General features: G+C 38.7%; 2 protein-coding genes across 2 annotated transcripts; both read right to left on the bottom strand.

Annotated features, from left to right (window-relative positions):
• Positions 1 to 31,639: 31,639 nt before the first annotated feature.
• On the bottom strand, positions 31,640 to 45,578 carry wipf1b (WAS/WASL interacting protein family, member 1b). Its single transcript, XM_020921225.2, has 10 exons — positions 45,436 to 45,578; positions 40,101 to 40,211; positions 35,667 to 35,769; positions 35,339 to 35,468; positions 35,100 to 35,246; positions 34,273 to 34,966; positions 34,103 to 34,200; positions 33,755 to 33,967; positions 33,566 to 33,679; positions 31,640 to 32,738 (listed from the first exon to the last, which is right to left on the bottom strand). The coding sequence occupies exons 3-10, from the start codon at positions 35,724 to 35,726 to the stop codon at positions 32,686 to 32,688; spliced, it is 1,509 nt and encodes a 502-aa protein (XP_020776884.1). The 5' UTR covers positions 35,727 to 35,769; positions 40,101 to 40,211; positions 45,436 to 45,578; the 3' UTR covers positions 31,640 to 32,685.
• A 599-nt stretch (positions 45,579 to 46,177) lies between these two features.
• Positions 46,178 to 48,559, bottom strand: ciao2b (cytosolic iron-sulfur assembly component 2B). The gene is made up of 5 exons (XM_055162500.1): positions 48,311 to 48,559; positions 48,054 to 48,131; positions 46,814 to 46,939; positions 46,679 to 46,724; positions 46,178 to 46,571 (listed from the first exon to the last, which is right to left on the bottom strand). Exons 1-5 carry the CDS (start codon positions 48,431 to 48,433, stop codon positions 46,471 to 46,473), a joined length of 474 nt encoding a protein of 157 aa, XP_055018475.1. The 5' UTR covers positions 48,434 to 48,559; the 3' UTR covers positions 46,178 to 46,470.
• Positions 48,560 to 67,239: the final 18,680 nt, after the last annotated feature.

Genomic DNA, 67,239 nt, shown 5'->3' on the forward strand with positions numbered 1-67,239 from the left:
TTACCACAAACATGGTAAATAACCCCTAAAATCATATGAGAAATACTTTTTACTTTTCAGTCCTGTTCAAAAATGTAGTAGAGTGGAGAGTATAGATCCCTGCTCCCAAATGTAGTGAAGTAAAAGTAAACAGTACCTCAGATTCCTCAAAATATTACCAGTAGTTAAGTACAGTATTTTACTACTTGTACATCGTTAGCTTCTACCATTGAATGTCTGTGTTGTGAGTCCGATCTTAAGCAGATGTTACATAAGATTTGACATATGAGGTGATCTGAGTGAGCTGTGATTGCTGCTGGGGTGGGTCTGCATTAGACTGCAGTGAGCACATTTGTACACACTGATGATGAATAACACTGCTTGTTTTTGTAAAGTCTGTCTGCATCAAGTGCATTGTGATACATTTCCAGAGAGCATAGAATAAACGGGAGTCATTTTACCACAAAGTTAACTTCTATCCCCTTTCATGAAATATTTATAAACCGTAATGGTTTAGGCTTGAAAAGCACTTTGGGTCACTTGTATAATCCAAACATTTTAGGAACCTTATCAATCATTCATCTAATTTCCTATTTCTGACTGCATTTAAAGAGTCTTGATTTGTTTAAAAAGTTCCTTAAATTTCATTAACAATTTGAGGATAACTGCATCAACTGAAGATGAACAGGTCTGGTGTAGAGGTATAGAGAGTTCTCTCCACTTTCATATATGAACCTGGCTCGTCATTCTGAATTGAGTTCTGCACATTATCAGTTTTCAGATGGCTCTTGCAGAAAACGATTGGAAAATGACGAATATTTGAATCTGACAACAGCGGCGCAAGATGAAAACATTTGTTCATGGATCTATAAGTGCTTACATTCTACACGTTGTGGTTTATTTTGGTTTGTTTGGGCGACTGGCCTTTGGCTTCCACACAAACCTCAATGCTGTGACGTGATTTGTCCACCCATCCAATTAACCATCCAGCGGGCACACTCTATGATGGATTCTCATGAGTTTGTGACCTTACAAATATTGAGAGAATTCATCTTGCTGTGCAAGGTTACTTTCATTTTTAATGTATACAAATGTTCATGAAGCATAACAGTGAAAATACAAAAGAATAGATAATAAATTGTGCAGATAATGTAATGTCAATTTAGGGGAAAAATCTCTTATTGGAAGTGATTGAAGAAGTAATGGATGGTTTGTGTATCTACAGTGGACCTAATTATGTAGTATATTTGTGTTTCACACTGTATTATGCAGCACAGTAAATGAGGCCGACAGCATGAGAAATCAGTGCATTAGTGTAACATACAGACCAGTGAAATAAAACATTGATGGGGCTATTATGCCATTTCCACTGTATTCCAATAGTGAGTGTGAATACTGGGCCAGCACTCTCAGCGGGCCATGTTATCTGCACTCATCCATATTCATGACCCTATCACTGTAACCTCTCATGTGCACAGATCCACTACCTCAGACTGTACAGAATAGCACAGAGGAGAACCCGAATGTGATTGTGCAGTAACAATTGTGCAGTTGTTCAAAGAAACAAAAAAAGCAGAGACAGGGGAGATCTCAGGTGGCAGCGAATGATCATCTACAGAACTACGGTACTCATACTTCAGGCTTAACTGTTTAAAATGACCAGATTGAAAATAAAAAACCTATGATAACATTTGTGCTTGTGAGTGGCCCGAGCAGCTGGGCCGGTGGTGACAGGCTTCAGTAGCCTTGAGTCAGGCCCTGTCGCTACAGCAGGCTGTTGGTTGTCAAAGTCTGTCAGAGTTTGTCGTTACAGGCCATTGTCACCATCAGACACAGAGCCTGAGCCCGAGCACACTGCAGATCACACACTAGTGTCACCAGCAGCACAATCACAGACCACTCTGGAAATCTGAACCAAACCACTGAAGTCAACAAGGGACAGTGAGACTGTGGGTTATAACTGCATATAGGACTGGAAAATTAATATTTTAATTGAGATTCAGTGATGTCTAAATCTGTCTTGTTTAATTTATTTAATCATGATAATAATGGATGCTAGTTTTTCTTTTATTTTGGAAAACAAAACATTCAATTGGTGGGGAAAAAAAATTTAGTTCTTTTTTTTTTTTTGCATTATCACACAGCCTTCTCTGCAAGCGCACACTTTTAAAGAAGTTGCAAAATGGTACACATTAAATTGAATTCCAGTCTTTTTGTTGTGCAATTAAGGTCACTACTTGCATCTATCTAGACAACGTCAGTGTGGTGTGGCTCTGCACTCATCAAGATAGTGTTTCGGCTAGCTGCAGTCATGCCAATCTGTCTGAAGATGTTTTTCAAATAGGATTCCCAGCCGAGCTCCCGCCCCTCCTCCTGTAAAAAGCTTTTTGCTGTTCGTCAGTCTGTGCAGCTGTCCAGGAGAGCTTTAATTAAAACTGCTCCGACGCGTTCACTGCTTTATCCCAAGACACTCGCTCTGCCCAGGAATACACAGGCATTCTCTGCAACATTACATAGATTTGTTCTTCTCTTTGTGGTTCATGACATTACACAAATGTAGTTTTGTTGGGATTGATGTGAATGTCTCAGGAAGTACATGGAGCCTCTAAAATGTTACTTGCATCTGGGCCATTCAAACCATTATCCTATGTTTTCAGCATAATGCAGTTCATACAAAGAACTTAATGCAAGATGATTCTTGCTCTGCATTAAAATGCACATATAAGATGAGAGGATACCGAACTGTCTACACATGGCGGTCCATAAAGTGGGCCAGTGACAGCGTACGTATGTAGGCCTGGGCTCAGGAGAGGGACACAGTGTAAATGTCTGTGCACTGACAGTATCTGATGGTTTTCCTGACTGCTGTCATCTCTGCAAACTCCACATCTAAATATGTAGCCCATGTGTGACACGCTCCGACAGGATGTCACAGGTTTAAATGAGCCTGTCAAACCATCTACTGCTTTGTCTTTCAGCCAGGCACCTGCCATGTTGTTGCCCATGAGGCAACAAGAAAGGGATTCAAAAAGTTGTTTGCTCACACAAAACCACATACTAATTTCAACAGCAATATCTATTACACATATGTTTAATGTTCAATGAAACTCAAATATGGACAACCATAATGGCTGTAGAGGTGACAGGACTGCAGTTTGTAAAGCCATATGCCCTTAGACACAGTCAGATTCATTAGAGACTGGTGAGGATAAAGCTACCATAACATGCACACCAGATTTTTTGCTCTTAAAATACCCCTTGTTACCTGGGTGTGCAATGTCACAAGTGCAGTTACAGAACAATGTTTGTTTTGTTTAATGTAGGTGTCAAGAAAACAAGGGGGTCAGAAATTAATTTGACTTTTGCATTAAAAACAATCAGTACTATATTGTATATTGTAATGTATATATATCCAGTACTATACTGTAATCATAAAGTATCCACTATCCACTAGCAATTAGGAAAATTCAAACAGGCCTTGTACAAACTTTAAGACATTTTAAGCACTTTAAGCTCATTAAATATGAGAAACACTCAATGCAGTATGTGCACCATGCCATGACAGTCATCCATGAGTCAACAGCAGGTAATTAACTGGACCCTTCATTTAAAGTCATGCTACAGAAGTTTCCAGCTCAATTTCAAGAACATGATTGCTGGCCAAGAAGTAGTAAATTCCAATGAAATCAAAATTCAATGTGTTATACTGCACCCCTCACAACCAGCGCTTCAGTCCTCTCTTAGTCATCTCCCTCTTAGGATTCGGATCAGAGAATTGTGGGGAATTGCATCATGACATGGCTGCATATGTTACAGGTTTGAGAGAGGCAGAGGGACTGATTCGAGTTGGACAGTTTCCTGGGGGGAACACATAGCTACACAGTCCCTGCAGTCAAAACAGGTTTTACATTTGATTTTGGGCACAGCTGATTCTCTGTGTGATGAGAGATGACGCTCTCCAGTCCCTGCACACTGTAGGTACCTCCTGCACCTATCTCCATCTGTAGCCTGCTCATCTGCGCTGCCCTCCTGCACCTCACACCACACATATTCACAACACAAACATGCACAGACACACACACACACACACACACATAAGCACACACTCACGCTCTTTGTAAGCCGCGCTCATCTCCAGTGCTCAGATGGAGCCAGGTATGTTAATGGAGTTAATCGGATTGTCTTCAGCGGGGACGCACAGCAACTTTGACAAAGTTTTTGGATGAGTTTAGCATAAGTAAATCAGTGTATATGTGCTTTTGTTCTTGGGTGCCAATACCGTTTGAAGTTATTGTGCATTACCCTATGTATATCATGTGAACACATATATCCTGGAGCTAATTTAGTAGGGAGAAATTAGCTCAATTCTCATTAACTTCTTTGCTACTTTGCTTTCGTCTGTTTCTGGCACTGGCTGATCTTATTTGATTGTGTGAACTGTTTTTTTCAGCAATATATAAAATAGATGACATGCTGAGAATGATGCTGAACTGAGATTGTCTGGATTAGATGCAACTCCAGACAATTCATCTCTCTGAAAAGCTGGGCTTGTCAGTGCAGACACATAGCATCAGGCTGAAGGACATATACTGGAGCTTAAAGAGAATCTTGACCCCTTGTAGCCATAAGGCCTTGAGGGTGTTTCATATTTAAACAGCTCATAGGTCACCATAGTCTCAACACTGGTCCATGTCTCCATACAGGGACTATATTTTACACATATAAACAATATACTATACTATGCTATGCTATGCTATGTCTATGTCTCCTCATTTATTCTCCCCTGACAGTGACCTTGCTGTGCTCCTCTCTGCACTGTTTCCACATCCCAACTCTGAATGCCAGCACTGTCAATCACCCAACCTCCTGCCACCCCCCAGCAGCACCGTAGGGACTATTCTAATGAAGTCCGTGTTGCCATTACAGGACAAAAGGGTCTAAAAGATGGCTCTCAACTTTGCCAAGTTTGAAATGTAAGGACAAAAAAGTGAAAAAGGCCTATGACCTAATAGTTGCAGATAATTTTTCAGTAAATCAAAGCTATGTGTTACTCTTGCTTTATTAAAAACAGAATATGCAGTAAGTGTCCTCAGAGTAGCTGTATTGCAGGTGGACATAACATTATTCCTGATACAATTTGGCCTCTCTCTTTTGGGAGAACATGCTCTGCAATTTTGCACTGTTCAATACACAGCACAAAGTCAGCCCAGACAAAATTGCATACAATTTACTATGGTTACATTCCTTCTTTGTCACTTCATCCTAATCTTTTTCTATTGGCAAACACACATAACCATACATGGCCATACACATGCACTATAACAGTACTTAAGGTGGTCGATCAAACATTTAATTTTCTTCTAGTGCTGACAAAGGCATCTCACCAGTGAACAGAGACAAGCCACTTTTATCGACTGGCATCCGGAGGGCCCAGCAGCTATTATAGCGGCAATGAGTGAGTGGCCCAGTCAATAGACTTTCTATTAGTGGACTACTCCCTCAGCCCCATGCCAGCACACAGCACACAGAGAGGGCGGCAGAGAGGGGGACAGAAAGGGGGGCAGCGAGAGCCAGAGTGACTTGGGAACTGTGTGAAGGTCAGGAAAGGAGCAGCCAAAGCCCCAGGGAGCTGAGCTGCATGTGAGAGACTGGACCCTTGGTAGATCAATAAGGGAAGTAAATAGATAGTGACACAAGGCTCAAATATCAGACATGGAGATTGTTAAATACTTCGTTTACCATAGTTGGAAGTAACAGATTACAAATCATTTGTTTCAGCCATTCATTGAGCTATGGGACAAGTTTATATTTTAGGGATATTTTTCTCTCTCATTTATAACCCATAATCCCACTGTCTTATTTACACATTTTAATGGATACCATTCATCCGTGCACATTAAGTCTCAGTTGTAGCTTTTTGACAGCCGAAAACTGCATGTGCTTAAATATAGTGTACAGTATGTGAATGTTAAACCCAGGCTCGTGTGACCTTGTCCTGGCCGCCTGCAGCAAGTTAAACCTAATCTAGATGAGTTGCGATGTAGCCCTGCCGCTGCGCTCTAACAGAGGGAGTAATATGCACACACTGGCTCAGCTTCTATACCTCTATCGGTAATGATGCACACTGAATAAACACACTGATTCTTTTACTGACAGCAGGAGAGGGCAAAGACACACACAGCTTAGTCATATGTCCAAACCAAACTGAGTCACCAGTATTGTGACAAAAGGTGTTTTGGCCTCTAAACAACATTCTTCTATTATAAACTTAAAGACATCCAAGTTAGATATGGGTGTATCCATTTGTATAGATTGATACCAACTACCATTCAGCAGGTTAAACCACACATTTAATACACTGTAGTAAGCCAGAGTGCGCTCCTGTGGGTGCAGCCTTTTGACAGTTTAATCATGCATATCAGGATGTGACAGACTTGAATAGGAGGGAGCCAGTCTGAACACAGTCTTGTGAGCACTTATAAAAATGTCTGTGCTGTATGCTTCATTAGACCCAGCACTTTACCTAAAGCACACACCACTTACTGTCGCCTTTTGTGCATCTATACAACTTTTCAAGGACAAGCATCTCATCTTCAGAGTATTTCTAATCAAATGGATGTCATAACAACTAGCCAAACAAAAACAAGTCAACATTTCTTTATTATATTATGTGGAGTTTTTACACAGGCCAAGAGCAAACAATAGTCACTATGTGTGGCATGTTACTAAATTCCTAAGAAAATGTTGCTGCTTGACATATTTTTGGGTTAATTTCATTTCAGGAAAGTGCAGTGTAATAAAGACTTTGTTTCTTTTTTAGATTTTCAAGCTTGTGAAAGTGGACTTCATGGTTGCCTAATATTCAGGCTTCAGAAACAACACATGTGAGCTGATCATACTGAACTATTTGATCAGAAGAACGAGATTTAGACTTCATGTTGTAGTTGTGCCCTGAGATCTCTTATCCAGGTCTGTCATGCAATTTTTAGCACATTAACTGAATTTGTTCTGGCTCCTTCAGAGAAAGGCTGACTCCCACAAAACATATAATATGCTAAGGTTAAGTAGTTAAGTACCGCTGCCTTAACGTATAACAGTTACTTGTCCCTGTTGGGCAATTTGTCCTGTGTGTGGGTTGACGGGGAAAACAGAGTGTCTGGAGGAAACCCACACAGGCATGCTGAGAACATGCAAATTCTGCACAGTAAGGCCCAGGCAACCCAAGAGCAGAACTCAGAACCTTCTTGCTGTGAAGTGTGAGTGCTAGCCGGCCAGCCACTGTGTGGTCACGGCACACAAAATCACATAAATTAACAATCCTTCACTCAACCATGAGCTGTTAGCTGCAAGTGTAACTGGTGCAGGACTTGTGGTTGTGAGACCTATTTAGTTTGGCCAACGGCTTTGATGTTTGTGTGCTCATCTGAGGCTGTGAGCACAGAGGCAGCAGTGGAATAATCCAAGGCTACTGGCAGAAAATTACAGCGGCTGCAGACAAAGACAACAGAGATAAATAAACAGGGGACACTGGACTGAGGGACATCTGGACAATGTCTCACAATAAGAACAGAGAAACCTTCAGATTGTGAGAAAGTGCAGTGCTGCCTGCTCCTGTGTGAGAGCAGCAGACTGAGTAAGCCTCCTTTTATTTGCTGAAGATTAGAGGACAGCTACGACACATGCACATTTGAGGCTTATACTGTGAGCCTGGACTGAGAGGAGACAGTGTGCTCACCAGTCACTGCTACATTTTTACACACATGTCATGTATCCATACTTTGTGGGGGCATTTCATTGACATATATTCACTTTCTGGAGACTGATCCTAACCTTAACCTATTTTACCCATATCTAAACTTTAAACTATCACTTAAATCAGAAAAGAAGTTGCTTTTGTCCCCATAAGGGAAACAGGTCCCCATGATGTGGTCACAACAGTTTTTGGTTCCCACGATAAAAGCCACACACACACACACACACACACAAACACATACACGCATACAATCTTACACACATACACACATAACTGGTGACATTTGAAGAGAAACTCATAGTTGTGCTGAATCTGGGATTAGCAGCTCTTAAATGATTGCCTTATCCCAGCAGTTCACTTATGCATTTCCCTGTGGCAAAGCAGACCCTAACCTGATGGTCACACAGGTCAAACACTGTCATATTGATTCTCCCAGCCCAAATGGTTTCTAATCTGGGTTGGCTCAGGAGTGGATTATCTCATTAAAAACTTGACCCTCTTTGCACCAAGCAGTGGCCACAGGTGCCCACCACACAACATAAAGAGCCCCCATGGTTTCCAGGCAACAGCAAGATCTCAAAACAGATCTATCTAATGAACACATTTTATTTGAAACATTTATCTTATAATAAATGTGAAGGCAACAAATCCCATTATGATATTTTCATAAAAGATAAAGATTGTTGTTTTGCATGATCAGTAACAACACTACATATGATAAACACAATAAAGGGAAATCATGAATCATCTGAAGTATGTGAGCACGTCAGAATCACCATAAGGCAGAAAAATGTGTTCAATGACAGAAAAGCTGTAGCCTGAGCAGTTACATATGAATTGTTCAGACTAATTCTTATTTCCTAACATTTGAATTGTTCCATCAAAACGTATTCAATCAGTCGTGCCCTCCTTCATTTGATCAACAGTATTTTTAATCTAATAATTACACAAGTTTTTTTAAGCTTCCAGACGGTACGCTCTAATTACCAACAGCCTTCCACATTTTTAATATTTATCAATTCTCAATGAATTATTTAATTGATATGCAAATTGAATTGGAATTTCTACACAACCACTGACAGTCAGGGACAAGACTGTATTATGGGGATGAGCATCAGGATCTGTACAAAAAAACAAAAAAAAACAAAAACATGTCAAAACAACTACTGTAGTGAAATGCAACTCAGTTTAGTCCCTTGGTAAATACAGTGCATCTTGTATACATAAAAAATTCAACAACCTACAGTACTGAAGGTAAGCTAATGTTGTGAAAGCAGAAACAACAAAAGGAGGGCAATTTGATGATAAAACTAAATAAGACATCAATGTTGATTAACCCTTTTTATAGACAGGCACCTATAAGTACATCTCATTAACACGCTTCAGATTTGATTCCAAACATCATTATTACCTGCAGTTTATATATAGGTTCCACACTGTACTCAACAGTTTCTCCCTCTGTAGCTCAGTCCTTCCCTCTGTAAAGGTGACATTGCTGTGTTTTTTCTTTTGAAGTTACTGAATGAAGGCCAAAGTCATGGTCTGTTTTTGAGGTCAGTTCTTTTAAAAGCCCAGGTTTCACTTCAAAGACGGTGCTGGCAAACAGAGGGTAGAAATGAAGATGGAAATGAGTATATCTTTAGAGATGGCCATGAATGTAATCTGAAGTGGTGAAATCTCATCTTAGTTTCAGACATCTGTAGAGTCTACCGATGATCTCAGCAACAAGGTGAATCACAGTCAGATCACAGAAAAGAAAAAACTCTCATCAAAGCATCAATACATGTACTAAATTGCAAAGATAAAGTTGGGTACCCTACCAATTGATACTCTGCAGTGACATCATGCTGGTGGTGTTCTATAATGTATTTCTATTGGTTGAAAAACTTGGCTAATGCTAGATACTTCGTGACTCTACTTTTATATGTGAGCACAGAACAGAGTAGTGCTTTCAGTTAGCATCACACCACCAGGGAATGTTGATGACATCTGCCACAAAATATCAGTATTTAGAGCTTATGTTATACTGTAATACTAACCTATTTTAACTTTGTATTATATGTATTATCTTTTTGGAGTCCTATTAGCCTAACAATATGTATCAAAGCCACTACATTATCACTGATATTGTGTAGCCCTATAGAGTTGACCACAAACCAAAAAACAAGAGAGCGGAATTAGAGGAGGGCTGCTGACAAAACAACACAGATTAGCCTTAGCTCATGGCCTATGCAAAAGCACATACCAGCTCATACTAACAGATGTAGAGTCTGAGCCTGGAAAAGCAGTCCTAGCATGTCCTCCATAGCTGGCAGAGCTGGGGCAGTAAATTTAGTGCGAAGGATGAGAGCGGTGGCGCAGGATGGAGCCTGTGATTAATGCAGGACTCATCTGTGCTTAATCCCTGATTCCACACCTGTCAAAACAGGAGCTGTGACACGGCACGGTACAAAGCTCCACTTGTCTCACTCAGAAAAGTGTGAGGGGCTAACATAGTTAACCCGGACCCATTCCAATCGGACCCACAGTTCAACGGAAAATAGAAGCATGGTGTTTATAGATCAAAGTTATTTTGATGAGATATTATGCATTCCACTGTTTTGTGTTTTCCTAAAGCCCTGTGAAGATGAATCCACAGAATCTTGTGGAAGCAGGAGGCAAATCCCAGGCCCCAGGGCAGATTAAAGATACGTTTGGTTGGCACTTTACCGGAAAGCCACAGTAAACCAGAGGAATTCACAAATCTGCCTGCCACGTGTCTTGTTGGTGCTGGCCTAACACAAGATTTAGGCTTCACTGTTAAGGTTGGGAAGGGGGGGGCAGGGGGATGCTAAATCATGAGATATGAGAGCGCCACACACCTCCAAGGAGGGATCCAGCAGAAAACATCTGTCAGTGAGTAGATTTGTGAACAATATTCTTGACAAAGAATAATGAAACAAAGCAAATGATGTCACCATGCAGTTTGATGGGTACCTTTCATGTTATAGCAGGGATACAGAGTAAAGCACTTTGGGTCTTAAAAGGTGCTAAATCAATTTAATGCAATATCATTAATATTATTACTACCATAAAGAACATATTATAAATAACTAGTGATGGCAGTGATTGACAGAAGAGGTTGATTCCAGGACTAAACTGTGCCCCAGGCGACTCCAGATGCCTCATCTGAATAAATGAGTCTTTTTAATCAATAAGTCATTGGCCGTCTGTGAAGATGGCTCAGGAAACACCTCCATCATCACAGATAAACACATAATCTATCCACGTGTATGCGCAAAGAAACTTCAAACAGGCAAATACAGCACAGAGCAAAAGCAACAGAGTTTAACAAGTCCCAGTTTCCACACAGGAAACAAGCTGTTTACTGCAAGAAGAAACCCAATGCACCCTGCAAAGGCAAGATATCACAATGAGAGAAACAATCTCACTTTTTTCATTTCAAATAAAGAACTGTATGCAGGAGGATTTCACAAAAACATGCACGCCAGATTTACTCCACAAGTTCAACCAACGCAATAACTGACACACAAAGGACAATGCAATCACCACACCAGTGTTCAGGTAATACTCTTAGCATATTGCTGAGAATGTGATTCCATCAGCGGTTTGTTCGGCTGTTCTCAAGAGTAAAAGGAAGGGTGCAGCTCCTATTTCTGTACTTCTATATTTGACTGACACACGCCAGAGGCAAAAACTATAATGTGAAAAAATGGGAACTATAACAGCACCACACCTGAGTTTGAGTCTGAGTTTTAAGACTGTGATGTGTTCCGGTAGAGCTGCAGCATCTTGACAAAAGCATTTAATAATTTAAAATATTCAGTTAAACTACATATACATGTGAATATTTGTATTTCTTATATCTCCTATATCTACTACTGTGCACTTCTATCTTCACAGGAAATCTCAAAAACGGCAATGGACTTGCAAAATATGCAAAATACATTTCAGATATTAGTATTAGAGTTTTTGTCTATTTATTTAAACTTATAAAAGTTTTATTTTAGAAAAATTTGTTAAGATCAACAAATACATGAATGCCAATGAACTATTGTTTATTTGAATGTGTTTGCAGTGGCACCTTTTGCACCTCCTGGAGGTACAACAACAGTGCACAAGGGTCGGTGTAGATGGGCCATGCCACCACCAAACCTTTCTTCATGACTGACCAGAGATAGGTGCTCTTGCGCACACTACTGTCTGCAGTATTGGCCTCAAGATCTTCTGAAGAAGCACCAGTGATCTCCGCCTGTCCAGGTCCAGTATGTCCGTATGCCCCTCGTTCACGCTGGAGCTGACCTCATCACTCTGGTTCATCTCAAACCAGAAAAGGAACTGTCCCTAAGCAGATCAGGGTCAGTGACGCTTGCATCCATGCACTGATTATTCTCCTCCAGGTCTGGAGGTCTTCAGGCTTACTGTCTTCCAGTTTGTGTCCTGGTATTTGACAGGACTTAAACTTCCACTGGCAGCTTGTCTGGAGAAAGTATTTATCAGTGTAGACACTTCCCTGCAGCATCTCATCGCTGGGTTGTCCAAGTAGAAGAATGGTGGTCCTCAAGTGGTCATAGTTAAACGTGTTAGGGCCTTGGACAGGGGAGCACCTATGACCACCTCAGGAGCACAATATCCGTCACACATCATATGCACGCCCTGTTACAGGTCTGAGAAACGGCCTCCACAGCCAAAGTCAAACAACTTTACTTTAAACGGCTGCTTTTGGTGGTTGACCAACATAATATTGTCAAGTTTCAGATCACCATGAACAATGCGAGCTCCTTTCAGTGCTTTAAAAGCTACAAGGAGCTGTAACGTCACTCAATGAAAGAATTCTAGGGCGATCAATGGAGAGGTCCAGGAAGCTGCAGTCCAGTATTCCATAGACAATGCAGTGGCACTCCTCACACGTGAAATGCTTGATGTATTTGATGATATTCACCTCATCTGGGTCAATGTTCCCCAGATGCTGGCCGATGTCCAGCTCCACTTGAATCGCATAATCGTCTTCAAACATTTTCACTGCCACCACTTCTTTGGTCTTGCTGTTGAAGCATTTGGCAACTTGTCCATGCTCCTTCTCCAAGAAACTCAAGAATTCGAGTTTGACAGCATGCAGGGGAGCCCTCTGCTGGAAGCCACGTGACTGATGCAGACACTGCAAAAGTCAGTGGTTGTACGAGCTCGAGTGAAAGTAGACTGTCTCTGTCGGTGAGTTTGTTCAAATGAAGATCTGAGCAGTATGTGCAGTTGTACAGAACTTGGTATCCAGCGCCATGGCTGTTTTTACATCTAAAAATATATTTGTAAATTAATAAAAAACAGCACATCACATGTCTTTCTTCTCGAACAAGTGTATATTACAGAACATTAACAAATTCAGGAAATCTTATTTTAAAGCAGGAAATCTGCAGAAAGCAAAAACATTTTAGAAAATGTGCTTGCATTAAAATAAGATTTCTGGTGGTTGTTGTCCACTGGAAGCACTTTCAGGACAAACAACTCAAGTCCCAAACTCTGAGAGGACATGAGCATCTTTAAGACCGTTCACATAGAGAAGAAGGTCTGAGAAGAATCTGGACAGGTTTAGCTCCAAACCCACAAATTAAAATCTGTGTAGAGCTTGAGCTTCCCACTTAAAATGAGAGTAGATCAGATAGCAGAGGCCAAATCTGCAGAGCCTCAGTTTCTCAGAGAGTTCAGCCATTTGTTTGTGTTTTAAAGGGTTCAAAAACCGATTCTGTTTGAGTAATCTTAGTCTGGCATTTTAGGAGCATTTTAGCCTCAAACACTTAACATGCTGTGTGTGATTATCCATCCATAACGTGTTGTCTAGTTTAAATATTGATTTCATTTGGTGAAAATTGCCTAAATTCTCATAGAAAATTAATGAAGTGGGAAGTGAGGATCCACACTATGGACAGGAGACAACCAATTATATACTGCACAGATACTTCTTCATTTACACTCAAACAAAATACGTTTTTACAATACATTAAATCTTCCCTTTTAAAAATCTGAATCGCAAAATAAGGTTTGTCATTCATTAAAAGATCCATTTGAGGAGTCTTGCATTATCTTACAAAGAGCAAACAAAATTGGAACACCAGAAAAAATATAAACCAGATTCTTTTTGTCATCTGTCGCTCAATCTCTGAGAGTGGAGATTTGTCATGAATATTTCATTTTCTTGAGCAAAAGAGAAGTGTGTCATTCCTTCTTGGGCTGCATACTAACTAGATAGTCTTTCCATTTGTGAAAAAACTGTCCTGTGAAGTCAGTGGATGTGGTGATGAAAGGGGCTATGTGATGGAGGCAGACATAGGGGCTCTCATCAACTAAATCTGGGGTTTGGCTGTGCGTCTGATTGAACAACCTGCTGCATTAATCTCATTTTATTAGAAAGGTATTCCTGCGCGGGGCCTCAGCTGCTCACTGGGTTACGCCGTTTCAGATGAAAACTTACACCTCATAAATTTCCTGCCTATGAACAATCGGCCAGGTTTAGATTGGGGTCACGGCCTGTCTGCGATTGCATAAGACCATCCACAATAGTCTGTGCTATTTTAGGACTTTCTCCTCACAGTCACTCACAGCTACACCAAAACTTAAAATAGTATGTCAATAGTAGAACTGTAAGTACAACCAATGTACATTAGCGTCAAGTAAAAGCTTAAAAACAACTATTACTTACTTTTCAGGTGTCTACATTATAGGTCACAGGTTTCCTTTCAGCATCAGCAAAGTTGTCTGTACAAAAAACAGAGTTTGGAATCAAGAATACATTCATAGCATTTGAGTTAGGACAGTGCAATGAATTCAATTTAAAGGTGTGTGTAACTTCTAGAGAAGGGTCTGTCAAATGTTTTTCTCCATGGAGATGTTATTGCTTTGGTATTAAACTTTTTTTATCTTCATGGAGACCAAACCAGACCAAGTTACAAGTAAGATCTGTCGAGAAGAAACCCGCTCACAGTTAGAATGCCTGTTTTTCGAGGTATCTTTGAGCTATAAAATCACTCGTAATTTAATAAATGTAAGGTGGAGCTGTTTAAAGTCATACTGAAGAATAGCCATGGGAGAGCAATGACATATTAGGTGATGGACCCCCAACCAAAACATTGCATAGGGCACCTTATTTGCCTAAACATATACTTGTGTTATTTTAATCCATAAGTCTATCAATCCTCTGTCCATATAAACATTTTGTTATATAGCCAGCCCTAATTTGAATGAAAATATTTAGAAGCCATTGAAAAGGGCTTTTTGTGCTTGTCCAGCATCTCAAAAGCACAATTGGATCTAATGCCAGTAATACATAATTTTGATTGATTTACAGAATACAGGGAGCCTTGTATTATGTCCAGCTGCGTACTGACGCTCTATGATAAATGAAGGTGGCTTTCTTATCAGGCACAACACACCTTCTCCCCTTCTCATTACACTTGTGAGCACCTCTGCAGCTGCACAACCACATGTACCTTCACAATGAGACTATAGCACATTTCTGTGTCAGTGCTGTCTCTTATGGGACCTGCCATTGTTCTGATCAGTAGCCAGAGTCTCTTCTCCCTTTTCATCCCTTGACAAATTAAACCAGATGGGAGTCATTTCTTGGGGATTGCAGCACCTCAGAGCTTTTAAGATACTTTTAAAATGATATATGAGTTCCACTATGAACATGACTTCACCACTGCGTTTACTTCTGTATTGTTTGAGATTCTCAAGGTCATCCCTGCACCCCTCGGTAGGCGCTACACTGCGGCAGATGCCTAAATCTCTCTGCGTGACTCTTAATTAAACCCTGGGTTCCTGTGGTCCTAACTTATTAAAGATGAACCCACATGCAGTCACATCCTTAAGGCTTACATGCAGCTGTAGCGTTAATGCAGACCACTATTTTACTCACTGCTGTAGTGACCTAGTTGCAGTGAAATAAATTATTTCCTGGCTCTTGCTTTAGAACCCACTACAAGACCTTCTTCAGCAGCAGGATGTCTTCAGACTGGAGATAAAAGGTAATATCAATGGCTTCTTTATTTTTCATTTTACTTTTCAACTTACCAGTTGAAGGAGTAGTACTCTCCTATACAATCAAAACCAAAATTATACATTCAGTACTAGGCAAGTTGCCGTGAAGTTCCCAGGTAACTCTTGTCCAGCTGGAAGGAAGAACATTTTTAAAACAAATGAACAGATAATTTTGTATCCTTTTATGGGCCTAATTCATTATAATTTACACAATGTGGAAATATATGCTTATCTGTTAGCATTTAGAGTCACACCAGCTCAAACACCATCTCTCTCTAGTCTAGCCTCACCTCATTTACAGTCAGCATCAGGTCCAGAAAGACAATTATAATATCCTGGCAACTTAACTTTAGCACAATGTTAGCACAATGCCAGAAAAAGAAGCAGAATACACATGCTCTGTTTTGGGCACTTTTTATTCTGGCGTGAGTAAACATAACTAGCGCCACCTGGTACAGTGGTTCATTTTGACATTTCTAGGCTACTCTGTGTAATCTGGTCTCATACTCCATTTCTCTCTCTAATGATCATTTTGGTAAAGTTTAAAACAAACAAACAAATAAACACCACAGCACTGCAATTTTATATTCTAGAGGAGTTTATATAAAATAGTTGGTGGCATTATTAGACACTTGGGTTACAAGTGACAGACACATGATTGAATTGAGAATAACTTCAACATGACCAAGCCCTGACTGTCTGTATGCCATGATGAGGCTGGAGGAGACAGCAGCGTTTGCCCTGTGAAGAGGCCATGCAGATTGGTGTGAAGGGGGAAGCCAGTTCAGATCTACAGTGCAGCTTGGTGCGCGTCACATTGAATCTACTGCACTGAATTTGGGAACATAGTGGTTGGCACATTAGAGGGCTTAGCGCTTTCTGATGATGTGGGAGGGGCAAGTTGAGTCTGACAAAAACAATATTAGAAAAAAAAACTTCAAATTTGGTTACTTTTCAACACCCTTTCTATAAATTTCAAATGTGTTTTGTTCACCACACAACTAAGCAAGGCCAAAGAAGAAAAAAAAATGATGTAATTATGTGAAATCTCACAGCTGTCAGTCAGACGTCCAGCGGTGAAAAAAGGAGATTGAGGGTGTTTTTGAGGCGAGAGAGAGAGATGGAAGAAACCTGATCAAAGTGGAATAATGGAGAAGGACAGAGATGAGAGGAGAAAGTGGAGCTTCTGTTGTGGCTGTTTATAAATGTACAAGGGAATAAAAAATACAAGTGAAGATTTTAAACGAAGTAATGGTCTGTACGGTAATGCTTCTCAAGCTGTATCACCAACAGTGCACGCAGACTTAAAATGCTCTATTTATTACCAAACGTATTACTAAGAACATACCCTAGACCTCCACAGGTTGCATAAATCATCACTTTATGTAACATTGGCCTTATGCATAAAATGTAAAATAAAAATGAGCAGAGAAGCAAATGGTAAAGTGGTGAAAAGGCCCATATTACGCAATTTTCTCACAGATTTACCTGGAGCTGTGTTTTCATTCACATTGCAGTTATTCTCTCAAACTGAACACACTTTGTTCCACCTTTTGAATTTGGCAATTCAGGAAGTGCTCCACTGTGTTTTTAAAATCCATACAGCTTCACTAGAATAATTTGGATGATTTTAGCCCTGTAAATTCCCATCTCTGCTAAACGAAAGGTAAAAATTGTTGAACTTGAAACTACCTCTTCATAACATCACAAGGTGAAACATAGCATTTTGAGCTTTGGAGATGTAGGCAGACTAATAATGGAGTGAATGGAACAAAATAACTCCAGGTATGTTTTTGGGGAGGTAACAACATTCTAACATGTTTTAAAGATCACAATTATCTCTTTCTTAGCAACCCGCTAGTGGCCACTTTCCAAATAGAAAAGGAGCATAGGGGCTTAATCAACTCCAACAGGCTCTATTCACGCTTACATCACAAAACAGAAAGACGTTTGGAAAGATGCGATTACAACTTCTGGTGTAGTTACCAACCCTGGGCTTGCCAACCGACTGTGATGAAACCCACTGAAGTAAATGTCATCAGTGTCAAATGAAGACTGCATACATATGTGCTGTTTGGAATCATCTTGAATTTGGCATCCTCATCTCTTCTAATTGCATGTACCCAGTGCGCTCGGAGTTGTATGACAATTGGGAAATGATGAAAACTGAGGTATGGTTGTAATTGTTGATTAGCCAAACATAACGGAACATTACAATGACATTTGGATGAAGAAAACTGGGCCTGGGTAGTTGTAATCTCATCTCTCCAAACTTCTTCCTGGTTTGTGATGTAAGCGTAATATAATAGAGCCTATTGGAGTTGACTATGCTATGCTCCCTTTCTATTTGAAAAGTGGCCACTAGCAGGTTGCTAAGAAAGAGATAATTGTGATCTTTAAAACATGTTAGAATGTTGTTACCTCCCCAAAAACATGCCTCGAGTTATTTTACACTGAAATATTGTCACCACTCTCTCTGCTGCAGTCAGCCTTGTCATTTTGGTCTCAAAATGTCAGTATTAACCCACTCTAGATGATCCTGCCTGTAAATAAATTCCTATTGCTAATATGAAACTCTGCCCTAAATTTGCTTGCTAACCTCATGAGCTTCGTTTGACTGCAGACAAATGCAATGAGTCACACATATTTAGTCCACCTCTTTATACAGTCTATGGGTAATCCTAACTATACCTAGCTCAAAATGGAAATGGGTCCACGGGCACTGCAGTGTGGTCACCTTAGCCACACTGAAGGATGAGCCACTACTAATATAACTTTTCATAAGGACAGAGTACACCATAACCTTACATTTAGTCATTGGTATTATTCAGTGTTTTAAATTCAATAATGTCAAAACTGTAAAATAATTCATTGCTCCATGACCTTTTTTGTTTTGTTTCCTCTGTGTCTCCTTGATACATAGAGGCACACTTTTGCTGCTGGCTGTGACTAAAGTGTAAACAATGGCACAAATGGCTTTGGCAAAGACACTTTTTACAAAACCTGACCAGATGTGTGCCTCCCATTCATCATGTGACAGTAACTGATTTATAGGGGCTTGGAGAGTGCCCTGTCCTCTTTCCAAAAATGCTTCCTAGAAACCTCTGAGATTAAATTAATCTTCATTTGCCCCCTGTTGCTTTGAGCTCCATCCAATTCTCCCAGTGCTTCTCTCACCTCTGTGTCACCAGAATCAAGTCAGGCTCGAAAAGGCTCCTGCTGAGTGACACTGAGCTTGTGCGTGAGCAAACACACTTGTGGTTAACATGAGCTGTGAGAGTGTACCCATTTACAGCCACTAACATGACCTTGTGTGCACATGAGAACAGCAGAAGCAGACTATGTAGACACTGGGTCTGGTTTACTTATTTAGGCCCAAATACTTTAAAATAGATCAGAGGTTCCCAATGTGAACTATGTGGACTACATTCATATCATACTCCATACAAGTGTCCAACAGCTCACACTTATATAACAGAAAACCCTATGTCCTGTCAAACACTATTTCATCTTTGCACTGTTTTCTCCTTACAACCTCTTGTATATAGACGAGATATATTTGTATTACTATATATCTATGTTTTTTTATTATTATTTTTACTTGTACATATATATTTATATAATTATGCATTATGTAACACCAGTCTTGTTATTTAAGCCACTTATTTTGAATGCATTATTACCATTTATATGTATTTATATTTATATTATTATTTATTATAATGTGTGAGCTACTGTGTCAAAATAATTTCCCTTGTGGAGCAATAAAGAACAGAGCTGAAATTGAGAGGGTTTTGAGTTACACAAAAGTGATATATTTCACCAAAATATAATTTTATCAGTATGTGAGTATGTGATTGTTAAAAATATAAACTGGACTCCAACTTTTTGCCACTTGAGTATTTTACAAGCATCTATTGTTGTTAAGTTTCTGAACCCCAGAACAAGAGAGTATTGTTCTACTTCCACGGTTTTCCTTTGAGCCCGATTCAGGGTAAACTAAAGCAGGGTATATATTGTATTCTGAACAATACACTGGCAGTAAACATCAAGTGTTTTTGTTCATACACTTGTTTTTCATACACTTTGGCATGACTTTTTCATCTGTCTATAGAGTACATGTATGTGAACATTTGGACAACTGGCATGCCCATAAGACCTATAAGAGGGACATACAGCCATCACACAGGAACAATAACAGTAAACACTAACATTATATTAAGGAGAAACCCATTAAAGGGCCCATATTACGCTATTTTCTGGTCTATGTTATAATGTTGTTTCAAAAATATATCTGGAGTTGAACATCTAGAGTTTTTTAAGATCCATACACTTTCACTAGAATCGTCTGGATTATGTCCACCCTGGAACTGGGATTAAAACACATTTTTAAAAGTGCTCTATGTAACTTTTCTGGTGGAGGATCTACCATAAGCTTGTCTGTCTCCATAGAAATGCCATTGCTTCTTAAGGTAGTTCACCTAAAGACAATCGCCACTAGTATTGGTCCAATTCACAATAGATTTGGGCTGGCAATACTCTATCCAATTTTAATAGATCCATGCTCCAGGCCCCTACATGTGATTTCCCAGTGCTCTTTCTCCCCACTGCATTCTCTCTCTGGCCTCTCTACCTGTTGTGGGCTGAATAATTGAGGAGTGAACAGAAGATTCATGAAAAGTGTGGCTGGTGAAACGCTCCAGGGGCCCAGTGCTCAACACAAATCTCCAGAAAGTGAGAGAGAAAGGAGCAAACTCATCCATATTTACTGTCTGACTGCATTCTGGCATCAGGTGAAGGCAGAGCTGCATGCTTCAAGCTTCAATGACTCTGTGAACACACAAGTGGCTGCTTTGGACTGCTAACGTTTGAATTTTTGGACAAAAACTTTTAAACTGGCTTGTCACTCAGAGCAGAAGAGGCAGTCAAGAGGAAGGTAAATGGAGATAACTGAATTTATAGAAATTTTAAAGTAGAATGACTTGAGCTTGTTCAGTGCAAAGGACAGAACTCATGGTGAATTATTCTGATAATTACCAAAAGAGTAGATGTAACCTTTAAAGGAAACTCTTAAACTCGCCAAATTAATCACACAGTGTGGAGGCTAGGAGAGGGACAGCCAATTAGAGCAGCACCTCCCACTGCTACACTCACACACTATAATATGTTATTAAATAAAACCTGATTTTTACTTCCTTAAATATATGAAAAATGATTTGCAGTGGTCCAAAGTTATTCCTCACTTATGCATTCTAAGCATCCTAATTATTAAGTGCAATTCACAATTTTCAGATGCTATCCCATTAATGCTAACAACAACTAGTGTGCTAACAGTGCACTTCCTGATTTTTAGACAATAAATAACTTCATAATTAAATGCAAATTTTTTGTACAGGTCATTCTCTGCTTCTTCTCAATTGTTTTTGTAGAGGTGGGTAATATGTAAAAAATGTATAATAATAATAATAATAATAATAATAATAATAATAATAATAATAGCACAATTTTCCAGAGCCTCAATTTGAATTGAACTTTAGGCCTGTCACAACAATTATCATCATATTATCATATATTATCATGTTATCATTCAATATATGTCACATGTCTGGGGTCAATATTTATCTTCAGTACTTTTTTCTTTGTACTAGTGGGAAATTTGGGGGGGGGGTTTCCCATTTATGCATTGCAGCTTATGTTTTTGAACAGTATTATTCATTTTTAGTTCAGTAATATATCATACCTCAGAAATTATTATTGTAACCTGTTGACACTTTCTACTTCGAGAGCTAAGTACAATTTTCTGTTTGATCCATACTTCACTGATTGAAGGTCTTGCCTTTAAAAGGTGCACTGTGGAACTTTCCAGGTGGAGGGTCCATCACCATGAAGATGTTGTTGCGTTGCCTGGAATTTTTCACAAACTTGAATCTCTATGAAGACAAGCAACAAAGCCGAATTTACTTGTCCAATTAGTGGACAGGTGGGCCCGGTTACAGCAGAATACATATTTTTCAATGTATTGTTTTATTGTAAAAACCTATAATTACCAGAAAAGTTACATAGTGCACCTTTAAAACAATTTATCTCTCTACAAAGAAGTCGTCGACAAGCTACTGGAATTGAAAAATACTGAATCTATGTGCAGTCTTCTCTCTTACTTACAAGAATGAACAGATACACACATCGCATCTATTGTTTGCTCTGCACCTGTTAGTACTGCTTTCAAATTACAGCTAGTACAACCAACAATTACACCAGATGCTTTCACTGTAGAATATGAGAAGGCTATATAAAACAAACAGTATCATATGCCCTGCTGTTTAAACTCTCACTAAATAAGCCTAGCATAGCCCTGGTCAAACTCTTAACATGCCTAACCTGAGCTTCAGTAAAGTTTACCCTATGAACAAGCAGCGACTAATACCCCCTCTTTACTTAGAGCAAACAGAATGTGTGTGGGTCAGCTGCAGCTCTGTGTAATTAAACCACCTCTATGGCGTAATGAGGCCTGTCACAGCAGAGATTTAGGACCAAGTGTGAGTGTGGGATAGTGCAGTGACAGGGCAGTCATCCGATACTGGAGCTCACAACCTCATAGTGTGAAGTCACTCAGACACTGTTGCTACTTATAAACCCGCACTTTGGGACACTGTGTGAAAAGAAGCGTGCATTTGACTATATTTAAAGCAGCCTGTTGATCATATCTGTCACTTTCTCGACTAGCTGTCAACAAGAGTATGACTAAAGAGCTGCTCAGTCCTGTCAGTCTGAAGGTGATTTTGTTAAGAGTGATTATGTGTAGAAGGCTCAAAGGCTGGGACATAGAGTCTCTATGGTGAAACATGGTGCTGCTTTCACAGTCACATTCTGGTGGTAACTTATATAGCCAAAGAATCCTTTGCCCATGAGAAAAGCTGAAGTAGGAGAACAAAGATTGAACCACCAACCTTTTAGTAAGTGGGAAATAAGTGCTACCTTTTACAGCCACCTTCAAATTCTAAGTAAAACTGAACTGAATTCTTACTAGAATTTTAAATGCGTATCAACCAACCAAAGCTTTAATTTAACGCTTTAACCCCCAGCTCAGATAACCTTTGGGTCATTGGGTCAAATATCTATTACAGAGGTGGGCAATTATGAGAAACAGAAAATATTGTGGAGGGCCAGGCCAAAATGCTTAACTCAATTCTGCATAATATTAATTGTATTTCTTTATAAAAAGCAGTAAATAGCATTGTTTTGATGAGTTGGTAAAACTGGTAAGAGTTTATGTTATAACTAAGCAATGAAATAGTGAGGCTGCCTTACAAAAAATGTCATTTAAGAAACACCTCAAAAGTAAAAGCAATGCAGCTTTAGTCCATGCCTGAGGTAAAATTATAAAATATGTTTATTTTTTATTTAATTCCAAATGTTCTGAAATGGGCCTTTCAGAGTCAACCAAAGGGCCGTATGTGGCTCGGGAGCTGTACATATAATGTCCAGGTCCAATCTACTACCATCTTGCTTGTGTATGAATGTATTTGTATGACTGATGATTACCAGAGTGGTTTCTAATAAAAAATATATAAAATATATAAAATATATACATATTCACATATAGTGAATTATATTTATTTTTGAAAATTATTGATGAATGATTTTTAATATTATCCTGCCCTTAAAAGGATGGCTTTGCTTTGAGAAATAAAAAATTATTAAGTTCAGGACATTACATGTAAATAGTGGCTTCATAACCCCCTCTAGGCCTCCAGTCATGTTCCTCTAATGCATTAATATGGGATATTGATGCACTGCACTAAAAGCTGCAGAACGATAAAATCATCATTATAATTATTGCACGAGTCCATTACAGCGTGCAATGTCACAACACATTATGACGGTCAGAGATATGACGCGTTCAGTTTGGTCCCATTAAAGGTCAGAGGGGTGAACGAGGACATGATGGACGATGTACCTTTGTAGTCTCATGGATTTTCAGGAAGACAAATATTTACTGTTACTCATACAGTAATAGTGAGTGACTAATAATGGAATAAAGATTACCTTCAGTGTATGTGCCATGCCTCAAAGTGTCCCTCTCTTCTCCCATAGTATTGGTAGACTCTCCCGCAATGCCTGCAGGACATACTGTTCAGACACATTTGAGTTTGTAGTATGGAAATGAGGTCCTTTGAAGCAGCTAATATGAATGCAAACACTAGGTAAGAGAAGGTTTTATCTGTCAAATACATTTGCAGTGTCCGTCTATGCGATCACTCAGCGCCTTAAGGCTATAAGGATCGCTTTCTAGGATGAATGTGGTTCATTTTAGCACTCTTGTTATAATCACCAACTTCAAAGTGCGGTGGAAACATTCCCAGCTACCATTCCCTGGACTAGACTTAACAAATTGTTTCAAATTTATTAACATGGCGCTATACCAGTGTGGTAAGACTAGAGGAATTCAGGGAGTTGTGATGGTTTAATTACCAAACATAAAAGGAGACAGGAATTTAAAGATATACTGTGTCATTTTGCTGGTGGTGTCTGCCTCCTGCTTGTCTCAATTGACATGCAATTGTTTTGCCTGGATGTTCCACAGTATGGCATTAAACTTATAACTTCTAAATTGGATTTATTCAAATTACAGGCATTTTAATTTAAACTGACCTTGCAAACACACACACCTCTCCACAAGTCTGCCCTTTTACTCGGTGGTGTCAACAGCTTGTCTCCATGTAGATAGACAAGTTGCCATAATGTGGAACATTCTTGGCAAAGTAATACCATCTCCATAGAGACATAGTAAAGACAGATAGTGTTGGCAAAGGAGGCAACTTTTATATACAATAAACATTTGATTTGATGTTGATAATATAGTCCAGCTACATAGTCCAGATTAATTTAGTAACTGGAACAACCTGGTGTCTCCTTCACTGGACTTGCATTAAAATGGTGACGTGGTAAAGGTCAGTGAGCAAACTGCTGTCTTACGAGATGCTCTCCGTGTCACAAGTTCAGAGATCTCATTGTCCCTTTTCCGCAGCATTAGGGAAACGCAGCAAAGGATTAAGTCTGTGAATGTGTGGCCGCTCACGCATGTTTCGCCTCTGTGTGAGTCTGAGCTGTTTTCATTAACTCAAGGTTATTTTGTGAAGACCCGGGCTCTGTTTTGAACTTAATTATTCAGATGTGCTTTTCCACTTAGTTCCAAGCCACTGGTACATGTTAATGTGAAATTAGCCCTCTTTTAGCGTGCCGATGTGAATGAGTGCATCCATGCTGTTCCAACAGATCAGAGCAGACCAGCCCCTGCCATCATGTCCCGAGCCTGGATTGTGTCTCATTATGTGAGTCAGTGGGACTTAAAAGCAAAGTGTGTTCTGATGTTATACAGACAATTAGGGCTTATTATATTAATGTGGATATACTGCCAATATTTACACACAAAAGGGCTGTCTGATTTACCATTTGTGCAAACCAAGTAACACTTTGGGATCATATCTCTATCCTTATTCTACGTTCTATTTCCTCATGATCATTTCTCACTTTTATACTCCCTAATTAAACTTTAAACTAAACAAAATTGCTTCACAAATTTTGTCTTACTTTAATATACCCCAGCATTAGAGACTCTCCCAAATTAACTAAACTTAATTAGAAAAAACAATGTTCTCATTATCAACTTCATTTGCATGTAATAAACTGAACAATACAATAAATCTGTGATCTAAATATTGAAAATGTGGAGCAAATATGAATGTTTCTGAATAGAGGGTTTGTTTAGCCATAGCTACTGAGATTATTGGCATAAAATCATTATCAGTGTTAATACTGTATGCATTTGCTGTATTGCCTTACATTCTGTGAGGTTCATCATTATTTAGTAATTTATGTCCTGTCTCAATAAATAGTACTTAAGTTACACAAAAGTGGCAGTATTTTTCATACTTTAAGGTTTCTTTTCACCAGCAAATGTCTTAGTTATGATACCTTCAAGAGGATGAAAACAGATTTAGATAAGAAAACGAAAACACTCAGGTACAATTGTAGTAATGACTTTTGGAGTTATGTGTGAACAGCTTAGACAACTACTTTTAAATATTTACAAATCAACATTACAGTGTATGAACAAACAAGGCATCATATGATCTATAGTTATTGATGAGTGCATAACCTCACATCTCCCTTGACTGATCCAAATCCACTGGGAATAGCCGTGCTGCTGGTGCTGCCAGTGCTTGCTACGTAATATGATGTGATGTGAAGTTGGCCCCGCGTGTTCCTCCTTGGCCCAGAAAAACCCTGGAGCCACTGAGCATGAAAAAAAATAGAAAAGGTCTCTACCATAAGAAGAGATTGACCTCATGCAAGCACAGAAGCATATAAAATATATTACAAGTTATATGTTTTTATCTAATGTGAATAAACAGTATATTATTTATATGCACACCTTAGAACTGTGGTTGAATAGTTGTTTGATGTTATGTCTTCACCTCCAATGGGGTAGAGATGCACAAGTTGAACTGTACAAATAGAAAAGGTCTCAAAGATAAGAAAAGATTGATCTCTTGCAAGCAGAGAAGTGTATACAGTACAATAAAAAGTGATATGTTTTTATCTAATGTGAATGAACATTTTTTTCATTATACACACATGTTAGAAGGGTCCCTAGTCTGGCATAATGGTAGTTTGATGTTATATCTTCACCTCCAATGGTGCAGAGATGCACAAATAGAAAAGGTGTATACAGTTGCACAGAATAATAAAACATTAAAATATTTATATATTATATATATAAAATAAAATATATATATAATATATTATGTTATATAATATATTAAGTTATAAGTTTTGTTTTTTGCTTTTTTTTATCTAATGTGAATAAACAGTTTTCTTCATTATGCACACACCTGAGAAGGCATCTCGGCCTGGTTGAATGGCTGTTTGATGCTGTGTCTTCACCTCCAGTGGCGCAGACATGCACAATTCGAACTGTACAAATAACAAAAGACATACAATGACACAAGGGATGGAATAACAATGAGCTCTGAGCTGCAGTGGTACAAGAGGGAACATGAACAAAGGCTATAGCACAAAAGGCATTATTGCATTTCAGGTGCCTGGGATAATCCACTCAGCTCAGAGACAATGTTCTGCATATCGTTGGGCTAATTACTGCAGCACAGCCCAATTACAGAGTTGTAGGGATTTACTCTACCTTCAGATACAAGCCAATAGAAAAGCTCCATACTCAAGGGCAGATAGTGCAGTTAAAGAGCAGATGAACTGGGAAAGGGGAGGGGCTCTACAGATCATGCAAATTTTGGTCTTATGTATATTTCAGTGATTCAGGGACAACAAATTCACATTCAATAGGGGTTTTATAAAATGTAAAATGTAGCTTGAATGGGAATATGGTAATAAAATATGACGATATGCTATTTTGGTGAAATTTTGATGGTTAAGCAATTGTTTAATGCAGTGATTCTCAACCACTGTGCTGCGGCACACTAGTGTGCCGTGAGAGATCGTCAGGTGTGCCATGAGAAATTATCCAATATCACTTTTTTTTAAAATAAAAATGTATTCATGATTACCTGCAAATATTATGTCATTGTCGAGTGTCCGTGCTGTAGTACAGTGTAGTATATAATGACTGGCAGAGTGATCTAATATTCGTCCGGGTGGCGACAGGCAGCTAATTGCCTCGTTCCTTTAAATCAGTGGTGCTCAATACGTCGATCGCCAAGGTTGTGTGGGTAGATCGCCGTGTCTCATCTCGGACTCGCGTTTGGACTCGATCTTGTCTCTCACTCAAGGTCTGACACTCAACAAGTGCGATCATATTTCATTACGGCCGCTGCTGTTGGTAATAAACTTGCACAGGTGTGCCAGAGCGTGTGGGGCGTCTCAGTGCAGCCTGTGCGCTCATTTGAAACCCGCGGAGACTCTACGGCACATCACAAACACACACGCCCCCTACGCACGGCTCGTCTGCAACACCGTGTGCCCTCGTGTACCAGCGTGCATCACAGGGCAGATTAAACTTCCTAAACATCCTACCTGTCCATCTGCCTCACGTCAGCACGCCGCCCCTCGCCTTTTCACGCTCTCGCTCCTTCCTGCGTACAGCGAACACAAGCCCCTCCCACAGTGCGCTGATTAGAAGAGCAAGACCAAACGTGGAGCAAAAACTAGTCTAAATTTGTGTTCCAGTGTTGGCACAAAACAGGTCTACAGCATAGAGCAGATCTACAGAACAGACCTACTGCCACATTTGGCTGAAGTTTGTCTAACAAAAGTGCACAAATGCATCTGTGTTTGTCACGATGTGCGTTTGGTTTGGTAAACGTGCAGAGGCTGGTAAATATCACTGCAAAACCAAAAAAGAATGAAACTCCAGTTTGGAACTTTAAAAAACAGGTTTAAAAATCTTCCTTCACTTTTTTCACAGTTTTGTGTAAAGTGCCAGAGGAAGTTCTCTTAAAGAAGGGGTTCTCAAACTGTGGGTCAGGGTCCAAAAAAGGGGCACAGAGTGTTTCAGTGCAGTTTGCTTGGTTTTGTATTAGGTAGATCTTTATGACTTGGTCATTTTGTAAGTAGATCGCATGCTGAAAAAGTGTGAGCACCCCTGCTTTAAAAGAATTAGTAACGCATGTGCCAGTCATGGAAAAGTTTTTAAAATGGACGAATGCGAACTCCGAAATGGGCCCTGGACAAGATTCTGACCCAGAAGAAGAGCTTTTCAAGCTTAACTGCTATAAAAACTAAAAACAGAGAGAGACTGAGAGCTGTTGATGAAGAGCTTTGTGTGTGTCTTTCTTCTATTCCTGCCAGGATATCAGCTTTGTGTTCATCTAAACAGGCGCAGGTCTCACACTGAGTAAGTAGAAATTAATGTAGAAATTATATTGTAATGAAATATACTATATAGTGTCATTTTTGTAACATTTTGGTTAGTGGTGTGCCGCAAGATTTTTTAAATGTAAAAAACGTGCCGTGGCTCAAAAAAGGTTGAGAAACACTGGTTTAATGAAGCACTTTTTTTTTTTTTTTTTTAATGAAGCCACCTATTTGTCAGCCTCCATCATGTTTTGAGTGAGTGACAAATGGATTTAACCAACCACAGTGAAGTGTGAAATTTCAGAAGAATTTAATTTCTTTAATTACATAGCAAAAGAGAAATTAAATTCTGTCAACTGGACAAAAGTTTTTTGATCTAATACATTTCGCAGCTCATCCAAGCTGTTTATTCAGTTCTTCTTGCTATAGTTACCTTTCAAAGACTTTATCATGAAATAACATTTTAGCTTACCTGCCCTAATATGTAACTTTATATTAAGGTCCATAAATAGAAATAATCTTCCTTGTTTCAGGTCTATTGCATAGCAATTTGCATATTTGATTGTTTTACATATTGGCTTGGTGCAGTGCCTTGGCCAGTGCCTCTTATTGCTGGATGAACGCATTATGATTAAGTTGTACAAATTTAATCATAATATTAAGGCAAGGCACTGCATTTGGAAGTATCAATTACTACTGCTCTACTCTATGGGGAGATCAGCATTCTATAGGCAAATATTGATTAATACACATGGGGGGCAGCTAAAATTAATACTGTTAAATGCAAAATTAAGTTGTAATATAGTGAGTTTTAGGGTTTAGTGACTAACTGAAAATATTCAACATTTGTGAATTTACCTTTTGGATATTTCATTCAAAGTACAATGTAATCAATAGGGAAAACTGGCCTTTGCCCCCATCTGGGAGCATGACATCATCATCAGTCTTTGTGCAAATCCCAAACCAGAATCATTACAGCACTTCTCTTCTCTGTCCATTGTCAGTCACATACAGCACAAAGCTCTCTCTGCTCAGTCCCGTTTTGAATATCCACCTCCCTCTCTCAATGCTTTTTTCCAACTGTCAATTCTCATCTGTCATCCTTTGTCAGCTTGCCTCCGACTCTAGCAAGTAAAAGTGTCTGGAAAACGACCCCCCAAAAAATGTGACAAATATATTTGAAATCAGAGGAGACGTTTTATCTTGGGTGAACATCATTAAAAGTTTACATCAATCAAAGTGACAGATATTTAGTTGATTTATGAAGCAAAGCAGTTTATGAACATCTGAAAAAGGGATGCAATCAAAAAGCAATGAGGATGCCTGTACTGATTGTTCAAAGGGGATTTTAGTTTACTCTCTGTGTACAAATATTAGAAATAGTAGAATATAGGCTACTTTACAACATAGGCAATCTGGTACAAAATAATATATTTTTGTCCTGGACCCCTGGACAACACAGTATCACTACTATGTCCAACAAGATACATTTCAAATTCATTATTTTTTTCCTTTTTGTATGTGCATTAGAAAACAGATTGCATGAAGAAATCTAAATCTCATAAAGTAAGCATATTGGGGTCTCTCAAGCCAGTAAAGAGGTGTGATTTGAATCACCTAGACCACCTCTGTCATGTTTTGTAAATCAGCTCCACCACAACACAACTTATTAACTAGCTAGTGTTCAGGCAGTGGTTCAGTGAGGAGAGCAAATTTCACCCAAAGGTCAAAGGTGTGATTTACACTTGGAACCAGTTCTGTCGTTGTGTCCTTAGGCAAGGCACTTCACATACCTTCCTGGAAGGAATGTGGTGAGAGTGGGAATGATTAGTGGTAGTCAAGAGTGGCTGATGGAGCAGATTGGCAGCCTCGCTTCAGTCAGTCCACCCCCAGAGCAGCTGTGACAAGTCTGTAAGGCACATTACAAGTGTGAGGCATAACTGATATGATTATTAATATAAGCATAAGAAACCCCTCGTTTTGACAATGAATTTGACCAATGGACGGTCTATGGTTTGACCACTGCTGATCAATAGTAGCACTTTGGAGCCAAAGTATATTAAAAAAAAAAAAAAAAAAAAAAAATTGTAAAATACAGTCTCCCATTTCATGAAATGGTCCAAATGTGAATCCAAAATGTTCTTTGTGTCGAATAAGCTCACTTCATACAAGACAGTGAAATGTGGATTAGCTCGGTGGCTTTTTGGTGCACCAGAGGAGACTGCCGATAGACATGCCCTCAGCCCCGTGGAAAAGGTGGTGAAAGTGACTTTGTCAATCCATGTAAGGTTCTGCTGAGCACAGCCAAAACACGGAGGCTCCCTCTCCTTGATGATCATGGCTTGGCATATTCGAGCTAACAAGAAAGGAAAAACACGTGGGAGAGAGGACCCATCATGTCAAATGTTGGCATAAAATTTTATAAATATAAACTAGAGACAAGGCTATTAATATGATGTTAACACTAATGCTAATACTAATGACATGATGTTAATATAGGGCTACAATTAAACACTAAAACTGTCTAGTTCTGCAGTAAGTCTGTAGGTTTTTATTACTTACTTTGTTTGATGGAGCCATTTTCAAAGCAAATTCAGAGAGCAGAGTAATTTTAAGCGCAGCGTGGCGGACCCTGAATGTGAGCCCAACGAACGACTTTATCACCATCTAGTGGCAGTATAAACAATAACAGTAGTCAAATCAATGACATCCTGTCTCACAGAAGAACCCAATGGAATTTCTTAATATTCAAGCATTTCACTAGAAGAGATAAACATTTCACTGCAACATAAGAGTCTATTCTTGTTTCTTCAAATGTCTTTTGAAACAAATGATCAAAAGAATATCTGCAAGTATTTACAGTGGTTTATAGAAGTTACTGATATATATACATATATATATATAAATATGAGATATATATATATATATATATATCACACATACAGTATATAGTATATATTGTTTAAATAGCTATAGTATAGCATTATATGGATAGATATATTAACAGTCAGCAACATGTGACAAAAAATATAGAAATTAAGAATTACATATTATTAAACTATTGTATTTATTGGTATATTGTTTCACTTTCTGGACATGATTGTCTTTGAGAGAACAGTACATTAAGTACACATACCATTTAAAGCAGTGCTGCATGGGTAAAGCAAAAATATAATACTGCATGTTCCTGAAACATAACTTAAAATATAAAGTCCTTCATAAATCATTCGAGTACATCCACAGGTCCTTCAAGGCAGCACTTACAAATAAGACTTTTCAATTGTAAACAAATGTTATTAGAAACGTCATCAGTCAGAAAGTACCATTGTATTCAAAGAAATATACATTACATTTTCTTGTTAGGCACATGGGGCTTTGGCAAATCACGCACCCGTTTCTCTGATATTTGTTCAACTAACAATATTGCATAAACAATATACAATGTGTTTTATTGCTCATCCCCTGCTGGTGTTATTTAGCATAACACATTTAAACCAACTAAACAAATGTGCCATAGAAAACCACAAACATAAGGCACAAAAAGTCAGACCAGCTTCATTTCTTCGACTAAAAACAAACCTGAAATTACATTCTTCAGACAAGGCAAAACTGGGCGAGCAGGGACACAAAATATAGGTCACCTTTGTTTTTGACATCCTCGTTAGCACTTCGGAACAGTACCTGTGTAATAATTAGCATTTTTTATTTTTAAAATGGGAAATATAATATGCAGCATTCTTGTAGGTACATTTCTGGATTGCACAATCCATTTTAGGCAAAAGAGCAATACAAATGTCTTGGAGGAAACAGTCTTAGCATTTCAGTGCTGTGGTAATGTCTTTTGTAGAACAAAAACACACACTTAACAATGCCAAATGCCTTGTGGATGAAGACAGTGTAACAGGAAGTAGAATGGCTTTGGGTGTTTATGTGCTACTATTCGCTGCAGCAGAGGCACTTTGAGTAAAGTCAACCCTTACTTGGGTAACAGTCAGATCCAAGACTGGCCACAGATATGGGCCAATGAACAAGAAGCAAAACTGAAAGAGGAAAAAAGAAGAAGGGAGTAGATGGATGAGAGCATCCTGCTTTCTTCACCTCGGAATAGGAGGAAGAGGAGGTGCCCCTCGTTCCTTCTTACCAGACCCTAGAATGAAATGGGAAATAGTTGAAACATAATCATTGAATACATATTTTACAATTAATATGCCTGTAATCTGTTGATTGTCTGATAGATAGAAGTTTCTAGTTTTGTCTGTGTATATATGTATGCAGTGTTGGGGAGCAACAGATTACATGTACCGGAGTTACGTAATCAGAGTACAAATACTGTTTCAGTGAGTGGTAATTGGATTACAGTTACTTTGTTGAAATAGTTTAGACCCCCCAGGTCTAAACTAGATCTTAACCAGGACTAAACCAGGACTAAACCAGGACTAAACCAGGTCTAAACCAGGTCTAAACCAGGACTAAACCAGGACTAAACCAGGACTAAACCAGGTCTAAACCAGGACTAAAAGCACGTCTAAAATAGATCTAAGATAGATCTAAACTAGGTCTAAACCAGATCTAAACCAGGACTAAACCAGGTCTAAACCAGGACTAAACCAGGTCTAAACCAGGACTAAACCCAGGACTAAGATAGTTCTAAGCTAGATCTAAACCAGGTCTAAACCAGGTTTAAAACAGGATTTAACGTGTCTCCTCATCTTCTATCAATAATATTTTTAATTTGGTTCAGTAAAGTCTGGGCTTTTCATTTTCTTTTAGCAGATAAAACATCTCATATTACGATATCCTCACCTTTGCTTCTCTACAGCAAATCAAGTAATCCAAATTATTCAAATTACGTTACTCACTTTAAGTAATTTAATGGATTACGTTACAAACTACATTTTGGTGTATGTAATCTGTCATCTGTAGGGGAATACATTTTAAAAGTAACCTTCCCAACACTGTATGTATGTGACTGACCCCTGGCTTCGTTCTTGGCAAGTTTGCTTGGATAAGTCTTCTGAAAGGGCACATAAGGCTCCGGGTGAGGGAGGTCTGACACTGGGTGGAAAGTGAAACGAGACTCCCATTCATCTGTAAAAGAGTAGAATTAGTACATATTATTTGTAAATGTTCCACTTATACAAATACTAACAATAAAAGACTCACCCTGTATTTGGTTGTGATGAGAGTTTTGAAAACCATTGCCTATTGGAGGAGGAGGTGGTAGGGGCCCTGTTCCGGGTCTGTCTGGAGGAAGAGGTGGTCGACCACCAAGCCCACTTCGAGGAGGTTCTGGCCCAGGACGTCCTACTGGTGGAGGGGCTGCTGACGATCTCCTACTGCCCTCACGGTTGGATGGAGGAGGGGGAGGAAGAGGTCCTTTGAAAAAACAGACAAGGTTAATTTATTTTCATTTGATGTATACTCTACAATATCTAAACATAAAAGACACATGTTTTTTTCCACAAAAAAGTCAACATTTGTTGACTCTCAAATCAAAAACATGGCAGTTACCTGAGCGTATTGAAGACTGGCTCCGTCCCAGAGATGGTGGTCTCTCATTGGGAGGTGGTGGTAGGGGTCCTGGTCGGTGTGGCGGAGCCGAGGAAAGACTGAGGAAAACAAAAAACTATTACCTTTAAGTATTATGTTGCACTAGCAAGTATGATGATAGTAGGACTTACCTGCTGAGAGAGGTGTTCCTCTGGGGCAGGCGTGGAGTGCTGTGGTCATCTCCAACAGGTGGGGTGGGAGGGAGAGGGGGGGGGCCCGGTCGACCTGGGGGCAGTGGAGGTGCTCCGCCTCCAGCAGGAGACCGGGATGATGGTGATGAGGAAACTGGAGAGGGTTTGGAGTTGACAGAAGGGGGAGGAGGAGGAGGAACGTCACGAGGCATAGCAGGACGACTCATACTCGCAGGCGCTGGTGGTGGAGGGGGTCTCTCATCAGGAAATGGGGGCCTCCCGCCTAGAGGTAGTGGTGGACGGGTCCCATTTGACATTGGAGGGGGGGCTGAATGGCCTGTCCTTGATCCCATTGGAGGAGGAGGTGGAAGAGGTCCATGCCTGCCTGGAGGTGGAGCAGGTCCAGAGGAGGAAGTGGGTCTGGGGCTGGCAGGAAGTGAAGGGGGAGGGGGGCCTGGGCGAGAAGAAGGGCTCTGGTTGGGTCTGGGGGTGTTTGGGACCGGAGGAGGCCCACCAGGACTCTCCTGTCTGGGGAAATTAGGCCGGCCTTTGGGGAGCTCAGGGGCATTGTTTCTCAAACCAGAAGGAGCTCCAGGAAGTTTAGGGGGACCACTAGACCCTGCCCCTGACCCAAAAGAGGGACCAGAGGGCCGGCCACCTGGTGGTAGAATAGGTGCTCTACTGGGAGCCGAATCTACCAAACAAAATAATGCATGTATTCAATGTATCACAAGACCAGTACCATTTTACTTAAGATTACATGACATTCACATGACACACAAGGTCATATTCAAATGGAGCTGACAATATTAGAGTGATGGATTTACCAGTGGTGTCTCTGTTTCCTGAAGACCTCAGCTTTGGCATCCCGCCTGCGAAGAGGCCTCCAAGTCCGGCAGGCCCGCCTCCACCAAACCCCCCTCCACCTCCACCTCCGCTACCTCCGGATCCTCCACCACCTCCTGCTTTAGGCTCTAAAAAGGACACAGCAAACAACATTATATTATCTTCATATGAACTTAAGTGATATACTAATACTGATTTATACAGACAACTCCAGACTTACTGTCAAGTGAAGGAGCACTGCGGTCATTGGTGACAGTTTTCTTCAATCTGGCACCTTTGCAAATATCTGTTAAGAGAGCATTCCTTCCATGTTGTTCAGAACGGTTTAGGGTGGGCTTCTCTGTGTTGGCCTAAATCACAAGAAAATGTATGCAACAAATTATGTCATTAAAAACAGAATAAATATATAGTAAACGCTACAATTAAAAATATTGTATAATAAATTAACAAAGCTTTTACGCTGCTCAATTGAGTTATGTCCGCATGGCATAAATGAAAAGCATGTTAATATCAGAACAAATATCTTGCAATATGAATAAAATACTGACCAGAGCCAGTGTGGGAGGGGGTGGAGGCCCAGGGGGAGGTGGAGGAGGCGGGGCTGGCATCTTGTTTTCACCACGTTACTTCACTGGGACAGGATGTTGCACTCTGATGGACACAATGCACACAGTCACTTTGGAATAGTACAGTTAACCACAAATGTGCAAAAATATCACGTGTATCCTTGTTTGGAAGATTGCACACAACATTTCTGTTTATTTTATTTTTATATACTTGATACTTTTCATGCAGAACAGCAATTGCAATATTACTAATTTTGATATACCTCAAATCTCTCAGGACCAATCCAATTTACTTTTATCAAGCAATTGAAAATGTAACATTGGAACACTGTGAGAAAAACATTTCTTGTAACTATAACTAATCTAATAACTTCTATGACTCATATACAGAAGCCAAGTTTTTTTTGTACATTTGTACATTTAGAAAAGGTTTTGGTTTAAATCCGCTCTTGGGTCATTGTGCCAGTGGCAAAAATTTGTTTCAATATGTTTATGTCTATATTTATTTACTAGCAATATATCACACTTCAAAATTTGTTATTGTGACAGGCCTATAAACAAGCTTTATGTTTCCATTGTTTCAATTCAGTGTTCATTAAGTAGTATATTGTTATACTACATTACATTTTAATTAATAAAACACTGACTTTATCAAAAGGCATAATAATGAAGCACTGGAGCTCTGAAAGTCTTTATAGATTGGGTTCATCTATGTACATGTTCTGATTTATTTTGTATTGAGATTTTAATGTAATTCTTAGTGAATTTACCTTTTTGTATATTTCATGGCAAAGTACAATGTAATCAATAGGAAAAACTGTCTCTTGCCGCCCATCTGGGAGTATATCATCACATTCTGGAATCTGAAAACCACCAATTGTGGTATACAAATAAACTTGCTTTGCCTCGCCTATAACAAGGAAGCACCCCCCAAATGTTTTTTGAAACATGAATGCTTGCACATCAAAATCAACGCTCATATCGGAGAGAGCTCTTAATTCATTTTAAACATTCATAAGCATCCTCTAGGGGCCTTGAACTTCCTGTACACCGCTGACAAACAGGAAGTCACCATGCAGCTCCAGTGCCACAGTCATCCGGCCGGAGAGATGATACCTTCTCCTTAGCTGAGCTCTGTGTCTTTATAAGAGGCTAGACGTGAACATAGGCTATAAAAAATTTTTAAGTATGATATATTGGAGAAGAAAATATCGAAGATAAATATAATATTGAAGCTGCCACTGACACAATAACCCTAAAGCAGGATTATCCCCAAAAAAAGATTCTAAATGTACAATAAGGTTAAAAAACATGACGTGCAATAAATAAATTGGTGAAAGAGACACTAATAGATGTTTACTCAACTCTCTATACCTCAAATCATATTCTAGTTCATAAAAATAACAAAAGGTTCCTGTCTAGTACACAGAATTAGTTACAGTACTCACAAAGAATACTGAACCCCAAAATTATTGTTTTTATTATTGTCTATTATATATTGAACAATAAGTTGATATAGTATCTATCATGACAGGTCTAAGCATGATATATTGCTACAGAGACATATTCCAATAAACAATAATATTTTAAATACTTTTTGCCACAAAAGCAGGATAATCCCAGTTATCTTATTTGTAAATATACTGTATCATTAAAAGTCCTGAGCTACAACACATAAGTTGTAGAAGGAGCAGATAATTACATACCTCTATACATAGGCCATGATACAATATGTATCTCAATACAGTGAGCTTTCAATTTGGTACGATTCGATGCAATATATTTCAAATCGATTCGATATGGTTCAATAAAAAATAATGGCTAAATCATGGCAGTGAATATGACAGAAAAGTGAATATGTCAAATGTGTTGCATAAATGAGTTTCCTTCCTCTAAACAAGCAACTAACTCTAGCACAGGAACAAAATAATATTTCAATATTTCAATAATTTGCACACCCGTAATAGAAGTTATTTATTCAACCCTATAGAGCTCAACTCTTACCCTATTACATAACAATGGCAAAAATATCCCCACTTTTGCAAAGGAATTGTAAATGATAACTATTGAGCCCCAAAATATACAGTTCCAGCTTTCATATACTGAACAATGTCCATATAGTAATTATTTTGACATGCCTACATGAACAGTCATTGGACAAGCCTCTCAGTGTGACTGCATGCACTCAAACTAAGCGGTTTGTTTTCACACTTTTCACTTCCTTCCCTTTTGCACCTTTCAGCTTCAGAGTACAGAGTATTTACGAAAATATGTTGACAAAAAAAAAACTCAAATGACACAATTGAAGTGCTACAGTTTTATAGGAATAGGTCAATCATGAGGACTGTGAATATTGTGCAAAAGTTATTAAACATAAAAGGTGCTCTGAAAACTACCATCCAGTGAATAATTAGGTTGAAAATAATGTAGTAGGAGAAAACTATTGGCTATTTTTGTTTTTTAATTGTAGAACTGTTGTAGAAGAAAGTATTAAGGATTAGGTCACAACACAGAAAAATCATGAAAAATTACTGTAATTTTCTTACTTTTATTTTTTACTGTGAAGTTACAACAAGCAGAAGTGCATGCATAGCCATTAATCTAATCTTGGAACAATATTATAAAGTTGTATTTATTTGTCTCCGTCTGTATCTGACACAGACTTTATGAGTGTGGGTCTTTTGAAGGAACAGGCGACCTTAACTACATGTACTGAAATAGGCCCACACGTGTTTCAGTTTAAAAGTGCCCATAAAACAGCTTTCATCCCTCCATTCAACCTTCTGTGCTACACGACCTCATTAGAGCAGCACATCCAACAAATTCTCAGAAGAGAACATGGACTGTGGTCTTCTTAAAGGCAATCCCAGATCAGATCTATGACACTGCTGCTAAACATACAACATAGAATTGCAAACAGCTTTATTTTTGTTGCACTGTTTGTCGTTATTTTTGTTTATTAATTTAAGTCTATTTAGAAAAGGAAAATTTGCATGCACATGCAAGAGCTGTGTTTAAAACTTTTCTTACTAAAACATGCAGTTCAAAGCCAAAATTGCATGATCAAGTACTGCACTTAAAATTTGTATTCTGAATATGTACGTATACGTATTTTCAACACATGTATTCAGTTACATTACATACTAACACTGTGTGAACTTTCAGAACACAACAGATGACTTTAGTTACCTCTTCAAGGCATTATAAAGATACTTTACATGTGACAAAAACTGAGACAAAAAAATCTAAATCTGGCTCTAAGAAAATTGTGCTTTTAATTTTATGGCATGTTATACACCCTAAAATATTGTACTTTTGAAATAATGATGTGAGAAACTGTGTATACATGCTGCAGTTTATAACACATTACATAATATTGGGTTTCAGTCATGTGATTTTTCCTCTTATGAATGCCATTTGGACGTTTGACCAATTTTGAATCGTTAATTGTTACAGCAACGGTTTGTGGGCAAATTAACAGCCTTTTCACTTTTGTGTGATACATGCACCATGCAATACCATTGCATTTACAGTTATCAGAATATTCATTTTTGTCAATATGGCCCTACAAGTTAAATGTCAGTTTCACCTCATGAACATACAGTCAAGTAAGGTTAAATGTGTCTGTAGTGCTGAACTGTGCTGAGTGGCTAAACTAACATCCTGTGGCCTCTCTCATTATATGCACACATTCATACTGCAATATATAGCTGATCACACATGTGGTCTGACTGTGCTTCTGTCAGACTCTCACTCAGCAGTTAATTTTACCATTCTGCCCCTTTTCAGTTCATGTTCGATGATGGACAAATATTGTGCAGCGGAAGAATGCGCAAGGTTATTTCCCCATGTGCATTTCCTGCTATTTGAGCTGACCCCAAAAAGGCATGTAGTTGTTACAAAGAAACTAACCAGGTTGTGTAATTATTTTTGGACTGATATTAGATATTTTTAAACTACCTTTCTATACGAAGGCTTTCAGTTATTGTCATTGTGAATTACAAGATTGTCAGCAGATGATGTCTCTGTCCTTTGAAATCATTTACCCAACCCAACTTCCTGGACCTGAAGACAATTTTATAGTTCTGAGTAGTACTCAAAACAATGATGGAATAACTATGCATGATTTGGATTCACCTGGGCTCACTAGTGATGTCAAATACTACAAACAAAAACAATCTTCAAGGCTGCAGTATATATAAGTCTGTGCACGTTTATGAACATTGCCTTTGCATAGCTCCTCAATTGTTATAATGTGAAATAAGCTGTCAACCAAATTATAGTAGCATAACTTTCAACAGTTTGATACTGGCAGTCATGTGCACTTGTGTGCAGTTGTGCACAGTTGTGTGCAGTTGTGTGCAGTTGTGTGCAGTTGTGTGCATTTGTGTGCAGTTGTGTGAAGCATGTACTCACTCAATCTGCGCCCATAGAAGGATGAGCAGGATGTTGAGTAGGCAGTAGAAGAAGCACCTCAGCTCAGTCCTCATAAAAAGGCAAAAGGTGAAGAGCAGCCACATACATAAACTGGAACACAAAAGCAGAATACCATTAGCCTCCGAGTATATAAAAAGCACTTCTGCTATTCTTTCCACTGCCTTCTATTGAGCATCACGTATGCAAGTCCCTGTTGAGAGCACATACAAACTTTGTATGCAGCACACGACACTTCCTTTTTTCAGTTCCTCAACACTCAGCTGGGCGGGCCCAGAGAGGCACTCAAACAGCCAAGAGCCCAACACATTTGATCTACAGAAAGGTGAACCAGAAGTCTGGCACAGTGTCTTGTAGGTTAAACTTTTAGATGGAAGAGACTTGGAAATACATAGGAAAGAACACTGCATTCCAACAACTAAGTTAGCATCTTAAATATGAATTTGTGGAGAACAAAACAATTGTCTACTTTGTTACTTCACTTGATCCTTGCTCATGTTAGTTGTACTGATAGCAGAATAGTGCTAGTACCAGGATACTGGTCATGGTTGAGAAGCAAGAACAGCAGCATATCTCTGTTGAGCCTATATGATCCAGGAACCGTCATCATAATTTAATGCTCGTTCATTCTGGTAAGGTATTGGGTATAGGCCCACTTTCTTAATCCACTGACCCATTCAGTACCACTGGGGTAGTGGGGCACTACAGAGCTCGGGGATCCATCTCCAGATCTTCATTTAGGTTTTGTAAGGAATATCGCAAAAGATTTTACCCATTTTGCATATTTTGGGTTGAATGGAGAAACCAGAGAAGCAGTCATGGAGAATACAAATAAACTCTGCACAAAAACAGAATCAAACCCCCAACTTTCTTACTGTGAAGTAGAGCCCGAGTGATATATCGGTTGGCCGATATTATAGGCCGATATGGGCAACTGGAGGCATATCGGCTATCGGCCGATATGCTTGCTGATAGGGGCCGATATTTCACATGGGCATGTGATACGTCGTTAAAAATCTTAGACTCTCTACATTATGTTCATTTAATCCAATTTACAGACAGATAAATGTCCAAATATGTGGCTCCACATCAGTATTTATCTACGGAGTCATTTGTCTGTGTGTCCGTACTGTCCCTGAACACACCACAGAGTCGCGTCACTCACGTGTGTTTGTTTAGACCTGCAGACACAGATCCAAACATTGAGATTATTTTCTTTTTACGGACAATCGGTTTGAGTCTGGATTAAAAGGACATTTATTAGTGCAGATTTGTGATGTGAGGAGGAGCCTGTATGAGCGGTGAGTGTTGGAAATATGTCGACTTTGAAGCTAGTTTTGGTCATTTGTTATGGGTTAGCTGCTGTAGCTCCCGCACATAAACAGGCTGTTTTCTATTGGCCTATTGTAAAGTGACTATATTGGCCGTATATTTGTTACTGGACCTGCAATGATATGTAAATGAGCTGTGAATAGACGTGTGAATTATGACATTTGCGCATATAATTAATTACCGCGGAGCGCACGTATTTACGGCTAAAGGCTAATAGCGCTACTTTCTTTACTAGTTATGGGTCCGTCGCGAACGAAATGACTCTTCGAGCCGGCTCTTTGAAGGGAACGACGGGAGCCTGATCCTTATTGGGAGCCGTGTTTTCTCTTTCTCTCACTTTTTTTCTCATCACGCCGTGTGCAGACTCGCGGTTTGACAGCGGCAGCGGCTGAAAACGAAACTTTGAGAAATTTGCGTGTATATAGGTTAAAAAAAAAAAAAACTTAAAAAAAACGAGCATATTTGGCTGTAGTTTAGCATAAAATAAATAAGTCCCGGTTTAGTCCTTTTTCAGTCCTGGTTTAGACCTGGTTCAGTCCTGATTCAGTCCTGCTTTAGACGTGCTTTAGACCTGCTCGCAACAAAACAATCTGAAGAGCCACTTGGGAGCCAAAAGAACCAGCAGCTTTTAGTGAGCCGAGCCAAAAGAGCCGGTTCTCTAAAAAGAACTGGAATACCCATCTCTAGTGTCTAGAATGTGATGCAAAAATGCCATTAAGCCAACCTACTGTCTGTAAATATGATGTAAAGAGGTAGAATAACAATAAATGTTGCCTAAATAAACCCAATTTAAAATCCACCAGAGCCAAACCTAAGTTTTTTAAACAATTCAACATTTACAGTGAATTTTTACATCACTAAATATATATCGGCGATTATATCGGCTATCGGCAGCTCCAACTCTCATTATATCGGTTCCATATCGGCCACAGCAAAATCCATATCGGTCGGACTCTACTGTGAAGCACGAGTCCTAGTCTCTCAGCCACCATCCCACCTGGTCATTCTTTATGCATTACATTTTATTTTTGAATAATAAAAAGTCCAAATGTGTTTCATTTTTACGCAGCTTCATCTGGTGTCAAACTGTCAGTGAATTGTTTCCAGGCCTCTGCTGCAGGACACAACCTCAGCCAGAACAGAGAGGGTTAGCATAGAGCCTTAGCAGCCACTTCCTGTACTCTCCATGTCACACTTCCTGCCTCTCGACACAGTCAGCACTCTCTGGCCCCCTTTCTCTCTCCTCCTGTCCTCCCTCTCTCTCCCCCTCTCTCTCATTCCTCTCTCTCTCTCCTCTTCTCCAGCTGTTTCTCTTTACCAGGACTGGTCTCCAGCAAGGGGAAAATTTGTCTGTGCTCCTTCTGCAGTTATGCAGAAAATAGGACAGTCCTTCTTAAATAGCCAGGAAAACATGCATTCTCACACGATATTACAGGCAAATGGAAACTCAAATATTAACACAACCTACAACAAGTATTTTACCATAATTTCATTCAATGGAAAATATGTTACCAGTAAAAGAATGACTAAGAACAAAAGCCACATGTCAGCTTATGGTCAAATTTAAATAGTTTCCTTTATTGTGGATGAGAAAGTAACCACAGGCATTTAGCACATTTACCATTGTCAGAGCTCAGCAGCTGATGTGGTACAGCAGTACAATACACTGTCAGAATTAGACTGGGTTTGGTTTGTTTGTTAATGTAAATAAGGCTATTGGCAACATTACTAAAAAACATACTGACACAATTTTATGATTTTGCAGATGTGAAAGTCCAAGAAAGAAACAAAAAATTATCAGTGTTGCTCAAGAATAGGGTGGGCATTTGATTTTGATTATTTTTCTATTATTATTATTATTAACCATTAGTTACTGCTGAAAGTTGTCTAAATAATATCATACTTTGTTATCACGATGACAGGCCTAGGTGCAGTGAAACAATGCTGGGACATGAACAGGACCCTCCAGCAGGTCTTGAGTCACGAGAAGTGTAGAGCTAATTCCTGGTGAATTCCATGACCACATCATAGCCAACCCTCTTCACAACACCTACACTTTAAACGGTTTTAAAATGTAAAGGTCAGCGCTGTACAGTCAGTGTAGAGTCAGTGTACAATTATGAATAATGTTCTATTTAGATAGTTACCACATAAGATGTCTTGGTTGTATAGATCAAACTGAATAGAATGGTTATGGTAAGATGTATTGCCTATAAGTGAATTAACGTGTACTGGCAGAATTCTAGGTGAATCAAAGACCCATAAAAAGCTTCAGCACTAAAAATGTAAGTAATTAAAAGACAATTTCATCACCCTGGCCTACTCAACTTGTTTTAAGCACATGAGTATTGCTGACTTCAGGCCGGTCAGGCTATTTATGTCATCATGCCTCACCAGCTCTATGATTCACACAAAATCACTGAAATTATGAAATGTAGTAGAACAACAAACTATCCGGTTAATAATTATACATAATGCTAATGTAAACAATAGTTTATGAAAATACACTCTGATGGAACAAACATTTGTGAATGGGCTGTCACTACTGGCCTGAGTAAAGGCTGAGCTTCTACAATGTTTCTAATGATACTTCATCCACCATTTCCTATTGAACAAGGTCATGTAGGGAAACATGAGGACAAGGCCAGTCCTTTATGCCCTCCAACAGATTTCATTCTGAGAAAGAGTCGCAAAATAGACTTGTAGGATTTTTGTGAAATACATCACAATGTCCACTGTTGATATTGCAACTACACAAATGGATACATTATGTTGCACAGTGTGTCACATGAGCTTTCACAATCCATCACAGAACAGGAAGTCGCCAGACATGCTTTAAAAGGACCCATACTTAACAACAAAAATCATCAGGACAGTGACAAGTTTTCTGCTTAAAGATTAGTTGCTTCTCTGAGGCGTAAGGAATCCCGAGAACTCAAAGCTATAATGAACTAAAACTAGTTTAGTGACAGTGCACAGTTATTAGAAGAATGCACCCAGATCCTGAGCCATCATGTGTCTTTCTTTAAGTGCTTCTTCTCTCAAAAATACAACATTTTTAAAAATCTTAAAAGACTGTCGCAATTGTGTTTCATCCAATCCAAGAAAAACATTTTGATCCTGTTGACATAAATCTAAATGGCAATACCCAACACACTACAATTATATCATTGTTGTCTATAATGTGTCGCACACCACCATCTGGTCTAATTAAACTATTAATCTAATGTAGCCTAAGGTGTTAGTCTAAACCGGATATAGTGCATGAAGTAGGACTAGACATTTTCAATAAAAGCCCAAATCAGATTTTGATTAAATAAACAAATAAAAGAAAGAATGAACCTTGTAGACATTATCTAAGCACAAGTACGCTTTTGTAAGCAGAGTGACCCCAGCCTTTAAATTGTTTCTGCGTAGTCTATGACAGCCATCACACTAATGGCATTCTGTCAAACAGGTTGTGAAAAGATAAAAGTTCCCATTCCTGTGCAGTTCTGGTGCATGTTGTCCAGATGTGCGGACTTTAGAGGAGCGTGTTTTCAGAATTGTTTATACGTGTCCTCATGAGGGGTTCTTGACTATAAAGCAAATCAAACAGCTTCCTACATACATTGGCATACAATGTAAAATTAACTCAAAAGACGCGTTAAAACATGTAAAGAAAGTAGGCTAGTGTTTAGCACAAAGTTATTTGATACAACATTCACGTTCAGCTGTGGCTTAAAGAAAGAACAACCCCTGGCGCTTGTCCAGTCCAAAGCCTCTGCCCCGTGCACTGCGGCGCATTTGCAACCAAATAAAGATATCCTTTGACAAGCAACTGACTGCCAGGCCATTACCGCTACAACAACCATCCACTGTGAGAGATTGACAACTTCATCCCAGATGTTAATGCTTCCTGCTCTTCCCTTCTTAAAGGCCGTGTTGCGCAAACAAAACAGCTGAAAAACTGCTTTGAAATGCGTTAAAAGTGCGTATGTCTTACCCCGTTTCACATGAGCCTCTTGCTTATGGTTATTAATCATGAATCGATCGTCAGGATACAGTGGTTAGCGTGGAGGACTTCTGTGCAGCCAATCGTAAAGTCTCTGCAGAGTCAGAGCAGTGGCAGGGGGCGGGCCACTAAACGGACTCACCCCGAGCAGAGGCGTCACATCCCGGGGGCCGAGCTAAGACCCGAGACGGTTCTGGGCTCGCCTTCCAAATGCCCGCAATAAAGCTTACTTTAGGACAAAATGTGTTCTGCAAATAGAAATAAACCTAATGGATGACAGGTTGTGCTTTTGGTTTTAACAGTAATATGAAGGTGGTGAAATTACCTTCTAGGCTCCTAGGCAATCCCACCACAAGGAATTCCACTCCAGCTGTTTAAACAAGACTCACAAGGCTAGTGCGTAGAACTTTATATAATTTGGCACAACAATTTGGCAGACAACATGTTGATCAAAGAATATCTCTGTGTTGATGTAACTTACTTTATCCAAAGCTGTGGTCTAGGCTTTAAGCAGCTGTGCCTCTTGAGTCTCTCCTTATCCAGGGTATTAGCAGTGATGCAATGTTTACAGATGTGGAACAAGTCAAACACAATAACTTCACTTATTAGTAAACAAAGTGTTGGTGTAAGGAAACGCATTTAGCATATCTCTATGCATTGTAGCGTTGGAAAAAAATACCAACATGAACTTACCCAAAAGTTTAGAATTTACACACACACTAGGACTACAGTGTATATTGTAAAATTTAATTGGTACACGTGCATCCAAGTACATAAATGTATTAATTAATAGACATTTGTGATATTAATATAAAAAGTGAACTAAATACATCTCAAAGTTTAATCACATATAACTAGACTCATCTTTAGACTGTTACCCTAACACACCAAAGGTCGTGAACAGTCACAAGGAGCTACGAACAGTCAACCATCATTTGATTTCCTCTAAAGGAAAAAAATAATGTAGACAATAATCACTCCGATGAATTGACACATCACATTGACACATGAATTGACAACTTGCTCTTAAATGTTTCGTGTGGACAGACACTGGTTGACCACTTCCAACAGCGATGAGTTCTCCAGTGCTGCTGCCACTCTTTCTTTGTCCGCAAGTTGTTTGTTTACTGCATAGGAACAAAAAATTTAAAAGTTATTTTTCTTTCTTCTCAATGCACAGATGTTCACAAGTAAGAAAATATGCAGAAGACTTTGACTTATTTGACTAATGTACCTGCATCCTCTGACGCGTGAGATCCAGGTGTGATATGGACATCAATCTAAACAGAGACAGCAGAAGAAATTCTGATTACTTCATAGAAAGATGTATCCAAGTTGTCTTTATTATAAATTATAATAAAACACAAACTTTAAATCTCTCTGGTAGGGACCGCAGCAGCTTGACCTTAATAGATAATCCAATGAGTGTCGCCATACTACAGTGAGGGATTGTGGGCGTGAACTCAATGCCTACAGTGCTTCCTGCATCATCCACCTGAGTGAGAGAAATGGAGAGAAAACACATATATTTTTCCATAACATCATCAGGTTAGGGTTAGTGATGAGATCATCATATTGTGATGTTTAATACACTTTCACTCCATACTCACTTTTCCAAATACAGGTTTAACCAATAACAGTGCATTGCTGACTTTCAGAGAAAGCAGGAAATGGCTTTAGTTACAAGTTAATGGCAAACCTCGGCGTCATTTTCGATTCTGATTTCAATTTCAACCTTCATATCAAAAAAGTCGCTCAATCCTGTTTTCTCTACCTCCGCACAATTAGCAAAAGTAAAACTATCCTCTCCGGATTTCGAAAAAGTCATCCATGCACTCGTCTTCTCCCGTCTAGACTATTCTAACTCCCTCCTCTCCGGCCTCAACTCTAAATCCATCTCCCGCCTCAAACTGGTTCAAAACGCAGCAGCTCGACTCCTCACTGGGTTTAACACATCACACACATGACCCTGCTTTAGCTTCCCTTCAATACTCCTGGTGTGTTTAGAACTGATTTTAAGATTTTACTGATCAGTTGGTCTTACACCAAGTTACATTTCAGAACTTTTAACCCTGTACGAGCCCTCCCACAGCCTTAGATCCTCCGGCAGGCCCCTGTTAGCTGTTCCAAAATCCAGGCTCCAGATGAAGGGTGATCAAGCCTTTTCAGTCTGGATGCCTCGGCTTGGAATGACCTGCCTGAGGAAATAAGGCTCGCACCATCAGTATGATCTTTTAAATCACTAACACTAACCCTAAAAACACATTTTTATCAGTTAGCCTTCCTTTAACTGGCTTTAGCGTGATTTTATTTCTTATTTGTTTATTTTGATTCTATTTATTTTTATTTATTTATTAAAATTAATTGGATGGTTTGCATCATTGTCTGTTTTTGTATGCTTTTTCTATTGTTCATTGCTGCTTGTACAGCACTTTGTAAACCTTGTTTTTAAAAGTGCTTTATAAATAAAGATGTATTATTCTTTTTATTATAAATAAAATAGTGACTGCAAATCGAAATTGTGACATCGACACTACAAACATCATATTATTTTGTAATATTGCTCAGCCCTGTTCAGAACAGTTACAATGATTTACAAATATCCTTACTTTCACACGCAATTGCTCCACCACATTGAGCTCTTCCAGAGACAGGGGGTGTTCTGGGTCATTGATGGATCTGATCAAATGTAACTTGTAATATTAAAGAAATAACTTTGTAGTTTAAAAAGTTTACATGCAAAAAATAAACAACCATTTATCCAGATCCTGTCATGCATACTATTTAGTGCTACAGTTGAAAATAGTTTTTCAATACAAAACAGTAAAACAGATGAAAAAGCAATGTTGTCCAAAGAGTAAAGGATATCAAATATTTCTCTCTCGTCTATCGGGTCGTGTACGTCTTCGTCCTCCTCCGACGCCGTCAGCAGTCGCTCTCCGGACCGCTGGAATATCACAGGATTTGCGTTTTCTAACCGACTAGACATTTTAGCCGGTTTAAAACTTGATAAATGCGCTAATAATAATAATTTTTAAAAAAAAAAAGGTGAGCAGCAAAATGAACGGAATTTCACAACAAGACCATTTCCGGTGACTGAACTTCTTCTGGCCACATTATAGCTAGCATTATGTCTATACGCGCGAACAGATTCAACACTGCCCCTAGTGGTGAGACCATAGACAGTCTGTCGTTGATACACGTTGTTTACAGTGTTAAAAAAAAGGGGGAAAAAAGCCTATGGTCGAGTTATTGGTTGCTTCTATTATAGACAGAATTTATAAATGCATGATTGTTTAGTGCATTATGTTTTCATATGATATTCGAAACTGTAAATTATAACCACATATGTATAGTCTACGTATGAATCAATTAACTGCAAATAAAAAACCTTATATGAACGTAATAAAAATGCATTTTTTTTTTAAATTATACGTCGTTTAGAATCTGTTGAAATAATGCTTTCTTTTGTGGTTCCGAATTTTGACAGCAGATGGCCTCAGCAGCACATTTCAAACACTGCCATCTATAACTGCTTGTTAGGATTAATAATTGCATTTCTGTTAGTGCGGCTTTTTTATTCTTTCCTGCATATTAGATAAATTTTTTATGGCACAACACAACCATGACAGAAGAAAGACATAATTCTAGATCTATCTTGATAAATTTATTACGTTGCCTTTATTTATTTTTCATCTAATGGAAGTTACAATACAGAAGCATTTGTGCTAACTAGGCTATCAGACAAATTAGTTAACATAGGCTATATAGAACCAACACAAGTATTAAACATCACCTCCCACTCAGAAAAAGCAACTAAGATCTTTGTCTTGGAAGAAAAAAAAAAAAAAGGAAAAAAAAATCAATACTAGCCTTCAAAATTCCCAGCACAGTTTAAAAAGTTTAGTTTCATCACACAGCTTGACCGGTGAGGCCATTTATTTCTGGACCTCAGCTCAGTCAAGCATGGCCAGACAAGACCAAGAGATGTTTATTTTCTAAGTACGTCAGTGTATGTCAGATTCTGAGGAGATCCTTTGACTCTTTCATGTAGCTATGTAGCTCTGTGTTTTATATTGACTCACAAACATTGAAGTAGAAGCGGCCATGTGGGTGGGCACCTCTGAACACATAATACCAGATCGAAAAGCTTTTTGATGTTTTTACTGCAAAATCTTGCTTTTGCCTCTGCCGTGCCATGGATAAACTCCTTGAATTCCCCGAAGGATGTTATGGTCTGTTTTTATAATATATTTTATTTCTTTCATTGTACAACCTGGAGCCACTGGGACTATGGGAATTATCCTTTAAAGCCATAGCTGTGGAGCCTTTGAACAGTCACCTGCTGTCAGATCTTTGTGGGCACCGAGGGCCATTTGAAGACAGACAGGTTTCAGATAAGAAAGGCACAGTTTGCATTCAAAGCTCAAATGTCTGTAACAGTGAAGAGTGAAAGTAAAACGAAGACTATAAATGTGACTAAATTGGTTTGTTATTTCAAATTGTTGACCTCAAGAGTACTTTGTAATCTTTCTCTCAGACCTCAGCATCATTCTGTTTACTATCCTTCCTTAGCACATGTCCAGTGCTCTGAACTTGGCCCCAACTTTTATCTCAAAAACATCTAATATGAGCTGTCTCTGATGTACTCATCCCTAACCCATCTCTATCTCTCAAATAGAAGTTCAACATCTTCAGCTCATGTTATTACGACTGTTAGCCTGTCTCCACACTGTCTAGCCTGTTTTTTTGTTTGTTTGTTTGTTTCACTGATTAAATAAATTAAAGTATAAAACCTTTTACTTGAAAGTGTTTATGTTTCCCATTTTGTTTACTGCAGCTAGGGCATCCTAGGTTAAGCTGCAGTTAAACACTTTATATCATGGAGCACATACACTAGATCTCTTCTTGTCCTCACTGTATAGACACAGAGAAAACTATACAGGCTTTTGCAAAAAGTGCTAGCCTTCCATACCCAATTACTCGTATGCAGCAGTTTGATGGACAGGGCATATTGTTTTACTCTGACTCATTGACTTTAGATAGAAAATGGAGATATTTACAATGTTGCTGTTTAAACTAAGTCATAGATCTCAGAAACAAAGCAGGGCCGGGCATGGTTAGGACTTGGATGGGAGACCACTAGGATATCAGGTGCCACAGAGGGACCAGAGACTAAATAAATGTTGTTGTGCCCTTAGGCAAGACACTTCACCCATATTGCCTAGTAAGAAAGTGATGGTATGAGTGAGTGATGGTTGTGGTCGGAGGGGCCAATGGCGCAGATTGGCAACCATGCTGCGGTCAATCTGCCCCAGGGCAGCTGTGACAAAAATAGCTTACCACTACAGAGTGGGGAGTGAATGAATACTGTAAAGTGCTTTGGGAGAGTTGAAAGGCGCTATATAAATCCAATTATTAATTAATTCAGTAATATTGACAAAAAAATCTAGAGGAGTTAAGAAGGACATTAGCAGATCCAGATAAAAGCTTCATGTTGAATTACTTATCTTTATTCAGCGATAAATCCTTATTTCAATAATGATTTAATATTTATCATACTTAGCCACTCACTACTTGCTCATTAAGTCAGGCCCTTTGGATCAATGACAGCAGTGCTCTGATTGCTATCTCACTCATTGGGCTGAAAAATCACATTCATTAAAATGCTATTGATGATTTAGAATACAACCTTTGGAGCCACACACACTGGCCTTAGGCCTCTATCTTGACAGAGATGCAGAGTTAGTTAACTTTTCAGGCAAAATTGTGCAGATAAGTATTTGTTTTGTCCAAGTGGTCATTTGGTGTGACTTTGTGACATAACTTAAAGATCACATTACACAACTAGAGCAAGTGAGCATTAAGTCATGTTATAGTTTTATTGTTACCTCCTCAAAAACATACCTGGAGTTGTGTGTTGTTTCATTCACACATGTTGAGTAACCCTTTATTATTAGTCTGTCTACATCTCCAAATCTCAAAATTCTCCGTTCCACCTTGTGATGTCATGTAGTGGTAGTTTTCAAGTTACAAGCTACCTTTTACCTTTTGTTGAATAGAAATTAGCAGTTCCAGAGCTAAAATTATATACAAATGATTCACGTGAAGGTGTATGGAGTTTAAAAACACAGTAGAGTATTTCTTGTATTACCACATGATATCACAAGGTGGAGTGTTTTCTGTTTGAGAGAAGAAAGGGAGAATTTGCAAGATTTGTGTGTTAAAAATGTGTAAATGAAGCAAAACACGTCCTCAGGTATGTTTCTGATGTGGAAACAACCCTAGAACAGAGATCAGAAAACAATAGCGTAATATGGACCCTTTAAGGTGGTGTAGCATATTTTAGATGTAGGTCTTGTATGTTTTTTGTTTTCATCGTAACTCTTTGTTTGTCTTAAAGCGAGATCTCAGTTGTAATAAATGTACAATCACCTTGCACCTAGGCGGGGGCACTGCCTGTTTAAAAGTGCCCGACCACACTTCAAACTCACAGTTGGCATGTAAAATACGGACACTATGCATTATGTATTGGTGTCTAGTGGGCATCCATTGTGTGCCTTGCATGCTGTTTTATGTCTTCCAATACAGGTTGAATAATAAAATGTAATGAATTCTGTTTCTTTATGCTCACGCCTCTAGTGTTTTCTTGTAGGTGTTGACATGGGTCGGTTGCAGAAATGGTCTGTGTTTATTGCATCAACTTCATATTTTCATATCGTTTTTGTCACTCTGTTTCTTGGTTGTAGGAACAAAACAAGTGTTGGTTAAGTTTTAATAGCATTTTCAATGAATGTCAGTAATGAGGCAAGTATGGGAGGATTTTGTTAATGAGAATCTCCAACAAAGTGAGGATACAGGATTATAACTAGTGAAACATGGGATTAAAAAGTTACATTTTCTAACAATTGTTGTCGTTCTTAAAGATGCACTATGTAACTTTCTGTTTAGGGGTCTGTCACGTTTCCATGGATATGTCATTGCTCTGCCTAGAATGTTACACAGTATAACATTAAACAGCTCTATTTTACATTTCTTTAATTACAGGTGGTTTTATAGCTTGAAAATATGTTGAAAAACAGGCCTTCAGACTGTGAACAGAGTTGCCTCTCCACAGATCTGACCTAACTTGGGCTTGGTCTCATTTGGTCTCTATGAAAACAGAAAGGGTAGACAAAGCATGTTTAATAGCTAAAATGGGTCAAGTCTGAAAATACACCTGCATTCATTAATGCGTGTCTGCTTAATAAATAACATTTAATTTCAATATTGGATTTTATGGTAATGTATCCATAGGGAAGTGTAAATTTGGTAGCACTCATTGCTATTGCAGAGACTTCATCTTTAGAACTCCATCTATTATACAAACAAGTGGCGCATAGCAAAACAGTATAACATTTCTTCTCTCATTTTTTCAGGGTCATTTTGAAGTCTGGATGAAACAGAATAATGTATTGATTTTTTGCATAGCTTCACAAAAGAGTGTGAACAGGGTAGCTCCACTGAAATAGGGCACAGCGGAGGGATGGAGCACCACCTGCTGAAGTGATTACCATGAACACACAAACCACCTCAAAGTCTTCTTTTCCACACCTGTGACTTTATCTGTCATTGTTTAAACACAGACACATTACATGTGCCACTTCAGTTTGTTTAGTTTGATGACATCATTATCACACAAGCTCATGAAGAGGTTATATTGCTATCAGGGATGCACCAATCCAGCCTTTTCTGTTCTGATACCAATATCTTCTTTTGATCTTTTGGCTTTAAAGGTGCACTGTGTAACTTTTCTGGTCTGAAACTTGTTTGAGTTCATGTAGATCTTGTTTCCTGGAATATTCTACAGTATAGCTTTTAATTTAACTATCTACCTAAAGACAAGCATGCCACTACTAATGTTTCTAATGTTGAGAAGTACAAAATCAGTTTCTTTCATGTTATACTGAGGAACATCCCAGGCAAATAATAACATCACCATGGACATGACCAGACTGTGGAGCCTCAACCAGAAAAGGTACACAGTGTACCTTTAAGTTTCTGTCGATACCCAATATCAGCCTATGCTTGGGCAGAGAGTGAATATATAATTTATTTATCATTTAAAATAAATACAGAATAACTTTGAAAAGATATTATGAGTTTTTTGGGCCAATGTTGTCCAGTAAATCTTCTTATTACACCAATTTATAGACTAAAATGGGATAGTGTCTGACATGATATAGACTGAGCTGATACCAATTTTCAATAACGGTATCAATATCTGATATTGTATCGGTGCATCTCTAACTGGCTGAATGCAATAGAAAAATTGTGGTTTCCAAGCCAAATAGAGAAACATCAAGTACACGCAGATTAAACCCTATTTGAAATAAATGTGGCAACAGGAGAGAGATAATTTTATGCTGTGACCCTGGAATTTAAAATATAATTTCCATCCACATAAAAACAAACCCAACTTCCATTGTGGAAAAATATTGCCCAAACAATGTACCGGAATCCTTTAATTTCAGGGATAAATCTGAAAACATGTCCACAACAAATCAGCAGAAACACATGGTTTCCACATTTGATCAGAATCTGGTTTATCAATCAGTAAAATGTGGGTTAAAGCAATCACATGTGCATGAAGATGTCTCCACGCACATTATTGCTTTAATTCCACAGTAGCATTAAAGTTATCTATCTTCATGGAGACACGTAGCTGACACCACAGGTTCAAACTTTTTTCCAGCTGTTAAATAAATGCTAAATAGATATGTATAATGCCATGTTGTGGAACATTTAAGGCAAAGCAATAACATCTCTGTGGAGAAGCAGGTGACCAGAAAAGTTACCTAGCCTCGTTTCCATGGGGATGGTATGGGACAGAATGGTAATACATCTTTAACACTCAGAGCACATCCTCAGTTGAACAAATGTTTTCCTAACAACCATTGGCAAAACAGTAGCTCAGTTATTTTTAGAAATATTATTTTGCTATTTACCTGTTGTCCAATTAAAACACTTGCTTGTTATTTGCTTTCTACAGTCTTGTTTTTGGCATTCCCGAAGCAGGGCTCTGAAAAACAAGCAGTGTGGTTCTGTTAGCAGTGGTCAGTGAATGGCAGTTTGCTCCCACCCTGTCCGGTCATTAGCGCAGATTGGCTCTCCTCTGACCTTTTACTGTAATTATGTTCTGCCAGCGCTGCCTGTCTGCAGACTTCATGCTAATTCCCCACTCATTTCATGTACAGCACTGATAGACCATCAAACTTTACCAATAGCAATAGCTCCAACCACACAACAATGAAACCCTATGTAATTTAAGTGAAGTGTCTCTCTCTCTCCATCACTACTGATAGACTCAAACTTGCTGAGTCACAGTTGCAGGGGACAATAATATATCTGTTTCGCTGCAGCCCTGTTTTCCAGACAACAGAAAGTTCCAGCAGAGACGTGACCCATTTTGCCTGGAAATGAGTCGCGCTTAGGACAGTGTGGTGGTTAAGGGCGGTGGTAGTCATGCCTGGTTGATGAATGAGAGGACCCTGGGTAAGGTGCCCCAATGAGGAACAGAGGAGCGAGGTTGAGGAGAGCGTTTTAAGTGGAAAATCACAGCTGTCTCATGCATTTCTCTGCTTTGTTTCCTACACTCGCTCCAGGCTGACATTATTTCACAGGGAATAGGCAAAGAGATAATAAATGATTTCACAAGAAAAGCACCAAAAGGAACATTTTTGTTGGAGAAAAGCAACTGGACCTAACTTGTGGCATGAATACTGTTCTAATGAATTAGAGTAATTCTGCCTACAAGCTGTTATATTGTGACATTTCATTAACTTCTCTTTACATTCGCCTGTATTTTTTTAATTAAAGTGGAAATAGTTCATTTTCAGAGTACAAAATATAGCTTAGACCAGGAGTGTGCAAAAATATTGAAATATCATGATACTAAATTTAGTGGTACAGTATCATTATTATGATCCGCTGTATCCGTATATTTTCAGCTCTATCTATTTGTTTGTGACCACACTACAGTATTGTTGCTTAATTAGTGGAAGAAAACTTGTTTATGCAACACTTGATATATTTTCTGTTGATGATTAAAATGGATCTATTTCACTTTTACTGGTATCGGGCCGTGGGTCGATTGGTACCAGACTGCAAAAGTACGAACATTAACTCGATCCATAGCACAAAAAATGTTGGGGACTGCTGCACTAGTATTTGGTTCGTAAAAACAGCAATACGTCAGAAAGTATCATGTGGAATATATAAATTATCGTATGTATTGTATTGTTATATCGTAATAATATCATTTCGTGAGTCAAGTATTGTGTATTGTATCAACTCGTGGGGGACCTTGTGATTCCCTAGACAGGCTGGTGCCACCTAGTGCCTCCATTCAATTTAATTTCTCTCCAGCAACTAGGTCAGGAATCAGAATACACTAGACGCGTTGCAAGAACCCTGTAAGTGCAAGTCCGGGCACCAGCCAATCAGGGAAGAGCCATTCTGTGTTGGCAACGATTCCCGACATCAAGGATTAAAAGCTGGAACAAAGAGAATGTTTGGCGAATTTTATCAAGGGGAAAGACATTATTGCCCTTCTTCCTACGAGATTTTGGAAAAGCTTAATATACCAATCAGCCACATTAGCGGTGCATTACATATGTCATGACCAAATAGCAGTGATTGGTTAAATAAAAAAAGTACCAGCGTACCGTCGTGCGAACAAATCCTAATGCTGCGAGGTCAGGCAGTTTCCACAAAGTGATTTCTAGCCTTAGTTTAGACAAAATGGAATGACTCAATATGAATCAAAATACTATGTTACAAATTTTCATGTCCAAACCAGAAATAAATCTGAAACAAAGTACAACTAAAGCAGGACCCAACCAGGACTAAACAGCGCTGAGGCAATTCAAGTTTTAGTTTATTTTAAGTTGGTGAACAGGACCACACCTCATGCCTCTTTCTGTCCCTATACCACCCACTCCCTAACTTAATCTTCACTTGTTTAAATGCCATCCCTCCCTCATTCTATTTCTCATTTCTTCTATCTTTCAGGTTTAAGGGGGAGTGCCAAGAATTCCCTACACCAGCCTCTGAATACCATTTTATCAAATACCACTTTGTCAACTTCAGATTCATATTTACACTGTATTCTGAGCTTGCGGTCCTTGCTTCAAATGGATACTTATGCATGGATAGTAAATCAGGTCTAAATCACGTATAGGAGGATTACTGTAATGCATATAAAACTGCCTTTCATAATAAAGCATGAGCCATTGCAGAAAATCATCTACAGTTTGTTATTGCACAAATAAATTACAAATTCAAATCTTCAAATCAGCTGTATCCTGACTGTATCGACTATGTTCCAACATTTGTTATTATTATTATTTATTTTATTTTATTTTTTTATTTTGAGATTAAAACAATTAACAAAAACAAAAATAGACACACAGAAAACCTCCCACACCCCACCCCTCTCTCCACACTCAACACATATGCAAAACTAAGTAAAAAAGTAAACGAAACATGAGTTGAGTCTTTGAGTTAGAATTTTGTGTTAGAATGTGTGAAAAGAGGGATGGGGCGTGGGAGGGTTTTATTTGATTTTTATCTTTGTTAATTTTCTTTTTTTTTTCTTTTTTGGTAAATAACAAAACCAATAAAAATATAGAAAAAAGCCTAACATATAAAAAATCATATTGCCTTTATCCAGTCAGAGAAATTCAGTTTTTCGTCACAATAAAATTGTAGCTTTACTGTTGGAAACAATACAAACTTAAAAGTACAGTCAAACTGGATGCAAATACACAGCCTAAAGCGAGATGAAATGGAGTTAGGAGACTTTGCAAACCCTCAAATCGTGTTACAGTTCCTAAGACGTAAAGGCAATATGTATGTAGTGTTTATCTAAATTTTGTGTACTAAAAACATTGCCTGTTTTTAAACTTTGCTGCATGTCCTCACCACAGACTGTTTCTCCCATATATTGGTATTAGTGTAACTCCTGAGCAGCTTTTGTTTTCAGATGGCATTTAGTGTTGAGAGGAGGAGATTGTGCAGATAGAGCTGGGGCTGTGGAGGAGATCTCTATTAAGATAAAGCAGAGCGGATGGAGGCTTTAGGAGCTGAGCCGCTTGTCTCTTTGTGCGATGAGGAAACCAGGAGAGGCACAACAAGAGAATAACACCCCTGAGAAGCAGCGCTGCAGCCTCCCTCTGAGCAACTGTATTTATGGATTCCTTTGTCCTATTTACGGACTCTATCATCACAAAGAGCCCAGAGTTTAGTTTTATTTTTTTTCACCTGGGTTTAGACACTGTCTGCAGACAATATTTTAGGACAATAGATGTTTTGGGCTGTTAAATATAGCCTGCTGATTTACAAAGTGACTTAAATACTGCTAATACAGTTGTGTTCTTAATAGTGAAATCATTGCCGGTTTGTTCAGGGGCAGGACAAATTTTTTGTTTTAGTATCATTTCCAGTTTAATGTTATTGTCTGATAATCAGGATGTGCACATTAGCATGCTACTTGTTGTGAGCTCTACCATCAAGGTAAAACTCTGCACTGGTCTCTGATGTGACAAGAACTCATAAACTCACTGTGATGAATCCACAAGGTCAAAGTCAGGAATAACTTTGGAGCATTGCAAACTGTTTAAAATGAACTAGTTCTGTCTTTCATATTTATAAGACAGTAAAAATCATGTACATTACCTTTAATACCATACTGTGGAACATTCCAAGCAAAACAGTAACATCTCCATGGAGAAATAGGGGACTGCCACCAGAAAAGTTACATATTGCACAAGTTTGTTGATTCCACATTTATTGCTGGCTTGTTCAGGAGCAGTTTTCTATAGACTTTTTGTGTAAATAATAAAGTCCAGTGTCATGTCATGGTGCACATTTTGCAATTAGTCAATATATGTTTTGGATGGACTTTGCAACTGAAATCCTAAACTGCTTTGACATTTCAGTTTTATTTCATGTGGTTGTAATAACAGAGCACACTGCTCTATTGGAAGACATTATCATAATATAAAATTTTAGTGTTATGATTATGGTGAGAAGAAATATCACAGTTTAATGATCGTTCACCTCTAATAACACCACAGTCAGCTATTCTTGTTGTTCAATACAGTAACATTCCTCAAATGACTGAGCAGCTTTATGAAATCAAACCTTTTGAATGATAAAGTAAAGTTACTGTAAAGATCAAAAGCACTTTATATTTAGGTGTAGCTATTTGGAGAACAGAAAGAAGAGGTTAAACTTTATTTTGTTACTATTATTATATTTTAGTTTAGTTATTTAATTATACTGTGATAATCATGAACTTGATCTAACAACCCTTTTTTGTTTATTATACACGATAACCCTTTAAAAGTCAAAAGTACGAACTCCGCACTTAGTATGGCTTAAGTTGACCAACTAACAGATGCTGCAAGCAATATATTAGAAGCAAGCATTGATTTTTGCCATTTACGAAGTCTCTGCTGAAGAACTGCTTTGTGAACCAGCTGCTGTGTTGTTGATGATAAGCAAAACAACAACAAAAAAACTTCAAATCTCTATTTCACAAACTAGAAGTTAATGCAGCAGTCAATTCAGCTAAGTGACATTTACTCCATGCAGATAAATTGTGAGAGGTGGCTTCACAGGTGAGTAGAAAAGCAGGTTAATGTCTGTTTGAACTTTTGGTTGTGAAATATTCAGGCTTTGGCATTTAATTGTGTTGTGGAGTGGTCTTCAATAATCTGATACGGGAAATGGCAAAATAAAACGATGACCTCTCTCTTATCTTGTGCGCGATCTAACGCCAATCTAGATTGAATTGTGGCCATGTCGCTGATGTTTTTGTTGACAAAACTTTCAAACAGACTCGCCTTCAGGAGAGACAGTGAAGAACAACTTAAAAGCCTAAATACCCGGAGGTTCCATCATAAAGCATCACGACTGTCACCGTGTCAATCAACTTCGTAACCCGTAGCGACAGGCTGTAAAGTGCCTGCTGTCTCCATACTCTATATTCTTCTTATGTCTCAGTGTCTGTACTCGGCCCACTGCAATGTCAGTAAATACAAACTGCAAACAACAATACAAGAGTTGTTTTCGATAGTGGATGTGATTCTGTGGCAGCCAAAATGATACGGCTATGACTTCAAACTATTACAAGAGAAAAATTGGTCAGTGCTAAGATTCACACAACTCAAGATACTAGATATTTGCCTTTATGTACCCAAGGCAACAGCAGCAGTCTAATGTGACACAATATTGGTCACAACTCAATAGTTCAGGGGTAAATGCTTTGCTCAACATAGTAACAAATCATTATAGTACAGAAGGGGAAGGGGACTGGTGGAAATTGAATATGTACTGAGTAATGACACCATTGGAGTGGCATATTTGAAATTTTTTTAAAAGTTGGCTAATTTCAGACCTGGAATTGCCTATCTCTACTGAATTTAAGGTAAAAGGTAGCTGTTACCTTGAAAACTACAGCTTCATTATGACAAGGTGCAACACGGCATTTTGAGCTTTGAATATGTAACAGAGTAATCATAAGGGGTTACTCAAAGATGTGTGAATGAAATAATACACACCAGAGATGTTTATGAAAGCTCACAAGAGTTAGTTTTGTCTAAGATAGGACCTTCAACATTCAAATTTTTCTCCTTATATTCTCTTCATCTATTTGTGTATCTATTCACACTAGATGTACTACTCAGAGATGTAACAATAACCAAAATATCGTGACATCGTATCGTCAAAAGTCTCAATAATATCGTGGGCTGTCAGAATATATCGAATTACAAGTTCTTTTGCTTAAAGACATGGTTTTAAAGTAGCAACAACTTATAGACATAGGGAACTACATATCCCATGATTCATTTCAGTGCAAACAACATGAAGAAATATGTTTTTTACTTGAATTCTTGGGATTATGATGGAAATAATTCACACCAAAATCTTGTCAATGTATTTTAAAAGCCAAAAAAGTGCCTCTCCCAAATATCGCAATAAATATCGTACCATGAGATACATAGGGTGATAAGATTATAACGAGAGATTTGGATATTGTCACATCCTTATTCACTAGTATATGTGCTCTGTTGTGTTAATTGTACATGGCAGCAAACATATAAAAAAGTTTCTCATTTTAATCATTTGCTTTTGACAAAGCCACTGCGCATTGTAGTTAAATGTTGAGACAATATATAAAATTACATTGGGCTTAAGGGAGCAGAGATGCTTATACTTATAATTGAAGTGCGAGGGTGGGGTAATTTGAGAGGTGAAAATGCTTTGTTGACCTAGCTACAGTCACACTACATGTCTCGTATCAACAACTACAAAATAAGGTTTGGAGGTCCTGCACCTTTTGTGGTCTCGTCTGAATTCAAAGCAAAGGTGCCAATTTCCAGTGACATTTTGGCTTGATAAGTGCCGGTGCAAAAGTACGGCTTGTTCCTGAGTTAATTAGATTTATCCAGAAAGGCCAATCTGTGGATCGAACGGCATTTCTTCACCCTTTTCACATTGATCATTTAGTGGCCAGAATAGCAGACAAAGGCCCCAAGGCTAAATGAGAGGAGTCCAACTTCACGCCATTATAACCTATTACTGGCAGGTTTTATAATGGAGGCAGAGTCTTTTCAAAACTACACTCAGAGGTGGCAAGTCTAGTACTGGATGTGCCGCAAACAACCATGGAAGAAGGATGATGCAGAGAGAGTTTAGGCAAATTAAAGAGGAACTGTCAGAAGACTGGATTTCTATCATCCATGAATGGTAAAGGCGTTGAGATCAATCTATAGATACATGAGTTTATGCTTTGTATAATAATGACTGTATTTGTATCACATTTGCATATTGACCTTTAAGAGAGATTATTAAATGGCTCATATTATGCTATTTTCTGATGTGTTATCATCATCAAAAATATAACTGTCTGAGTTCTTCTCTCAAACTGAAAACACTCTGTTCCACCTTGATGTTTTGAGGTAAAACAGGAAGTGTTCCACTGTGTTTTTAATCTCCATACACCTTCACCAGAATCATTTGGATCGTTTTAGCCCTGGATTTGCCAATCCCTGTTGAACAAAAAATAAAAGGTAACTGTTAACTCGAAAAGTACTACTTCATAATAGACTAATAATAAAGGGTTATTCAAACATGTGTGAATGAAACAAAACACAGTTCAATAAAATGTTCAAGTTCTCAAGTCAATTTTGCGTAATATAGGACCTTTAAATAATAAATGATACTGTAATATAATGTTTGCTATACTGTTTTGACAATTGAACATATTTTACAACTCGGCTCAGTTAGAATGAGTGTGAGTTTGAAGTACCAACCTAGCTCAAACTATGTTCTGTCACTGTGTCATTAAGCAAGACACTCCACTCAGGTTTTGAATGTAGTGGGCACAAATGATTAGTGGGGTTTTTACGTCAGCCTACCCCATGCAGGACAGCTGTGGCTACAACTTTTCAGAGTCTAACAATTTTAAATAAGACTACGAATTAACTAAATTAACTAAAATAAAATTACAAATTGCACAAAATCAACTTTGACTTTTACAAAATCAGTATCTCCATTCCCGCTGTGTGAACAAAATACAAGACAAAGCTCACAGTTTACAGTTCACTAGGGCCATTAGATGAGAACATTATCAAGTCCCATGAGCCCAGAAGCCTGACAGCTCCTCACACATTTAATATACAGGATTCAAGAAGGTGTGACAGTGGAGCAGCCACAGGTCCTAATGTGATAGTGCCAATTTGTTTTAAAAATAGTGTGCTGTCAGGATGTTAGATCTTCATGGCTAGACTAATTAAATTGTTCATTTGGTTCAGCTTCCTTTACCAAATTTCAGAGCCAGATACCCCACAGTGTGATTATGATTCTAATTTTTTCTGTATTTTGATGCCTTAATTAAATCAACTTCACTGCTGAGTTTCAATGCAAAATGATGAAATTCACCAACTAAACTTTTTGCTCTTCTAGTTTTCATCAGCAAATGCCAATCACATGAGGACTTTTTTCTTTCACCAGATGCCCTTCCTTTCACAAGCCACAAAATATACTGTAACTGGAGAGAGACACAACAACTTGTATCTGGATTTGGACTGGCCGCCCTCCCATTTCCAGGTGAATGTCTAATACACCACACCCACCCATGCTACCTATTACCTAATGGAATTTTTTAGAGATTGTGAAAATAAAAGGATGAAACTTTTTTGGACTTTTATTTTAGTTTGGAAAATATTGATTGTGACTCTCTGATGGATTTCCTGTGCAATGTTCCATGTAGAATTGTATAATCATTTATTGTCACCTCAAGTAAAAAATGACATTACATTTATATCACGCACATCCACGTCTGTGCTATTCATTTGTGAATCTGAGGCCAGGGACTTGTCACTTTTTCAATAAATAAAGAGCAGCTTTTTCTGAGCTTTGGCTGATCATTAATGCCCTCAGTTGGCCCATATTTCTGCTCTAGAAGGAGTGGGTACAGTGCCCATGTTTATTTTTACATTGTTCAGTCTGTATAGCAGTAGCAGTAGTCACAGATGTTAGTCATGTAGTAATGATTGTAGTTTTAGAACTAGAACAAGTAGAAGAATTGTTGTTACTCTTGCAGAAGTGTAAATACAAAAAAACAAAACAAAAAAAAACTACTAAATAACATTCTGAGTAGTTCACTTAAAGCCCGGTGAGCCTTATGCCAGTAAAGAAGTAATATAACTGCCTTTTTAATAACTCAGCTTGGTCAAAATTAGAAAACTGGATTATGAGCGACACAATATGCGTGAAGAGTCTTCTGTGGATTGCAAATCTGTTTTCACTTCTTTAAAAGCTAAAGACATCTCCATCTGTGCTTGAATCAAATCGGTGGCAATAGCTCGCGTCGCTGGCAATCACCACTACCTGAACATTTTGGCAAATCACTGTGCAGTCAATCAGCTGTGCCAATCACAGCCAAGGTGAGTTTAATCAGGCCCGGAAAAAATCCATTTGCTCCATGTAAGGCTCGGCTAACAGCTCTGAGGATCAGGCTTCTGCTAAAGCAACGCTATTTTAGAGCCAATTAGTTTGGCTCCGATAAGCTGCTCTTGTGTGGCTCAGCCCAAACACAGGATGATGGGGAGCCTGTTCTGGTACAGCTACCGCCTGCTCTGGTACAGCTACATTCAGACGAGGACGCAGAATGGAGCTGTCTAAGCATGGACAGGCAGCTTATGAATTCATCAGTTCACTGACTTTAACAGCAGCCATGTCAGATAAATCATATAGGCCTACGACTGATCTTATACACTATAGCATATAATTGTATATGGGCTGCCAGAATAACCTATGCATTTTAGCTGCTGATCTGCTGACCTTTTCTGACCCTTGATTACTCCATTATACAGCACTTTTCTCCCTTCAAGGCACTCAAAGCACTTTACATCAAGAAACCACTCACCCATTCACACACACATTCACACACCATTGTACACAGACACGGGGCAAGCTGGGTTAAGTGTCTTGCTCAAGGACACAACAGCATTTGAGGGAGCTGGAATTGCAGCGTCAGCCTGTGGGTTAGTGGATCTGACTTCTGCAATGATGTTTTATGTCAAGAGCGAAATTCAAACCATCAACCTGATGCTACAGATGTGTACATGTATGTACATAGTGACCTGCAATCAAGCATATGTTCCAGGATTCAAGGAGAATGAACACAACAATAAACCTCAATCATGCACATTGTATATTACACACTAGAAGTAACTGCAGTAACAACGGTGTGTATATGTGTGTCTGTGGTGTACATATATATATATATATATATATATATATATATATATATATATATATATATATATATATAGACAGTGGGGTCCAGAGGAAGAGGTGCTGGAGGGACCATCATGGCAGGACAAACCCCTACATGGGGCGTACCACCGGAACATAACTGAAGTGGCTGATATCAAGAAATCCTACCAATGGCTTGAGAGGGCTGGTCTGAAGGACAGCACAGAGGCACTGATCCTGGCTGCTCAGGAGCAGGCCCTGGGCACTCGAGCAATAGAGGCCCAGATCTACCACACCAGACAAGACCCACGGTGTAGACTGTGCAAAGAGGCTCCTGAGACAGTCCAGCACATAACTGCGGGGTGTAAGATGCTGGCAGGGAAAGCATACATGGAGCGACATAACCAAGTGGCGGGCATAGTGTACAGAAACATCTGTGCAGAGTACGGGCTGGAACCCCAGGATCAAGGTGGGAAACACCTCCAAAGGTTGTGGAGAATGACCGAGCCAAGATCCTGTGGGACTTCCAGATACAGACTGACAGAATGGTGATGGCGAACCAACCAGACATAGTGGTGGTGGATAAGAAACAGAGCAGAGCCGTGGTGGTTGACATCGCAATACCAAGCGATGGTAATATCAGGAAAAAGGAACACGAGAAGCTAGAGAAATACCAGGGGCTCAAGGAAGAGCTGGAGAGAGCCTGGAAAGTAAAGGCATCAGTGGTGCCTGTGGTGATTGGAGCACTCGGGGCTGTAACCCCCAAACTGGAAGAGTGGCTACAACAGATACCGGGAAAAACAACGGACATCTCAGTCCAGAAAAGTGCAGTACTGGGAACAGCAAAGATACTGCGCAGAACTCTCAAGCTCCCAGGCCTCTGGTAGAGGACCCGAGCTGAATGAAGGTGAGAGACCTACCACCGTGGAAGGTGAGAAACACAAATTTTTTTTTAATTTTTTTTTTATATATATATACTTTTTTTTTTTTTTTTTACATTGAGCTTCTTTTAATCTTTTTTATGTTACATTCAACATGTGTGAGCAGAAACTATTGTCTCCAGCATATATTAGGCATGCTTGTGTTAAAATAATGTTGAAATAACATCAGATGTGTCAGCTCCTGAGACAAAGTGAGATGAATTGCACCATTTACAGCCAGTACATTTACAGATGATCTGAATGATTATAGGCTCGCTCATTTGCTTTCTGTGCAGTGGTGATAGCAGGAGACAGATTTGAGTCAGGATGTTCCGGGGGACACAAAGAGAACGATTTGTTTTGTCTCAGCCTCTGTGCGGTTATCAGTGCATCATATCAGACCCAAAGACTGTTATAAACTCGATATGAGCAGTGGGCTGTAGCACTGTGGTCTAATGCAATTTAGCTACACGGTCCAGTCCAGGCGTATTATTGAAGCACTTAAAGCAATTACAGCCAGCCAGTCAGCACGCTAAAATGATAACTTTGTGAAGCCACATTTCATATCAACACTTTTTCATTTTTTATTCTTCTTTTTTAAATTATTACACCCTTTTAATTGAAAGCACTTATTATTTCAAAGTGACAAAAGCTCTCACTTTTGAAAGTAAAAACATGTCAGCATCAGGTGTATTAACAAACTATACTCTTCCACCAGTGATTTATAATAGGAAGTGCCAAAAGCCTTCTGTAATATTACCAGGGCCTCTAGCCACAGCTGTATTATTTACTGTGGTTTGTAATTACATCAGAAGGTGTGAGTGAAAGCATTTCAGTGACCTGGAGCAAGCAACATATGGCTGCTTGGAGCTGAGAGGTGATTAAACCAACTCTGCCACTTCAAACCTGAACTTAAAATACCAAAAGGCCTGGTGCACTTGTAATTAGGAAGATTATTGGCATCTAATGAAGCTGCTGGAGAGGAAGAGAGCTGAATTTTTACTCCAGGCTTCAGTCAACTGCAACTTGTGCAGCAAAGGATTTCGATATCAGCCCTTAACATGCACTACAGATGGATGGACTTAGGAGCAGGGCCAGTCAGGCTCTGTCATAGCACATAAATGCTTTTTCTGGATTGACAGCATTTTCCCTGGATAGAAGTCTGGTCTGACGAATCGTTTCCATAAAAACAGACCTGACAGCGCTCCGTCCAATGCTTTATTGTCTTGCATGGTTGAAGTTGTTTCTGTAGATAAAAAAAAAATTGTTGGTGCTGCATTGATGACTTGGAGCATTTCCATTTGTGTATGTGTGAGAACAATGGACACAAAATATGGTGGCAAGACAAGAGTAAGCTTTTGTATACAACTTCCTTGAGGTGGCAAGTTACTTGCGTAATTACATGGAAATAGGAAAAATAAAACAGACTCTGAAACATTCTTCATGGAGATGATACATTTTATGTCATACTGTGGAATATTATAGCCAAAGGAACATCTCCATGAAGCAAACAGGACCCAAAACCTAGAAAAAAAATAATAATAATTATAATGAAAAGATGTATTTATTTTAATCTGTATTTGGTTAAAAAATTATGCATCTAGAGTTTGGAATGGTTACTGATATTGGTGTTTTGGGCCAATTGAAAAAAATGGATGATTTAAAATAAGGACTAAGCCTATCTTAATACAGATGGTTTGTTCTAATTGCTCAATTAGAATAAATGAGCAATTGTTGGCTGCATGATTCAGTTTAAAACCCCTGGACTCCATCAGAAATAATTTCCCCCTCTACACTGTGAAAAAATGTGCTCTTTTGCAAGTAGTAGACAGACTGTAAAATTAAATGAATAAATTTAATGCTCCTATCAGCACGAAGTAAATACAGTTTTCTTTTCACGTAGCCATATTGTTTATTCAACTTATGGTTAAAGGACAAATTCACAATGACCATTTTAATAAGACACATCAATGAAGATTTGAACTATATGGAAACCAGTTCTTTCAATTCACTGAAAGTAGTTATCATATCACTGTCACAGCCACCGCATAATAGTAAATGTGTA

This window comes from Boleophthalmus pectinirostris, unplaced genomic scaffold, assembly GCF_026225935.1.
Source record: "Boleophthalmus pectinirostris isolate CB_2022bp ecotype Guang Dong unplaced genomic scaffold, ASM2622593v1 HiC_scaffold_5, whole genome shotgun sequence".
NCBI lineage: Eukaryota > Metazoa > Chordata > Actinopteri > Gobiiformes > Gobiidae > Boleophthalmus > Boleophthalmus pectinirostris.

Bases quoted from the DNA above. Each gene is read 5' to 3' on its own strand.
- wipf1b (XM_020921225.2), bottom strand. From the start codon at position 35,726: ATGCCAGCCCCGCCTCCTCCACCTCCCCCTGGGCCTCCACCCCCTCCC. The intron at 35,247-35,338 runs GTAAGTCTGGAG...TGTCCTTTTTAG, and splicing joins CAGTGCTCCTTCACTTGACA to AGCCTAAAGCAGGAGGTGGT. The intron at 34,201-34,272 runs GTAAGTCCTACT...TGTTTTCCTCAG, and splicing joins AGGAACACCTCTCTCAGCAG to TCTTTCCTCGGCTCCGCCAC.
- ciao2b (XM_055162500.1), bottom strand. From the start codon at position 48,433: ATGTCTAGTCGGTTAGAAAACGCAAATCCTGTGATATTCCAGCGGTCC. The intron at 46,940-48,053 runs GTAAGGATATTT...TCTCTCACTCAG, and splicing joins TGGAGCAATTGCGTGTGAAA to GTGGATGATGCAGGAAGCAC. The intron at 46,572-46,678 runs GTACATTAGTCA...GTTCCTATGCAG, and splicing joins TCACGCGTCAGAGGATGCAG to TAAACAAACAACTTGCGGAC.